Raw genomic sequence first — 60,948 nt, 5'->3', positions numbered from 1 at the left:
TGGAGTGTTTGACTGTTATTTTCTTTGAGTTGTAAATAATTGAAAAATCCAGAAAAATCCAACCGATGGAAATAATTGAGCTCAGCTGTGAGGAATGAACAACATGTTCAGCATCAACATTTGAGAAACACACTTTTTTTTCATCTTTTTTTAGGTTATGTTAACCTACGGAGGGAAAGGGGGATTCAATATTAAAACGTTTTTCAAAAAGAGATACATTACGGATATGAATATTAAATGTTGTCAACAAATTTGATTTAAAAAAAGGGTGGAGGAGCACAACAACAGAGTCCTGTAAATGGTGTGTTGTGCTTCGCTGTGACTCTTATTTTGAAAGTGCTAAGCGGAAGTGCAGAACATGACATAGTGTGGAGCTTGATGCTGGCAGAGAGGCAGGAGCGGGAGAGTGGAGGGGAGAAGGAGCAGGTACAGGTGTATGTGTTTGTCTGTTTATGAATGTGGGGGAGACAGGAAGGGCTGCCGGCGTGAAGAAGAGACGGAGAGGGGTGAAAGGAGGAAAAAGGAGCCGACAGAGGGGCGGGAGAGCCGGGAAGGAAGCCGGAGTCAGAGGAGAGGGAATGATGTCGGAGAGGATCTCTTCGTGTGGGAGCCTGTATGACAGCACCAACCTGCTGCTACAGTACTGCAACAACGGTGAGCCCCCATACAAACCATCACACACACAACACACACACATGTAGACATGAAAGAGGATATGTGTTCAGAAATTTGCAAACATCGACTACAACATTGACACTGTCATGCATTCGTTGAAAAATACTTAAGAACAAATATTTCCCCTCTGCATATTCGCCTAAGTGACCGCACACTTTAGCCTGATTGGATGCATTATACATGAATGCCATTTAATCTATGAATGAATTGTATCTTATCGTCATTCAATGTTTTTTAGGTTTTTTGAAAGAAAAAAGTATCCACCTTAAAAAAATTCTCAAGGCTTTCCCCCCTGTTCTATATTCTAACAGTAGTGTTTTTGGTTGGAGTGAATTATGAGAGAGTTGTATTCTTTATCAGGTATTATGCTGTGAGGGTTATTTACCTGTGATATGTTCAGGTTCCTCTCAGTCCACAGCTCTGTCTCTAAACCCAGTCACCTGTAACACTAACACACCTGTAGGATGTTGGTTATCATCATGGATGAGAACATGGTTACATTTGCAACATTGCATCTATCAGCTCCTGAACAGGATACATTTTTGGGATTTGAATAAATGATGGTCACAGTCTCTGTATCTGTCATATCCTGCTTTACAAATATCATGCAAATACCTGCTGAAGGAAAGATCATATCTGTGGGGACAATGGAGGATTGTGGGTGCTTATTATTACACTGTGTCTCTGTTTCTCCAGCTGTTTCACACAAAACAGTCGATCTCTCAGTGTTGTCACTTCTTCTTAGTGATGTAAATATACCCATGATGTCAATGTAATGCATGTAAACTGATTGTCTCCACAAACCATGTCTGCAGTCTGCTAAACTTCACAGACAGCCATATTGAGTGACAGGTGCAGAGACAGCTAGGGATCATGGGTAGTCTGATCCGATCTGAGCCATGTCCAAGGCCTCCTGCAGCTCCTCAGGTCAAGATTGAAATGAAACTGTAGGAGAAACACACAGGATCTGTTTGGTGAGCTGCACAGGAGCTTCGTGCAGGTCATCTTAGAATACTATCCAATACAAACTATGAAGTGGATAATGTCAGCTGCAGGTTGCCAGGAGAGCTGGTTGAGTGACAGCTGGTCCTGCTGTGAGGGTCAGATGCTCCGATGTGTCCAGTGAAGCGTGCCGTTTAGTCTGCAGAGTCTATGCTAAGAGCTGCCATCAAAGTACACATTTCATTTTGGTCATCTCTTCTTTATCTGCACTGATAACTCAACTAATACACTAAGTGATCACCTGTAAAGTCAGCAACTGATGTTCAAAGTGATGTTTCATACAAAAGAAGCAGAACATGGTGCATTCAGCCTCATATTTAACTGATTATCTTTGGATTTTCTTTTTTTTACAATTTACAAACATTTGAATAGACCAATCTATTAAAGGTGGTGTAGGTACATTTGAGAAACCGGCTCGAGATACACTTTTTGTTATATTCCATGGAATGCTCTTAACATCCCGATAACTGGATGGCCTACCTGCCTGTCAGCCTTCCATCTGTGCACAAACTTATCTTGTGCCCTCATTGGTCATGTGCGCGTTCGTGTGTGTTGGAGGAGGGGCTCTGTAAGGAAGTGGCAGATATTGCCCTAGTCCATGTTAAGATGTTGATAACATTTGAATTGTTGTGAAGCCATAATCTGCATTAGTTGCAGGCCTAATTTCCAACTGGTAAAAGTGACAAGTTCTTTATATTTTTTATTTAAAGGAAAATTGTGTTTTAACTTTAAAATATAATAACATTTTTAGATTGTGTGTGTGTGTGTGTGTGTGTGTGTGTGTGTGTGTGTGTGTGTGTGTGTGTGTGTGTGTGTGTGTGTGTGTGTGTGTGTGTGTGTGTGTGTGTGTGTGTGTGTGTGTGTGTGTGTGTGTGTGTGTGTGTGTGTGTGTGTGTGTGTGTGTGTGTGTGTGTGTGTGTGTGTGTGTGTGTGTGTGTGTGTGTGTGTGTGTGTGTGTGTGTGTGTGTGTGTGGTGTGTGTGTGTGTGTGTGTGTGTGTGTGTGTGTGTGTGTGTGTGTGTGTGTGTGTGTGTGTGTGTGTGTGTGTGTGTGTGTGTGTGTGTGTGTGTGTGTGTGTGTGTGTGTGTGTGTGTGTGTGTGTGTGTGTGTGTGTGTGTGTGTGTGTGTGTGTGTGTGTGTGTGTGTGTGTGTGTGTGTGTGTGTGTGTGTGTGTGTGTGTGTGTGTGTGTGTGTGTGTGTGTGTGTGTGTGTGTCATTTAAGACTAAGTAAAGGTTAGTGGTGAGAGAAAACATGTCTCAGGAGAAGAGGCCTGTATTTGTTCGCTGATATTTGCAGGCATTGTTTTGTTTGCCGTCTTCCACTAAATGTCAGAGGAAGCTCTCTCTGGGGCTCGGGGGGATTCAGCTTTTTATTAAGAGCACTTCTACTCACCAAGACCCCCTCCTTTCTGGTACGGTGTACATTCAAGACTCACCAGTCCGCAGGTCCCCTCAGTTTGAATTCAATGGTGTTGTGAATGTGTCTTTGGTTAGATGCCTGAAATAAGGTCTGGTTAAAACAAGCTGAAGACTAAGAGGTTTTGTTCTACGACATCAAATCTGTCAGTAATCACCCCACTGTGAATGTGTGAAGCTTCTATGTTTCTTTAACACGGCGGTTGCTAACGAGTGTCTAAATGAGACTACTAAACGTCATCATGCCAACACAAGTGTGCCTTAGCTTAGCAGTGGTGACATTACATGCAACATTGATGCAAGGAGAAAATGCTGTCCCACAATACCTTGCTGCAACATTAACCGTGACACAACATTCAGCTGTTCACGGAAACATCTGATCATGACCGAGAAATGCATATCATGTTCAACGTGCAACACTATAATAATCAAATTGGAGAAATATGAACGTTACTTTTTTTGCGTTTTACAAATAAAGTCAACATTTCGCAGTGTTTACTGAGCGGTTTCTTAAACGTTTAAAAAAACGTTTGAATAGTGCTATAGACAATGATAGATGTGAAGGCTAACAAGCCTGCATAGAACAACATCGTAAGAGCGCACGGTGCAAAGTATCTATCTAGATGCTCTTATAGGTCCTCTGTACAGAAAGCTGTAGTTTCCCCTCAGCAGACGCACATTAATAACATCCCCTGGCACATCATAAATACATCTGATAGTGTAAGTGCAGTCGGATTCTCTTGAAGCTCGTCTTTCACTAAGTCCTTTTGAAACCTCCTAACCACTATTCCTTAGCCCGTAACGTTTCACACAGAGGTCAAGGAATAGTGGTTAGGAAAAGACGATATGAGCTGATCTTTGGACGATTCGAACCCCAGAGCGACTTACAGGAAGATCTATCTGAAATGTGCTCCTACTGCTTTACGGTCTGGGGAAAATGTTTTATATTATTTGTACAGCTTAAATGGCAGCATTAAAGCAGAGAAATAAGCAGTCTATATGACCGTATATAGCATATTCAATTATGATTCAAAACACGTTTCAATGAAAGGTGCGGAAATTGCTGATGAAAATAGGCCTGTGTGAGAAGTGATGAAGTCAGGAGGTGTTTCCTGCTGTGCTGCAGCCGGTGAGACTCAGACAGACTGCAGGAGGATGAGACGGCGTCACACACTGGGTCCTGTTGGAAGTCTCAAAGTCACAATGTGTGATAGATCTCAGCATCTGCAAAGTGAGCGTCATTCAACACCTTATTTATTCCTTTCTTCTTCTTTTACTTTCTGTCTTTCTTCCTCTGCCACCTGTCGTCTGTGTAACCAGAGATCCTCTGGGATCTGCTCTCCTCTGCCACCTGCTCACATCTTCAGTCAATACATTGAAGAGTTGTCTCCCTTTTAGAGTTTTATTGTACGAAAGATGTTCTAGAGTTTAGAACCTTCATGGCTTTATCTAAATGATGCTGCTTAGATCAACTCCAACAACACTATTGAGTGTTCTGGCTTTGTTGGCTTTCTTTCAATGCCTGAACTTGAAAAGCTGGAGGGCACATCGCACAACTTCTTTCCTTTGTTTGTCTTCTTTTAAAGGTCCCCTATTATACTCCTTTCCAACAATATATTATAGGTCTCGGATAAACACAAAACATGTCTCTGAAGTGTTTGGCTCGAAATACCAAACAGATCTGACTGATTCTGTGCCTGTAGCTTTTAAATGCAAATGAACTACCTAACTCTATAACATACATTTAAAAAAAATCTCCAATTTATTTAAGAAATTAACTCTTTTCAAATAAATTATTAAACACATTATTTTTGACTTATACTTATAGCCCTTAAACCATTAAGCATTAGTTTAACTCCTCATGTTAACTCACAAAACCCAACTGTTAAATAACCTGCTTTAAACATTCTGGCATTCATTTCCACATTCTGGAAAAAAAACGTAATTATTTGATATTTTCACAAAAAAAGTACAGAGCCTCAAAAGATGACCTTGAACCATTTTATGATGTTATTGTCCCAGCACATAGACCTGTGTGTGGAACAATTAAAAAGAGGCGCAAATTCTTTCACAGTCACTTAAATCTGCACTACGCAAATGACCCAACAGCAGCCCCACATGGCAGGAAGAGGGACATGTCAGTAAACCTCTCAGACCTGTTGTGTTCAGAGCCTGCAGGATTTCTGAGCTGTTGTTGGTGCATCCAGCTTTCTCTCTGTAGCTTCACTCTCACATTTCATTCAGTTAGCAGCAGGATGTGGAGGATAGTATTTCTCAGAAGTGCTTATCCAGAATTGACTTTGGGCTAGGAGGGTGTAATCTGTTTATTCTAATCCTATTTTATGATTCAGCTTGGTATGAGGGCTGTATTTAAACATATGTTGCTACTGTAAGCTTGGTGTACTCTGAACATACACACATTTACAGAGAGTGCAATGACAGCAGGACATCATTTACAGTGTAAAGTGTAGCATAGTCGACTCTAGGTGCATGCTGGTACCGCAGAGTACAATTTGTCCATTCAGCTGTAGATGGAGATGAAATGATCGGGGCGGTGTATGCAGTGTTAGCATCAATAGCTATCAATCACAGCACATTGTACTCGGTAAGCGGTTCACGTAGATGAAGTTCTTTTGGCAAAAATCATCAAATCTGAATAAATTGTGCATTTTATGAGGGACTATTTATTTAAAGCTGCGTTTTAATGAACATTTGGTGTGTTTGTGGCAGCAGGATGTGGGATTCATTTAAATGAACTATGTGTGTTTTGCTGTCTCCCAGTACAACAGTGTGGCTGGTTGATGCTTTTATCAAGGATTTCTATGGCATAAAGGAAGAAGATATATCAGGGTTTGATACACAGACAAAAGAGTGGTGCATTTTATGTCGTAGGATATCTATACTTATTAGTTTTAGTCTCATAAAGAATGATCCCAACAGAGCCTGGTTATTTAGAACAAGAATATCATTATTCTGAACGCAAAAGTTGTGTTGCAGTCAAATGTTGTCATTGATCCTGAGGCCGGCTCTGCAGCATCTCTTCCTGGTAGTGCCTGGCTGTACAGCTGATGCAGCTGATTGTGTGGCCCTGAGCCAGGCTCCACCCCTTTTGCCTGTGTCCTCCCTGCCTATAGCCAGAGAGGAGAAGGAGGAACGATGGAAGTGAAGGAGGAGAGAGAAAGAGGGAGGGGTCCAGGGTGAGAGGAGGAAAGTGGAGTGGGACGAAGGAGAGAGTGGTGGAGCACTGATTGCAGACGGAGAGGGGAGGGGGTCCAGAAAGCCTCTAGGGGACGAAGAGTGGGAGCAAGTGGAAAAGCTGACTGTCTGTCTGAGTGTTTGCTGTGGACTGACCTGCTGGTTGATTGACAGGAGGAGGGACCAGGCACTTAGCGTGGCACCATGGCAGGTAGGCGAAGCAGCTCCACCTTCACCATTACTCCACTGCACCATGAATATTTCAAAAGCCTTCAGTCTTCCTAATGCCCTGCGCCCGACCTCCCATTGTCCATCTCACTGTCTCTCTGGCAGCATCACACACACACACACACACATTCAAAATGGTCCCCACAGCGCGAGTATAATGTCAGGTTAGAGAAACAAACACACACTGAATATCTTTCCATCTCTTTCCTTCTTCCTCCTCTCCATCCTTCTCTATCACTTATCCACGTCCCTTCTTCCTCTCTGTGGTGTGTTTCCTGTTAGCAGCCATGTGTATCAGCCTCATGGCAGCTTGGTTTTAAGTAACACTTTACAGTAACGTGTGTGTGCTGGGATGGAGGGGGAAGTTGGCTTTTAAAATGTAAAGTGTGTGTGTGTGTTTGTCGTCTGCTGAATATCAAGTAGAAATTGGCCTCTGTTTTATAAGGAGAGTAATGAAATACCGCTGAGGTGTAACTGTAATTTATTGTGTGTGTTGGTCGTGTGTGCAAGTGTGTGTGCGTGTGTGATAATTCAAGGGCAAATTGGAAAGTAGCCGGCTCTGCAGCATTTTTGAAACAGGTGTCCTGACAGGAGAGGAGATGAAGGTGAACCCTGCTGATCTCTCTTTGCTCTCTGTTTCTCTTCCTGTTTGCTATGCAACACTTTTCTCTCTGTCCTTTTCTCTTTAGTTTACAACATTTTACATGTTTAGTTACATTTAAAGAAAGATACTATTAAACTAAATGTGCTAAATGTTAACATGCAGTTTTACAGGTGCAGATAGCAAATGTTTTGCTTTTATGTTTCAGAAGGCTACAATATAACTTCCACCTTTTTATATTGCATAAGCAGTAAATAACCAAACAACTGGGTGCATGTTAAGCACAACAGCCCTGCTAGTATGTACAGTATATGATTATATAAGATTGTAAATTGCACCATTTTGTAGGGTAGCTTTTGAGTGCCTAGCAACAATTGTTGCACTTCATGCACCATGGAATGAGCTCACAATCCAACTTAAAAACTATAATAGTGAAGGCAACATCCTTGCTACTTACAGTAGTTTTTAAAAAGTGTGTATTATATCTATATTAGACTTCTCTATAAAACTGTCTTTTCCAGGTTATTTCATTTGACCTCTTTATCTATCCCCCCCCTCATTCTATTTATTTATGTTTCTCTGTTCAATTGAGTGTAACCAATGAAAGTTTGGAATAAGATTATTGCTGCATTTAGTTAAAGATGAATCATTCTTCTCTGTACGAGGCCTTTCTTCTCCCGTCAGCCTCCCACCAACAATCTGTCCTCTCCTACTTCACTTCAGCATTGTGTATTCAGTGTTTCCCACAGATCTGAAATAGACTTGGGGGGGGTGGTGGTAACGGGGAGGGGGGGTGGTTGAGGTGACGTGCAACAACATTAACATGAACCTTTCAGTTGGTCGCTTGTTAGCAGACCCTTCACGCCATGGCAGAGCGAACAGGTACAGGCAGGGCCCATAGTGATAGCCCTATAGTTTAAATCTACTACCCACAAATAAACAAATGGACATGGGTTACTATTTAAAAAAAATGGTAAATGTATTTAGGAACCTATCCATGTGATTTTAAGTGGGGGTGGACCTCAAATCCTCTAGGGGGGGTCCGGGGGCATGCTCCCCGGTAAGATGTATTTATCCCGAGCTTGAATGACACACAGAGACCAATCGAGGGCTTTGATTTATGATCTGTATGACAGTGGCCATGTCGGCAGGCCACATCATGTAGACAGCCAGTCACCCTGTGTGAGGCAGACCACTTAACAGGCCTGGCCATCGGGAAACCCCCCGGTCCTCCCGATGGCCAGTCCGGGACTGGGTACAGGAGGCGTAGAACGAGGGATCATTGTCCACAAGTAAATCAATCGCAGATGGCGTCGTGATCGCGGACGGAAAAAAAAACTAAATGGGTCGTGAAATATACTTGGGCGGCCGTTAATATACCTGGGCGGCCCGCCCAAGTATATTCTATGTGTGGGAAACCCTGGTATTATGTTTGGTTAATCTTTCTAATGTTACAGTTGCTATCATGCATTAGTAGGAAGTCAAGTTTCTATTTGTGTGTTATCAACCTTCAAAAGCTTAGAAATGACTTCATTTGTATTGTTTTACTATTCAATATATTCATAGGATTCAAAACTTTAAATGGAAATTAGCTTTTGTTATTTCATGTCAAATGTAAGTATGCATTTTCAAATGTAATTTACTTCTATTTATACTGTTTTATTGACTGTTGGAAGAAATATATTTGAGTTTAAACCGGATAAGATTAATCTCATGTTCTCTTACCTAATATTTTTAGTTCATGGTCCCAGACAAATAAATGCAATACTTTTAATGTATTTGTTATAATAAATAACTTTTCAACACAATGTTAATGTCATTAGTATTTACCAGCCTAGTCCTAATACATCAGTTAAGAATCATAACGTTGGGGAAGTGTAAGAATGGTGACGAAGGTAGAGATACTGTGATGATTAGCTGCTGGTCTGCCATGCAAAGCTCCTCTTAGCTTCCTTTCTGTATGTACATCTGAAGCTTGTTTCCTTGTGGCCCCGTCTCATTTGACTGCAAGATGTGATACAGTAACTGTAACAGTACTCTCTGTGTCCGGGTTTAGTTTACAGGGCTGAACTGATGCATGCTGGGAGCGATGTATCAACTTGTGCTAAAGCAGTGTGGCTTATACAATCACATTACACAGGGTGTCCGCGGGGTCTTAAAAAGTATTAAAAGTTGATAAATCAATTTAGCGAAAATGAAGGCTATTAAAAAGTATTAAACGGCATTTTCCAAGGTATTACATTTTGTAGCTTGTTTTCAATAAGTATATAAATTGTCCAAAGAGGTTGTATTCTACAGTCTGCCTGAATGTAATCATTGCGTAGGTGTGTAGTGTGATTCTGTGTAGTTTATTTATGGCATCCCGTTGGATTTGACGTCATCTGAACAGGACATCGCACGCTCACTGCTTGATAGCGCGCGAAGGTCCTTTTACGCCGGTTGTTAAACAACATCGTTATTGGGTTTTATTTTTCAAGCAGGCATTGAGAGAAATAAACGTTTTCTAATTTGAGATGTTATATCATAATTATATTTGAATCCTTTTTAGCTATATAGTGGTGCATGGATGATGTATGTTTGTTGGCCAACCCGGAAGTTAGTATTGCAAGTTTCCCTCTGCAATGGGATTTTTCAAACGGATTTTGGAATATTGCAGAAAATAAACATTTATGGTATACTTACACATGTGCTACTGCAGGATCATCTCCACAAACCATCCAGAATTTCAACTTCACCATTGACAGCCACACTCTATCTCCCCCCCCTCACATCCGCTTCCTCGGAGTCATCTTCGACAGTCAGCTCAAATTCAATCACCACATCAATCACATCACCAGAACTGCGTTTTTCCACCTCAAAAACATTGCCCGTCTCCGCCCATCACTCTCCTCCTCTGCTGCTGAAACCCTGATTCATGCATCCATCACATCACGACTCGACTACTGCAATAGCATCCTCTACGGCATACCATCCAACCTCCTCAATAAACTCCAACATATCCAGAACTCTGCTGCCCGCCTCCTCACCCACACCCGCTCCCGAGACCACATCACTCCCGTCCTCCAGAACCTCCACTGGCTCCCCGTCCGTCAAAGAATCCACTTCAAAGTCCTCCTGATTACTTACAAAGCCCTCAACAATCAGCCCCCCCCTAGCTCACAGACCTGCTGCACCACCACACCCCTTCCCGCTGCCTCCGCTCATCAGAAGCCAACCTCCTATCCATCCCCACCCGCACCAATCACCGGACCTGGGGGGACAGAGCCTTCTCCGTCGCTGCCCCCTCCCTCTGGAACTCACTCCCACAACCCATCAGAGACTGCACTGACCTCACCACCTTCAAAAAACTCACAAAAACGTACCTCTTCAATCTGGCTTTTAATGTGTGATTGTTTTTGTATTATTTGACTTTAACTTTAACTATATATATTTATTTGTTGTTCTTTTCTTTTCACTATATCTGTAAAGCGTCTTTGAGCACCTGTAAAAGCGCTAACAAAATACATTTATTATTATTATTATTATTATTATATTAACACCACCTTTTATAATAGTTAAAGCGTGAATGCAGTCGGCAGAAGTAAAAAGCTAGCAATAATGTCAAGGAACTACAGCACGGTCACATGACATCACCACTAACAAAACGTGTAAAACTTGTATATATACCACACTATTTTGGGTTCTAACCAAAAACCCTTCAACAAAATGTTTGACCACGAAACGAGGTAGCCCTAAAATGTTAAATAATTTCCGGGTTTTAGGACTCATCCTGCAATCAATCAATCAATGTTTATTTATATAGCCCAATATCACAAATGTTACATTTGTCTCAGTGGACTTCACAGTTTGCACCACTCTTATGTCCGGCAGTGGCTCAGTCAGTAGGGTCGCCGGTTCAAGTCCCCGACCAGACCTAAATATGGAGTGTGGACTGCTACTTGGAGAGGTCCCAGTTCACCTCATGGGCCCTGCCGTGGTGCCCTTGAGCAAGGCACCAGACATCCTCCAATGAGGGGTCAGGATTTACAATTTAGGATGGATGAAAAGTCGAGACATTCTGTGAACCCAAAAACATGCTGGCTGTAATCTGTAGATGTGGGCCACAGATTCATAATCTGCACTGGGCAGTTTGCCTCCAATAAACTGATGATGTTATCATGGTGGGTGTGAGGGTGCTGGAAGATTAGGCTGGAAAGAGTTCAGGAAGAGGAATAAAGAAGAGGATGGAGGGATGTGAGGGGGCCGGGAGTGTCTGCAGCCAAGTTGTACTTCAACAAGTGTCTGACCTAAATGCTAACATGTTGATGTTTAGAAGTTTTCATCTTCACCATGTTCACATGAACCTACCAGGAAGTGAGCTGGGCATTGAAGTAAATGTTGGTAGTGGCCAACTGGTGTTACTACAACGTCAGTGTCAGTCACGTGACGTCATTGGGCCCAAAACTACTATCATTTATAAATATCTTTTGACTTACATTGAAAAACAGACCTTTTTAAATAATTTGATTTTTTTTTCAAAATGTAAATCAACTCTAGAACAAACACTTTAATATATTTTATTTAAATTATTAGGTTCTAAAAGTGCGCTGATATCCAAATCCAGGGTTCATTTCCCTCTCCATTTATTTGACTGAGCTGAGACCAGACAGGAGGCTGCTGTGAAGTAACAGGGTGTTTCTCAATCTCGAGTAAAGCTGCTCCAGAGCCACTATTTCAAGCATACTACGTCATCGAGTGCCGCCGAAGTACTGTTCCAATGTCCAGCATACTTGGAAATCTACCGAGCCCGGCGTACTTCGTAGCGAGAAATTTCGAGGCTGCACATGTGTAGACTCCGCGGTCTTAAAATCCCACAATGCTTTGCGCACGGACCAATTTCCCCAAATCTGTGGCGGAAAATGTAAGGCGGGGCCTCTCATATGACACACACCTGCACACTTGCTCGCCTGTTCCACTCTTCGTTTTCCGAATGCCAGGAAGTATTCTTGCCTTGATTCTGAAGCAAGTGACTCGGAAGACATGTGCTACCAAGCAAGCGTACTCGACATTGAGAAACACCCACTGATTGGAGGTCTGACTAAATTAAAGGCATATGCACAAGCTCTATGGGCCCAGACCCCCTTAAGATCTGGGTATTTCTGTACTTGAGTCAGGCCATTTTGGTTTCATGTCCCACTTGGCAACTTTCATAGGAATGAAAGGGGCCCTGCCTCCAACACTGTGTCCAGTTCTCTTTATACATCCATCTCACTTTTAGTTGCAAATATTTGCTATTAAGCACTAAACAAGATGTACAGCTGAGGCTGATGGGAAAGCTATTAGATGTGCAGGCCGACTAAAGTATTGGTTAAATGGAAATGTTGGACAAAGACTTCTACTTTCAGTTCAAGTATACAAATGTAGACATTCCTTCCTAAAGCATTAGCAAAACCAAACTTAAAAAAAAATCTGCTTTACATGTTTACAACATCTTTCTTGTTCTCCTCACATTTACATGACTGTCCTATGCAGTTGACTGGACCGGTGATGCAAACATTCAAACACAATCTGAATCTACCAATCAAAACATTGATACGAAAAAATGCCAAAACTACACAATGTGCGTATGACAATAAAACCTTGAATCTTGAATCTTTGATGGTTGAGAACTTCAAAGAGCACCTATACTTCTTAATGTATGAGATTGTAATGAAGAGGACAACACTCTGTCTCTTCGGACAAACTAACCACAACCTGCTCTCTGGTGTTGTTGTCCTTGTCCTGTCTGAGTCACACATGCACATGGTGTCTGAATGATTAAAACCAGTCTAGTGTCCTGTATTCTCTCATGCTCTTGGGAAACTCTAAACCATTGATTCACAAAGCAGCAGCAGCAGGAGATATCTATAACATTGCACCTAAACAGCTGCTTGTGTTTGTATCTATAAACTATAGATAGTCCAACTGTTCAAATATCCAGTCACTCATGGTTCTTCTTATACATTATCTCCTCCTATTCTTTTTGTACACTCCCTCTGATGCACACACAGCTTCTTAATGTATTTCCTTCTCTTATACATGCACTCTAGTTGCTAATCTTCGTTTTGTAGCCACTATACTACCAGTGCTTATTTTCAGCACTGGACGTCCATAAAATCAAGTGTTTGTCCTCTCCTTTTTTTTGTTCATCTTTCTATTGTGTTGTTTAAAGGGGCATGGTATATTCATTTAGTATATCTTATATAATATCAAAATAAAACCCAGTCTGTTAAATACTTGACACAAGCACTTCATATAGTTGTTATACACTTTTATAATAAACAGGAGTACAATAATTACCACTCCTGCCAATCAGGACCCATTGAAGGCTGCCTTGTTGCTGTTAGTCTCTGCAAGTGGAATCTAAATGAAACCCTCTCTCCTCCGGTCCAGATGACACGGTGTCGGCGGGCAGCAACCTGGACATGGAGGACCGGGTGTCCCACCTGGAGCAGAAGCTGCAGCTGCAGGAGGACGAGATCCAGCTGCTGAAGGCCGCTCTGGCCGACGCCCTGCGCAGGCTGGGCTGCTGTGAGGAGCAGAGCCTGGGTCAGCCGCCGGGGGGCCACGCTGCTGGGAGGAGACCCCTGCCCACCACAGCAACAGCACATACCACCAAGGGTAAGAAAGGTAATCGGACAAAAGTATACCAGCGCCCAGAAGCATCACTACCTAGTTAATTTTCTCATCAGTATCATCAATATGGCCAAGAAACTCTCCTACATGACATGGATCTAGAAAGCAGCAAAAGCAAATGAAAGTCTTACTGCACATACTGTTGCAAGGCAAATGTATTTATACAGCACATTTCAACATTCAAAGGGCTATACGAAAAGCATTCAAAGCATTATGATATAGTGCAACAAGTAACGCAGAATGACGTGTCATTAAAAAGACAAGATAATACAAAATAAAACAGAACTTTGCATGTCATATCGGTCACATTGCAGGGTCACCATTGCCTCACATACAGCACAAAGTCCCAGATTCAGAATTATTATCGTCTCTCAATTCCCGTTTTGCTGATGAAAATAATATTTTTTCCTTTCAGTGCGTCAGCTCCTGCAGGCTCTTCCCTCCAGACCTCTGAATAACGGCTACGTTCAACAGAAGCGCCTCCTCTCCTCCCCCTCCTCTCCTAAGAAGGAGGTGCTACAGTCCATCAAGAGGTACACAAAACCAGAGTGTATCTTGGTTGAATAGAGGAGAAGAAGTGTAAATATATGTTTTTAAAACACAATATTGTCTCCTTTAGGAAGAGTATGTCCACCGAGCGTCTCACTATGGTGAGGAGAGAGATGGGGGTGGAGAGTCGGAGTCGGACCACCTCCTCCAGCAGCTCCTCCGGAGGCAAAGGGTAACGTATCAGCCTCCTCCAGTGGGATACTGTACATGTATATTATTCACTGTGTTATCTAAAATACCCTCTTGGACTCTGCAATACTAGAAAACGAAAACAGCAGTGACATTTTACACAAAGGCAGAAGCAGGATCTGGGGTTAGTAAAGTCTCTCCAGGGTTATCTGGCTTGTCACTCCTACGCTGTTAGTTCCCTTTCTACCAGAGTAGATCTCCTTGGTAACTTATGCTGAACAAGTCACCTGCTCTGAAACAGGTTATGTTCTATATAAGAAATGAAATAGAGTACAAACCCCACCTGCCGACCGATTAAAGCTTAGTGCAAGGATCCTAAAATAATAAAACTTAAATATGTAGAAATGTAAGGCTCTCAAGTGGTAATCCAGGCTAAAGTGCAGGAAAGATGGCTGGCAATAAATCTCCAACTGTGTGAATGTGTGAATTAAAAGAAATAATATTGCACATCTTCCAAACAATATGACTACATTTCAAGTAAGCAGGCTTACTTTAACACCTTCTAATCACCCACAGCATAAGTAACAGGAGCAAAGTAACTCAGAGCAGTGCAGACACTGTAAGTTCAGGTCTCTTGTTCATGTTTGTGATTGGTCAAATGCTGCAAATTCCGCCTCTTATATGCAGGGTTCGTACGGTCATTGAAAACCTGGAAAAGTCATGCAAATTCCAGGCCCTGGAAAAGTTATGGAAAACAATATTTTTCCCAAAGTTTTGGAAAAGTCATGGAAATGTAACTAAAGTTGCGTCAAATATAATTTACATTTGATCTAATTGCCGAAATAATCTGCGGTCGCGAGCTGTTATGTGCCATCATGATGCGCATGGTGTTATTTTTTTATATATGAAGCGCAAGCTGTGTGCTCGAGTCTTCCTGCCTGTCGGCTACCTACGGTGCATTCGTTAACAGTAACTGTGCGGTCCGGAGTCACTGTGGCACAGACTGGACGGCTGGTGAACAGCTGTTAGAGCGTGCCGTTCAGGTGTTCAGAGCAGAGCTCCCTGTTGGAGCAGCAGAGCGTGATGTGAACTGAAACGTTTTTCTGTCGCAATATTATTTAAGGAATCGTTGAGCTAGCTAACTAGCATACATTGTCACTATCTGCTAACGTTAGCTTTAGCCTTCGTTTTCTAATAGTTTCTTTCATAGGCTATAAACAGAGGTGGTATAAGTAAATATTGTACTAGAGTAAAAGTAGAAGTACTCAGATATTGTACTAAAGTAAAAGTAGAAGTACTCAGATATTGTACTAGAGAAAAAGTAGAAGTACTCAGATATTGTACTTGAGTAAAAGTAGAAGTACACAGATCTTGTACTTTAGTCAAAGTAGAAGTACTCAGATATTGTACTTGAGTAAAAGTAGAAGTACTCAGATCTTGTACTGGAGTAAAAGTAGAAGTACACAGATCTTGTACTTGAGTAAAAGTAGAAGTATTCAGATATTGTTCTTGAGTAAAAGTAGAAGTACTCAGATCTTGTACTGGAGTAAAAGTAGAAGTACACAGATCTTGTACTTGAGTAAAAGTAGAAGTATTCAGATATTGTTCTTGAGTAAAAGTAGAAGTACCAGAGTCTTTCCCCGCTCAGAAACCCAGGTCGTCGCACGCATCTCTGCTTGTGACATCTCTCAGTGGATGTCTGCTCACCACCTCAAGCTCAACCTTGACAAGACTGAACTGCTTTTCCTTCCGGGAAAAGATTGTCCCACTCTTGACCTAACAATCAACATCGGCACCTCTGTTGTTTCCCCAACTCAAGGGGAATCTGCAAGGAATCTGGGTGTGACCCTAGATAACAACCTGTCCTTCACTGCAAACATCGCTGCTACAACCCGCTGCTGCAGATACACTCTTTACAACATCAGGAGGATACGTCCGCACCTGACCCAGAAAGCGACGCAGGTTCTGGTCCAGACTCTCGTCATCTCACGCCTAGACTACTGCAACTCCCTCCTGGCTGGTCTACCTGCATGTGCCATTCGACCTCTCCAGCTCATCCAGAATGCAGCAGCTCATCTGGTCTTCAACCTTCCAAAATGTTCCCACACCACGCCGCTCCTCCGCTCACTTCACTGGCTTCCAGTAACTGCTAGAATCCACTTCAAAACAATGGTACTTGCATACCATGCTGCGAATGGATCTGGCCCTTCCTACATCCAGGACATGGTTAAACTGTACACCCCAGCACGTGCAATTCGCTCTGCATCAGCCAAACGGCTCGCTGCACCCTCACTGCGAGGGGGACCCAAGTTCCCATCAGCAAAAACACGTCGGTTTGCTATCCTGGCTCAAAAATGGTGGAATGAGCTCCCCATTGAAATCAGGACAGCAGAAAGCTTGCACATCTTCCGGCGCAGACTGAAAACTCATCTCTTTCGACTCCACTTCGAGCGATAGAATTACTAACAAAGAACTGCTAACAGAGCACTTATATACTAACAGAGCACTTATATACTAATAAAGGACTGGCTTATCTAAAGCTAGTTGAGTAGCACTTGAAATGTTTTGGCTCTATGAAACCTGATGTACTTATATGATTCTGTTTTCTTCAAGTTTGTATCTTCCTGGTCGAATGTACTTATTGTAAGTCGCTTTGGATAAAAGCGTCAGCTAAATGCAATGTAATGTAATGTGTAGGAATACTCTGTTACAGTAAAAGTCCTGCATTCAAAATGTTCCTCAAGTAAAAGTAGAAAATAATTATCATCAAAATATAGTGAAAGTAGCGACAGTAAAAGTAGTGATTCTGCAGATTGGTCCATTTCAGAATAATATATATGATATGTTTTATAATGATTGATCATGAAAGTGTTATCACAGCTGGTAAAGGTGCAGCTAGTTTGAATGACTTTGTATACTGCAGGGTAGCTTGTGAATTTACTCCAGGTGGAACTAAAGTCTGATTTAACACTTGATTATATTTCACATCATTCATCCACATCTGTAAAGTAACTAAAGGTATTAAATACCATTTTCCTCTGAACTGTAGAGGAGAAGAAGAACAAAGTAGCAAAACATTGAAATACTTAAGTAAAGTACAAGTATCTCAACATTGTACCTAAGTATAGTACTTGAGTTTATGAACTTAGTTACTTTACACCACTGGCTATAAAGATAGAAAGACTAAGCCTTACACAGAGGCATGAAAATACATTTTCAAAATGCTCAACAGAGCTGCCAAAATTATAAACTGACTGCTACACAATTCAAATAAATGCTTTTATATATTTCTATTAGATGTGACTCTTTAGCGTTTCTGTTATTATTAACACTGCTGCTTTAGTTGTTCTGACTGCTAAAATCCTCTGTTATTCCTCATTTGAAAGCCGATATTCCGTGGGGTCGGGGGGCTCGGATCCTTGTCACCTTTTTCATATGTGATGAGTTTGCATCCCTGACTACAGTTGCTTTAGCGTGTAGAAGCTAGTAAGCCTACTATTTTATTTGTTTTAGATAGGCACAACATGTTTCATATGCTGACCTTATTTTCCTGTTCCATGTTAAAATAAACCATTTTCAGTGGTACCGCTGAGAAAGAGTAATTATTTTCGGTCATGGGAAATTAGGTAAAGATCATGGAGAAGTCATTGAAAAGTCATTGAAAATCATTGGTGAAAAAGTGTATGAACCCTGTATATGTGAACTACAGTAGCTCGTAGCCAGACTGAAAAACCCTGGGTTGACCTACAGAGATGGTAGATGGTGGGGTTAGTTGATCCAAATAACACAAAGATATCCTGTGTATGTTCAACTGTCTTCATATTACATTCAGGGTTAATAGGCAAGGCAAGGCACGTTTATTTATATAGCACCTTTCAACACAAGGCAATTCAAAGTGCTTTACAAAAATGAAAGACATTAAGAAAATCGCATTTAAATACAGTCATTAAAAAGCAAAGATAATAAAATAAACATTCAAAGAAAAAATACATGAATAAAAGTTACAGTGCAGTTTAAGATATAAATAGTTCAATTAAAAGCAGCGACAAAAAGAAAAGTCTTCAGCCTGGATTTAAAAGTAGTCAGAGTTGCAGCGGACCTGCAGGTTTCTGGTAGTTTGTTCCAGATATTTGGGGCATAATAACTGAACTTCTCCATGTTTAGTTCTGACTCTGGGGACAGAAAGCTGACCAGTCCCTGAAGACCTGAGAGATCTGGATGGTTCATAATTTAGCAGGAGGTCAGAGATGTATTTTGGGCCTAAACCATTCAATGCTTTATAAACCAGCAGTAGTATTTTGAAATCAATTCTTTGACACACACAATTCTCTAACAAGTAAGAAGTAACACACAGGAAGCCAGTGTAAAGACTTCAGAACAGGAGTGATGTGATCCATTTTCTTAGTGTTGGTGAGGACTCGAGCAGCGGCGTTCTGAATTAGCTGCAGCTTTCTAATAGATTTTTTAGTGACACCTGTGAAGACACCATTACATTAGTCGAGTCGACTGAAGATAAAAGCATGGACAAGTTTTTCCAAATCCTGCTGTGACATTAGTCTTTTAATCCTCGATATATTCTTAAGGTGATAGTAGGCTGTTTTAGTAACTGTTTTAATGTGACTGTTGAAACTCAGGTCAGAGCCCATGACTACACCTAGAGTTCTGGCTTTATCTGTTGTTTGGAACATCGCAGACTGAAGCTCAGCGCTAACGTTTATACCTTCTGCCTTGGCTCCAAAAATCATTACCTCAGCTTTATCTTTGTTTAATTGGAGAAAGTTCTGACACATCCAGTCATTGATTTGCACTTACTCAGTGTTTGAATTGGAGCACAGTCTCCTGGTGAAATGGTTACGTAAATTTGTGTGTCATCCGCATAGCTTTTAGGGCTGTGCATCTTCACTGGTCTCACGATTCGATTCGATTCGATTACGATTATCCTGTCTTCGATTCGATATCACGATTCATACCAATGCGTTGCATCCTCAATTTTCTATATTACTGCACATGGCTTCTTTTTCATCAATGAATACATGCAGTAAATACATATGAACTCTCTTTTTATTATTTAGAAAGTGCTTCAGAAATCAATAACATAAATGTCTTGACATTAATTTATAAACCAAAATAAGTCAATTGTTTAGCAAAAACCAAAAACTAATGCTTCTGCAGTCTTGCTGCAGCTTCTAGCAACGGTCTTCTGTTAAAAAAAGGACACTGAATGTCCTGAATGTGGCATCACAAACATGACTTGAGTCTGAACACAGCAGACAACAGGAGTATTTACAACAGCATATACAAACAAAAATAGTGCATGTGGGTGCACACTTACATTCTCTGTCTTACTGTTACATAAATCCCATGATTGTATGAGATTAAGTTAGCTTCATATCTCAATCAGTGATTAAGAGAATAATAAAGTTTCTATCAGGTTACTATCAGCCTGTCACTCATTATTTTCAGGGAGGGGGCGGGGTTTGGAGGAACAGAGGAGACGGTGATCGCAGAAGCTTTTTCCTTCTGCCTTCACAAATTGTGCACACGTATATATTGTCTGAAAATAGCAAGAGGACATTCATACTCTGCAATCCAAGACTTAACTAAATCCACCAAAAACCTGACATGATTGTAACGCGAGTATTTTTAAAAAACATAAATCCTTGTGTCTCTGAGCCGCAGCGACACGGAGTGATTCAGAGCGGGTCCTTCTGCTGTTGGTTCTGGACTGGTGTTCTTGTGTTGGTGGATAAAGCAGACTGCTCCGTGTTTGGTGTTGCTGTGCCGCTGTCACGTCTGTTCCCTGATCTCTGCGTCACCGACCGATTTGATATTAAAGTGACAGAAAAAAAAACTTTATTGTAAAGCCGCGGCCGTAAAATCAGGAAGCAATGTTACTACGCTATAATCGATTATGTTCTGTCACTGCATTGATGCAGAATCGTCCACGTCCGCATCGCGATGCATCATAGAAACGATTAATTTCAACACCCCTAATAGCTATGGTAACTTATTTTGTTGTTTTTCATTATCTGAGCCAGTGGTAGCATGTAGATGTTAAAGAGAAGAGGCCCCAAGATGGAGCCTTGAGGAACCCCACATGTTATATTTGTCAACTCAGATGTGTATTTACCTATAGAAACAACGTTTTTTCTGTCCTTTAAGTAGGATTCAAACCAATTTAGAACTGTTGCCAAAAGTCCCACCCAGTTTTCCAGTCGGTCTAGTAATATGTTGTGGTCAACAGTGTCATAGAGAAAACATAATGCTCTCTGTACCTGATGTTTCCATAGAAACCATAGAAACCAAATAGTTTTGCCTTTAACAAGCTCAGAAAACATGACTGTGATCTGTGAGTTAGCAGGCAGTGGAGGAGCTCAGTGGGTCACGTTCGATTGTTGTAATGAGCCGTCTCTAGTAGGGGTTTCACAACTACCTATATTTACTAGTCGACAAGTTTTTCAAAATAGTAGTCGACTAGTTGTTACGTCATAATAAAGACACACAAAGAGAGGTGTAAAACTGTATTTTGTATTGCAATGCATACAGTTACGTTAAACACTGTAACAAAGGAGCATTTTAATTTGTGTTACATGCTGTTACATGGCTGATTAAATTAAAAACAGTAACTGGACTCACCAAATCTACTGCAAAAACTCTGTTAAGAACATAAATGCAACTTAAATCCACTGCGCATTGCGCAACACTTTACTCGCTGTCACTGTCCTCCTCGATAACGATGTCCACCCTTCCAGGTTTTTTGGTTTGCGTTAAGGAAGACAAAAGCATCAACATGTGAGGGAAAGAGGCTTGACCGCTGTCGGGTGACAGTGTTGCCTGCCAGGGAAAACATCCGTTCACTTGGGGTGCTGGTGGCTAGCCAGGTAGCTCCTGGAAAGCTTGGCTAAACGGGGGAAGCGGTTTGCGTTTTGTGCCCACCACTTCAGAGGGTTATCCATTGTGGGGATATGGGGTGTCTGCTGGCAGTAATCCCGTAGCTCATCCGCGCCACTGTTGACCCGTTTTTTCTTGTTGCTCTCGAAATGAGGTCAAAACAGCTGTTCAAAGGGGGGGTGTTAGTGGAGCACGTTCGTGAATTTTTAGTGCCGGAGCTAAAACTGAAACTGTAGAGCGCATAATTGCGGCGCATTTGCGCATAAGATGAGGACCCCTGAATGTCAGACGTGTTTTGCTGGAGCATTTTGCAGCACCTCAGTGCCAATGTCGGCATCCTCATCTCTCACGTTTGTCTCCATTTTGTTCACGACTAGTTGACTAGGGCCTACAGCGCCAACTAGTGGTAGAGGTAGTCGACTAGTCGATTAGTTGGTGAAACCCCTAGTCTCTAGTCTCTCCTCTCTCTCTGTAGACAGACTAATGCATCACTGTAAGAGGCAGAAGGAAACATTGTGTCTGTTTAAAGTAAGACTGATGGACAGTGAAGTATCCATGTGTCACAGCCAGTGAACACAACACGTGGATCTATGAGGGGCAGTACAGGCCGTAATTCATACTGGTCCTCTCACACACATACATTCTCCTTTTACATACATATATGTTCACTCTTACACACATACATTCTCCTTTTACATTCATACATTTTCACTCTCATATACATATACATATATATATATATTTACACTCACACATTCATACATTTTGCTCTCATATTATCATATTTCAATGTACACATTCATACATTCTCCTTTTACATACATATATGTTCACTCTTACACACATACATTCTCCTTTTACATTCATACATTGTCACTCACATATTTATACATGTTTCTCTCACACATTTATACATTTTGCTCTCGTGCACATTCATTCAATGTTTACATTTAATATTATAAATAATATATGCATGTCTGAAGACAATATATGTATGGAAGAGAATAATGTATGTATGTGTGAGAGAAAGTATAGTGGAAACGTAAGGAGTAGGGGGGCTCATGTTCAGATCTTCTGATTCAAATCAACATGATGGAGGGAGATGAATCCGTGTATCTTCGGACCATTTGTTTTTCTTTATTAAACAAGTAAACGGAAGAGCGTCTGAGAGGCGTTTTTGTTTTTTACCTTACTAAATGGTCTAATGGTCATTGGAGCGAGGTGCGGGGCAAAACTCACGGATGTGATTTCAAAACAAAAAGCACTCGTTTGCTTGGAACTGTGATAATATTATAATCAAGGGGAAACGAGGTGAATTTAGCGATCATAACGAAAACGGCCAAGACACACATTGAGCCCAGAAAATGAATGTTATTAAGGGCTGTAAATATAATAAGCCTATGTCTAAAATGGACAACATTGTTAGGAGATTTAAACTATACAGTGATTCTGCACTGCGGTCACCTCAGCCGTCTCTCACGTTTGTTTTTTCAAATCAGCAGCTCTTCATTTTCTTTCCTGCTATATTTGAGGAGTGATACAAATATTTTTTACCACAAGTTGTTAATAAAACTGACACTGTTGGACTCAGTACTAGTTGACTGCTACCAGAAAGGAACGAACTAGCGGCTGAGAAATAATCATATATTAAAAGACAGCAGCATCATAAGAGGCCTACCAGCAGTGGCGGACTGGCCATCGGGACGTTCGGGACGAATCCCGATGGGCCGGTACCGAAGTAGGCCGGTCGGACAATTCACAATTCAAAACCCTCCTGCTCACATTCAAAGCCCTCCACAACCTGGCCCCCACCTATCTGGCTGCCCTCCTACACCCCCTCTCGCTCCCTCCACTCCTCCTCTGCTGGCCTGCTAACTGTCCCCCCCCCACGCCAAGTCACGATGGGGGATCTGGCTTTTAGCTGCTTCCAAACTATGGAACTCTCTCCCCCTTCACATCCGCCAGTCTGACACAATAACCACGTCCCTCCTCAAAACCCACCTGTTCAGATCAGCCTACTCACTGAAGCGCTACAGCAGGGGTACTCAAACTTTTTGATTAAAGGTCCACTTGTGAATTTTATACAAGGTCACTGGTCCGGAACGATGCCAGTAAAGTGCGTGACATAAATCAACATCCATAACATATACACACACACATTCAATACATACATACAGTATGGTGGCTTGAGCTAGTGGGAGTAATGGCACTGTTTGCCTGTAGCCAATGCCTTGAACCTCGGCACAAAAGGTGTGATAGCCAGGCGGAGGCACTGACCCAAGTGTTCATATGTATGAGTTTTTTACAATGTTCATTGTGGAAAATCCAGACTCACAGCAATATGTTGAACCGAACATGGTGAGCAAATGAATGGCCACCTTCTGAAGGTGGGGGACATTTGCTGCAGTAGCCGTCTTTGTCCAGAATGTCACAGGGTCACAGTCCACTTCCTTCAGAGCAACATTCTCCTGGAGATCTATGAGCTCAGTTTGCAGAGATGAAACATTTGCCCACGGGACGATGCTCTGTGCCTCTCTTGAGAATTCTTGAACATTCTTCACCAGAAATGGAGATCCAATACAGAGCAGGACTTGCTTAGCAAGACTGAAATCATCAAAACTGTTTTGAAAATTCTCAGCCAGCCTCTCCAGGAATGCAACATGAGTGTGATGGTGATTACCATTAGTTTGCTCCAATAGAGTTGGAAAGTGGAGATGTGCCTCTGTTATGTCACTCCTGAAGATCTCCAACTTTCTTTGGAAAGAACGTACTGCTGACATAAGGTCACACACTGTGTTGCCTTGGCCTTGGAGCTTGAGGTTGAGCTCATTTAGATGAGATGTCACATCCACCAAAAAGGCCACACATTCCATCTTTTCATCATCCTGCAGAAAATCAAGGTACTGTTTGGCTTTGGCATTTTTCTGCTCAGACAAAAACATCTGCAGGTCTTTCCTGATGGCCCAAAATCGCTCCAGAACCCTTCCCTTACTCAGCCACCTCACGTTGTTATGAAGGAGATTGTCATCATAAGCTGCATTGACCTGGTGAGAGAGAGAGAGGGAGAGACAGAGAATGAGAGAGAGAGAATGACACACAGTGACAGACACACACACACTTTTCTTTACTATGAACTAAAAATAATATATGTTTTCATTTTTGATTTAGCCAAATGTCAACTACTCACACACAGCAAAATAAGAGTAATTATTTTAACAAAGTAAACCTCAGTCTGTTTAATACAGATGACTGGCCATCATACAATGCAACCAAGAGTAATACACTTACCTCTGTCAGAAATGCACGCAAAAGGCGGTGCTGAAGGGCTTCGGAGGCTCTCAGGTAGTTCACACGCTTCATAATGTAATTGTCTCCATGACATCTGAGTATTCTTTTCCAAGATTGGAACACAGCACTGACTGGTGAATGATGCAGTGGTATGACAGCAGGTCTGGATGGTGCTCTTTCAGGCGCTGAACAGCTCCCTTCTCTCTCCCAATCATGGCTGGAGCTCCATCAGTTGCAATGGACACCACAGTCTTGAGGTCAATTCCCATTTCATTCAGCATCTGCATGATGGCTTCATAAATGTCCTCTCCCCTGGTGTGGCCATGGAGGGTTTTGAGGCCTAATATGTCCTCACAAAATGTTCCCTTTGCCTCACTGTAATACCTAACGAAGACGCTTAGCTGGGCGTTGTCAGTGCTGTCAGTTGATTCATCAACAGCCAATGAAATGCACTCTGCATTTTTGATGTCATCCGTCAGCTGTGTCACCAGATCTTTAGCAAGTAATTCAGTTCTCCTGGTTGTAGTGGAGTTTGATAAGGGTACCTGCTTAATTTTCTCAGACATCTCCTGTTTCTCCTTACCCTCCAACAAAGCCTCAGTTACTTCAGTCATGCACTCCTTCACTACTTCTGAATCAGAAAAGGGCTTTTTGTGCTTGCCCAAAACCCAGGCCACTCTGAGTGAGGCTTCATTTACTCTCTCTTGCATTGTCATAGATCTGACAAACAGACTGTGTGTGGCTTGATACGAAGATTTTAACTTAGTAAGTTTTGCTGTCCTCACCTCTGTGTTCTGGGGATACTGCCGCTCAAAATAGCTGTGCTTCGATTCACATTGGTTTGGTGCTGGACTGTGGGAGAATACATATTTCTCTGTCCATTCTTCTTTGAATTCTCGGTTCTCTTGATCAACTTTCCTTTGCTTTGCGAACTTTGAGAACAACATGCTACCAGCATTCGCAATAACGTGTGCAGGAAAATATCATAACAATGACGCTGCGCTTCTGATTAGGGAAAAAAAACCTCGCCCCTCCCCCTCCCGAATGCTACCAATGTTTTATGGGAGCATTAGAAAGTCAAGTTAAACTTGCGGTTAACTTGCGGTCTGCAATGCGTGTCACGCTCGCGCACACAAGTAAATGTATATGCACGTTCATTCTCACAACGCGTCAGACACAAGAAAATATACATTAATTTTAGGGATGCTCCGATCGATCGGCCGCCGATCGTTATCGGCCGATATTAACTCTCGGCCGATCAATCGGTGCTCTCTATAAAGGCCGATCAGGAGAGCCGATCACATGACATAAAATACATGACACTTTTCTCTGTGCCTGGCAAAACAACATCGCCAAAAGGGCTTCACCGGTCTGGCAGTATTTTAAGGTGTCCGAAAAAGACAATAAAATAGCGGTATGCAACGTGTGTGAAGCAGAAATCCTGCCGCTGTGACGGACCGGTGAGCGGAGCATAACACACACATCTAGTTAGACCTAACACATTTAGCTATTTTATCTACCTCTGGAACTCATTACTGGATCAGTGAGCTGCATGAGATACTGACAGGCTGTCAGGGGAGGGAAAGAGGAAAAGAGAGAGAGGGAGAGAGGAAAAGAGAGCGCTTCTGCTCATTTCTCAGACATCTCCTGTTTCTCCGTACCCTCCAACAAAGCAATCTAATTTACATCAGAATCAGAAAGTTTTATTTTCATTTTTTTTTTTTTTTATAATGGGACACAGGGTTCAGTCCGGATTGATTTGTAGTTCGGTCCGGAGTTTGAGAAGCCCTGTGCTACAGTATGTCTCCTGTTTCCCAACTTGTTCCCTGTTACAGTCCTTTTGTACTGTCTTAAACCTTTCCTTAGAATATTTGAATTCTCAGGTGTCCTTGGGTGCTTTGAAAGGCGCCTCTAAATAGAATGAATTATCATTATTATTATTATTATTACTATCTGAAACGGTGTAATAACTTTAAACAGTTTTTCCAGTCACTTGCCCCATGCATTCAGCAGCAGCAGGCCCGTTATGAAATGTCCTCATTTCAACAATAAAGAAATGCTACATAAACGTTATCTTGCACATTTTATCGAACCATTAATACCAGAGAGAGAGAGAGAGAGAGAGATTTTTTTATTATTAACAACACAGTAACATATTTATACAGTCAGGTCAATGTGCATGTATGTCTTTCAGTATGCGTTTACAAGTGAACACGTCTGCATTTCCTGTATGCAAAGTCATCAACAAGGTCATCGTATGACAGCTGCTGTGCCAACTGTGCGTTGATGCTTATGATAGCCAGGCCACCTAAGCGTTCTTGTGCCATTGACGACCGGAGGTATGTCTTCATAAGCTTGAGTTTTGAAAAGCTTCTCTCAGCAGACGCAACTGTAACAGGAAGAGTTACTGCAATGCGGAGGGCAATCCAAAGATTTGGGTACAGTTCCTGCAACTCTTTTTCATGGAGAAATGACAACATCTCCAGAGCAATCTTTGGTAGTGGCAGCTTTGGGAGGTTGATGATCTCCTGGACCATCTCTGCACCATCAATATCAGACTCTCCTGCTGCAGTCAGTGTCTTCTCTACCTTGCTGCAGTGTTTCTGCAAGTCACCCATGGGCATTCCTTGAAGCTGGCTGAAATTAAGCAGCACTCTAAATTTCTCTTTGACCTGACTAAGTGTCTCAAATCTCTCTTGCAGTGATTTGAGAGCAGAGTCAACAACAGTGTTAAAAAATGTCACCTCAAGCTTCTTCAGAGCATCACTGAAGGGCTCATCTGCAGTTTCATACCCAAACTGCCTTTTTGTACTCCTCAGCCTCTTCGCCTTAAGTTCTGGCTCTATGTTGAGGATCTCACAGATTTCCTTGGCAGTTTACTGAGCATCAGTAAACCCGGACTGTCTGTACGCTGCAAGAGAGGATTTTGCAGTTTCAATGAGTCTGACAGCAATGTCAAGTTGCATTGAACTGGACTGCAGCAGCTTATTCACCTGGTTTATGGTGGTGAGAATGTCAAACCATACCACTGTGCATATCAAAAACCTGTATGAAGCCACTTCTTCTGCCAGAGCCTGAGCTTCTACTTTGGCAATTGGGTCATTCACAGTTCGCCTTGCCTCAAGGAGAGCTTCTCTGATTTCTTTTGTCTGATGTCTGACAGCAGCAATACTCTGAAGTCTGCTCTCCCATCTCACATCACTCCAGGACTTCAGTGTCACATTGACATGTTTGGTCAAGATGCTCCATCGCTGTGTTGCTCTTGAAAAGAAATTGAACAGCTTCTGCACATATCCAAAATAGCCTACAGCATCCTTAGATGACTTGGCTGAATCTGCTATTACAAGATTCATGGTATGGGCTCCACAAGGTACAGACAGGGCTCTTGGGTTTTTGTTGAGCAGTCTGGCTTGAACACCTTGGTTCTTCCCTTTCATGTTTGCCCCATTGTCAAATGGAATCTGCAGCTCTACAAGTGTGTCCAGTATCACATTTGACAGGTTCAGACCAGTAGTTTCCTCCACAACCACAAATCCAAGGAAGTACTCCTTAACCTCCGGCTTGGGTTCGAGTGCCACAAAGCGCAGTACAATGGACATCTGTTCCTTATGACTCACATCTGGGGTGCAGCGGAGGATAATGGAATAATACTTGGCCTCTTGCACACAGGAGACAATAGTTTCCTGGACTCCGTCACCAATTATCTGAATCAGTTCGTTTTGTATTCTCTGTCCAAGATAGTGAGTGCGGGTGTTCTCATCTTTTATTTTTGCAAGGTTTGTAGCCTTTATTTAACCAGGTTAAAAAATCCCATTGAGATCAACGATCTCTTTTTCAAGGGAGACCTGCGGATGATGATTTCCGTGACAGGATCAAACCTAGCCAGCGGCTCAACTTCCTTCAAAAAGTTACCATTATCTAGCTCATAAAGCTGTAGTGAAGAGCCCCTGAAAGCCAGATTTCTGGAGGCAAGTGACAGTGTGATGCCAATGAGACGTGTGAGGACGTTTCGCCATCTTCTCCTCTCTCTCTCTAGCAGAGTCAGCTCCTGCTGGTCAATTGTCTTGCTCTTTCTGAGACGTGTCTCAAGTTCCCTCCATTTTAGCATTGACTTTGTGTGATGTGGGTTGTTGTCATGACTCTTGAGAGCAGAGCTAATATTTGACCAATCACCAAAGCCCTCTGTAGTCAGCTTTACGTCTTTGCCACTAAAAAGCTTGCAAGCAAAACAAAACACAGAGTTGTTCTGCTTTAAATAATCAAGCCAACTTCTTGTCACCTTCTCTCCATTGGCAAGTGAACGATAGGACAGACCATGGTGAAAGCCTCTTCCATCGTTTTTAGGGTAAATTAAATTTGACCCAACTTTTAAAAGGCCCATGGCGCACAAATTCTACCCGTTCAGTGTCTGAGAAGTGTGCTGGCCAAAGAGCAGGATCAACTGGTTGTGCACTAGTGACGGTGCTTGATACCTCACTGATTGATGGATCTTGTAATGTGCTGGGTGCTGCTGCGTCTGCAACTGTTGAGCCGCTGGTTGACGGGCCTGGCGGAGTGTTGGGTGCTGCTGGGTCTGTACCAGAGCCGCTGGTTGACGGGCCTGGCGGAGTGTTGGGTGCTGCTGGGTCTGTACCAGAGGCGCTGGTTGACGGGCCTGGCGGAGTGCTGGTTGCTGCTGGGTCTGTACCAGAGCCGCTGGTTGACGGGCCTGACGGAGTGTTGGTTGCTGCTGGGTCTGTACCAGAGCCGCTGGTTGACGGGCCTGGCGGAGTGTTGGTTGCTGCTGGGTCTGTACCAGAGCCGCTGGTTGACGGGCCTGGCGGTGTGTTGGTTGCTGCTGGGTCTGTACCAGACGTAACGCCGTTACATGTGTTCCATTACAACCTTTATATATACAGTCTATGGTTACAACCCAACCATGATTATACGTAACGTAGGCCTACTATGGAGGGGACTTTGACAGAGGATTACTCAAAAAGTACACAGTAAAAGTACTTCATATTATTTCTGGTAGCAGTCAACTAGTACTAAAAAATATTTGTAACACTCCTCAAATATAGCAGCAACAAAAATGAAGAGCTGCTGATTTGAAAAAACAAACGTGAGAGACGGCTGAGGTGACCGCAGTGCAGAATCGCTGTATAGTTTACATCTCCTAACAATGTTGTCCATTTTAGACATAGGCTTATTATATTTACAGCCCTTAATAACATTCCTTTTCTGGGCTCAATGTGTGTCTTGGCCGTTTTCGTTGTGATCGCTAAATTCACCTCGTTTCTCCTTGATTATAATATTATCACAGTTCCAAGCAAACGAGTGCTTTTTGTTTTGAAATCACATCCGTGAGTTTTGCCCCGCACCTCGCTCCAATGACCATTAGACCATTTAGTAAGGTAAAAAACAAAAACGCCTCTCAGACGCTCTTCCGTTTACTTGTTTAATAAAGAAAACAAATGGTCCGAAGATACACGGATTCATCTCCCTCCATCATGTTGATTTGAATCAGAAGATCTGAACATGAGCCCGCCCCGCTCGACCTTCTGAGCCAATCACAGCGCGATGATGACCTGCCTTCCGTTTCAACTATACTCCTTCCGTTTCCACTATACTTTCTCTCACACATACATGCATTCTTCTCTTGCATACATATATTGTCTTCAGACATGCATATATTATTTATAATATTAAATGTAAACATTGAATGAATGTGCACGAGAGCAAAATGTATAAATGTGTGAGTGAAAAATGTATAAATATGTGAGTGACAATGTATGAATGTAAAAGGAGAATGTATGAATGTGTACATTGAAATATGATAATATGAGAGCGAAATGTATGAATGTGTGAGTGTAAATATATATGTATATGAGAGTGAAAATGTATGAATGTAAAAGGAGAATGTATGTGTGTAAGAGTGAACATATATGTATGTAAAAGGAGAATGTATGAATGTGTACATTGAAATATGATAATATGAGAGCGAAATGTATGAATGTGTGAGTGTAAATATATATGTATATGAGAGTGAAAATGTATGAATGTAAAAGGAGAATGTATGTGTGTGAGAGGACCAGTATGAATTACGGCCTGTACACGGCCCCTCATATGGATCACTTCTTAAAGGGGCTCTATTCTGCTCATTTTTAGGTTGTATGTAGTGTCTCTACTTGTCTCCATGCTTTAATGTTCAAAAAGCTCTTTATTTTTCTCATACTGCCTGTGCTGCAGCACCTCTTTTCACCCTCTGTCTGAAACCAGAGCCCAGTCTGCTCTGATTGGTTAGCTGGCCGGCTCTGTTGTGATTGGTCAACTGCTTAGAGATGTCCCGCCCCTTAGCCTATCACGTGCAATGTGTTGGAGCGCTAAACAATAGCACGAGTGTAACATAGTGATGTCAATTTGTAACAAAAGTAAACAAAGGGGTCCAATGGAGGTGTTTCAGGCAGGGGGGGGGGATGTGTGGGAGAGAAACTCCCTCTGGAGGGAACACAGGGCTTTTAGCCTTTGCAGACCATTTACATGCACACAAACCTATAGAACAAACTCCAGGAGAGGGAAAACCCCAAAGAGCATAATAAGGACTCTTTAATAGTTTTCTTTTTCTTTTTTTGACCACTTCGTTTTTCCTGTATATTTTGTTGTGTTTCTCCTCCCTCTACTTTTCTTTCTCTAATCAACATCCACACTTTCCTTTTCATCTGCGTCATATCTCCTTTCCTCATTTGCTTTCCTCTTTCCTCTTTTTTTTCTATTTCTTCTTTTCATCTTCTCCCTCTCTGTGTTTCTGCTGATGGATCAGATTTCCAGCAGCTCTGGGTTAAAGGGGGATGGTCACCAGGCAGAGGGGGTGTGTCTGCACAGTCAGGAAATGCGTTCTGATTGGATGACAGGCTGAGCTAAAAGTTTGCTCAGAGAAGGAGGAAGTGTGTGTTGCTGTAGCTGTTGAGCAGGACAGGAACCACTCTCTGACTCTCCTCTGTTGACTGTTACTGTAACGGGAAGCTGCAGACATGAAGAGATCTACAAGGTAAATTATGACTTTACAACAGAGGATCAATGATTTAGAGCAGAAGCAGAGAGGATATACTGAGGAGAAGAAAATATGTATGTTCTTACTTATTCATAGAACTAAAATAAGTACAAGTATGTGTTTTCTGGAAGTAAGTGTTCAGTTTTAGTCTTGAAAAATGCATAGCCACTTTTAAAGTCTACTGGGTGGATTTTAACTAACTGTTTAACTTTTACTTAAATAGATTACAGATTGCACAATGAAACACAGTGTGGTTTGGTTTCTAAAATGCTCTCACGCTTTAACAGTTTAAGTTGTTGGTTGTTTGTCAGTCTAAAAACATCTGTAGTCAATTGGCTGTTGCTGCACGAAAGCCTGAAGGAAGTTGTGTTGCTTTATGAAACTCTGTTGTCACGCTAACCGTTTGATCCAGTATGTGTGCAGAGATGTGTGTGGCTGTGGGGAGGGGCTGCAGCTTAGTAACATGAATACCACAGAAACAAGAGCTGGTTGTGTTAGTGGACCATGGATCAAACGGCAAAAAGGATAAATAGACACAATCCTGTTAAGGGGTGGTCATAGTTTAATTGTGAAGCTGAAGCTAATGGGTTGTGTCCATTAACCTAACCACTGCAGTACTTCAGTCACAATGGAGCAGGAAATGGAAGACCATGTACTGTGGAACTTGCTTTTCTTTTAGAAAGCTCTCAGGTCCATATATCTTCAACTTAAAAACTGAAAATTGAGTTTAATAGATGTCATAAATAAATGTTAATGTGGTGCCTGTTTCTAAAGTAAATGTCACAGATTAATTCAGCATAGTGTTAAGTGTCATAATGGCTCTTTTGTCTTGTCTAATGAGGGTGGACTCAATGAAATATGTCACATTTGCGTCAGGTTATGAAACACACGCAGAATGTGGGATGAGTAAATGTGAAGTGACAGAAGACTGGTCACACTGTGCTCAGCAGTTCTGTCAGTGATGGTTCTGTTGAATCTAATTTGATTCTGGCAGCAGACAGGAAAGAGCTGATCAAAGTTTATAAGAACATAAGAAATATTACATGTAGAATATTTGCATGTGTTGCATTGAGTGGTGCTCTTTTGCACAACCTTCATTTTAAGGTTCTTCAAAGAGATTGCAATATATTTCCTAAACCTGTAGAGCAGCTTGAAACTGTTTTTATACAACCCCCTGCAGCACTGTTGCTACAAACAGCAGCTGATGTGGCTCTGATGTTACTGATTCCGCTCAGCTTGCAGAAACTCTTGATAGCATCGATTGGACCTGCTGCAACAAACATATTGACCACATGCTGCAGAGAAACATTTTTGCAAGACTAGCACCAGGGATAGCCACATAAACCAGATTAGCTTTTCTTTAAATGCCTTTAAATTTAAGTTTTTTTATGTTGTACAAAGATACAAGCAATAGATTTTCCCCCTTGCAGTCTTATTCTAATGACTTTGTTTAATCGGACAGAAAAAATAGATCCATAATGAGGTTACTTTAAATGTACACTGGAAACATATTTTTATAATTATGGACTTAAAACAACATTTGTCAGTAAACACAACAACTAGAACAAATAAAGGTTTGCCCTCTTTCTGAAAAAAACATCTGCATCATGTTGAAAAGGATTCATCCTTTTCCTGTTGTCAAATGAAATCTGTCACTTTCCTTCTCTTGTTATCTCATACATCTGAAGCCACAGTAACTTGAGAGTGGAGAAGTCTAGTGTAATATGGGATTATGTATCTTGGCGTATTTCTTGTTGAGGGAAGATGCTTGGATATGTTTGTGTCCATTAACCTAACCACTGCAGTACTTCAGTCATAATGGAGCAGGAAATGGAAGACCATGTGACTGTTTCACTGCTCGCACACTTCAGGGGCTAAGACCCGTCTGTCAGACCACAACATCCATCTTCTCTGCGCCTGCACTACTTTAATGACCAATATCCATCTGCAGTACTCTGATGAAGCACTTTACTAATAAGATACAATGATAAGGAATATCTTGTAATCATATCATGTAACTGAAGACAAAATATAAGTTCATTTGTGGAAAGAATGGTCAGGATTAAAAACATCTGGCCTTGCACACACACTACTGAAATACTCTCACATTCACTAGTGAACACCTCACACACACACAACTGAAAATTAAACCTCACACACTTTCTTAATTTTCAGTAGTAAGTGTGTGAGGTTTCATTTTCAATTACAATTTTGAAATTAGGCCAATTAGAATTTTGGCCTACACGGCCCCTCATACCTTTTTCTCCTAATCCACGTTATCATCTGGTCACGAAAGCACCCTCTTGCACCCTGCGCATGAACCTGAAGTGAAATTCTAACTTTAATGGCCTACATGTTTATTTATTTTACAACAGCAAATGTTTGTTGTTGATCTTGAAGCTAAGTTAAGGGACGTGAGGGTCCACTAAAATCTCATTCTGAAAAATACTATTGTAGGAAGCTGAACAAATCGCATCTGAGAAATAAATTGGAACTGAGCGTTAAAGCCAAAAAAAAATCCAAACATTCTAGCTTTCCAGATGCCATCAAATCTTGCAATCTCAGGACTGTACAGTAAGTAGATGCAGACAAGAAGCAGTTCTACATTTATACTTTGAATAAACCACCAATTCAACATCTCAAATTGGGATCAAGTTATAGATACATAAATCATTATTTACAAGTTGCTGGTCTGCTTCTATACCTGTAGAGTTGTATAGGAATGAGACCTAAAACCTAGAAATTAGTTAGCATTTTGGGTTCCCTTATCATCAAGACGAACATTAGCCACCTTTAGCTTAGAACTGGTGTTGTGAAGTCATGTGACCGTGATGTAGTTGGTTTATAGCCTACTGTTAGGTTTTTACTCCTGGCAAAAAAATGTATGCTTCAAAACCATAAAAGTCATGTTAATATATCGAGATTATCCTGCTGAACAAACGTGGAATTATCAAAAACGTGTGTTTGATACAGATCTTATTTTCTACAATATTCCAAAATCAAATCAAAAAATCCCAGTGCTTTTTGTCGATGGAGCCCTTGGGATGCTAACTTCGGTCTTGGCCTACAAAAATAGCTTTTCATCACTACAGCACTCCATAACTGCTCATTGGTTCTAACACAAACCAGTTGTTTGTGTGCAGCCAGGCGGAACATGCCGACAACACACTGAGCGCTGCGTGGTAATGAGAGGTCTGTTTGTGCATTCCCTCTCCCTGGAAATCTTGTCTCTGGGACTACAGCCGTAAGGGTTTAAGATCCACAGTTATTTGCCCTGTCCGGCTGCCAGTTACCCAGCATGCCCTGCATTCATTACAGACTCCTACAGGCTAGGACTGTGCCATGCCTCATCTTCCAAGCAGACCACACACACACACACACACACACACACACACACACACACACACACACACACACACACACACACACACACACACACACACACACACAGTGAAAAACACACACACACACACACACACACACACACACACAGAGAGAGTGAAAAACACACACACACAGAGAGCGAAAAACACACACACACACACAGAGAGCAAAAAACACACACACACACACGCACACACACACACAGAGAGCGAAAAACACACACACACACACGCACACATAGAGCGAAAAACACACACACACACACACACACAGAGAGCGAAAAACACACACACACACACACACACAGAGAGAGAAAAACACACACACACACACACACAGAGAGAGAAAAACACACACACACACACACAGAGAGAGAAAAACACACACACACGCACACACACACACAGAGAGCGAAAAACACACACACACGCACACACACACACAGAGAGCGAAAAACACACACACACACACACACACAGAGAGCGAAAAACACACACACACACACACACACACACAGAGAGAGAAAACACACACACACACACACAGAGAGAAAAACACAGAGACGACCTTTATATGGGGACTTTAAAGAGCCGACACCCAGGCTGGTCACCTCCGGCTGCCCAGAGACTGTCTTCTGATCTCCAAATGCTTTGTGTTCAAACACACACTTAGTGCAAGCCCTCATCTTCTCTGACTAGTAATTATTCTCTTCTCTTGTGTGCCTTTTTATGGAAACACATTGTTGCAGACGTACTTTACGGTAAAAGAGCAACAATTCTAGGAAAACACTTCACTTTTTTTTTTTTTTTTTTTTTTAACCTTTATTTAACCAGATAAAAAACATTGAGATAAAATCTCATTTTCAATGCTGACCTGGCCAAGAAGGCAGCAACGTTACACATAACACATAACACAAACATATAAAATACAGAGAACATAAAGAAAACAAAAGACGAAAAAGCAGTCACTACATTGTGCACATTAGGACAATAAAAAAAGTACACTACTTGTTACTGCAAGAGCAGCTGGTGGTGAGGACTTCAGACAACTTCAATTTAAAACATGAAATAGAGACAAATGCCCTCAGTTTAAGGCGTGATTGAAGGTCATTCCAAGACCAAGGACCATAATAAGAAAGACTCCTTTTTCCAGCCTCAGTCCGCAGAGCAGGTACCTGGAACCGTATCCAGGCACTGGATCTGAGGTTGTAAGAGTCACAAACTGGGGCAAATCTGACACATATGTAGAGTGGAAGCTTACCTAAAATGGCTTTATACATTAATAAAAACCAATGCTGCATCCTACGCATAGTAAGTGAGGACCATCCAGTTAGGCTATACAGTGTGCAATGATGAGTCCTATAGGGTGCATTTGATATATAACGCAGTGCAGCATGGTAAAGTGGGTCAAGTTTGGCCAAAACAGTGGGACAGGCAAATCTATAAATGGTATCACCGTAGTCCAGCTAGGACAGGAATAAGCCAGAGACCAACCTTTTACGGGATGAAGTTGAAAAACAACATTTAAATCTGAAAAGGAAGCCAAGAGTGAATTTCAATTTCTTTGTTAAAACTTCAATATGGTGTTTAAAGTTCAGATTACTGTCCAACCAAAAGCCCAGATATTTGTAGGTATCAACAAATTCAACAGAAACGCCATCAAGGGTGTCAATGGAGAGGCAAGAGGAGGACGCTGACTTGGGAGCAAAAAGCATTGCTTTGGTTTTCTTACTGTTCAATAGCAGTTTAGAATCAAGAAGCGCATGCTGCAGCGTGATACAATCTGATTTTAAATTGGAAACGGCCATATCCAAACATATGCCCACATATGACCTGACGGGCTCAGAGACAGTGCGCTGAGGCTTTTCTCAGGAACAAATGCAACAAACACAGTTCATTGTGTTGTTTTAAGGTGTCATGTTCAGTGTTTTTTTAACAAGCAAAGGTTAAGTTTACATTCCGTGTTACTCCCCAAATTGCATTGTTTGAGTTTGATAAACATTTGCTAAGTTTACTTATTATAATATTTTAAGTCAGCTTCTTCACTTCTTTTCTTTGCATTTCCACCACACACTCAGGATAGTCAAATCCATCGCCCCGTACTCTCCTGTTGCTGAGCAGCAAGAGACAAGCCTTCAATTTCCCTTATCTTATCAAGCCTTACTTTTACTGCTGTTGCCATGGAGATATCCACCTGTCAGCTGAGGCAGCGCTTCAACAACTGATCTTATTGGTTGACAGCATCCTGACAGGTTGAGGCTGAGCGTGCTCTGAAATGCTCAGCGGGCAGTCCTGATTGGCTGACAGACGGCTGATTCAGGAACAGCTGAGGATGCAGCTACAGGTTTTGATTGACAGCTGTAAATATGGATTTTGGCAATGTGGCTGACTCACTTTTGTAATGTTTTTATACAAGTACATTCAGCCTTTTTATATGACCTTTGGGGACAGCAGGATTCTCTCTCTGTCCTCTTTGATCTTCCTCTGTCTCACAGTTTGGCAGAGCGCAGCATTCACTGTGTGTTTAGCTGATAACACTGTCACCATCCATGTGTGGTACATGAATAATAAGGCTTCTCTGTTTGCTTTGTGTCTGCTGACTTGATCAAACACTCTTTATCAAACTGTCTTCACAGTCACATTAGTTTTCCATTTCCTCTTTTCATGAAAGGAAAACAGAGCTGTGTTTTCAGCTCTCTATCTTTTACAATAACAAAGACTGTGCCCAACTGTTGAGACTACATTAAATCTATGTGCAGGTCCTGGCACATCAACGAGCCTGGGGAGTACTGGCCTGGTGCCAATTTACTCTGCAATGCATTAACGTAACTGTTTGAGCCTGAACTCACTAGTGGACATTATGTCTCGCCTGGACTGTGATGTGCTGCACTATGACACAATGTTGATCTGTCTCAAGGTTGGGATTTTTATCAAGCACAATACATTTGGAGCAGTTTGGAAACCAAACGTTCAAGTTATAACCACTCCCTGTTTTATCACGCCGCGGCAGGAGCGTTCCAAGTAACAGAAATCATTTAAAGAGGCACTATTATACTTTTTGGGGTTTTCCCTGTCCTGTAGCGTGTTCTAAAGGTTTTAGTGCATGTAAATGGTTTGCAAAGGCTAACATCCCTGTGTTCCCTACAGATATACTGTAGTTTCTCTCCCACACACTCCCCCCTTATAAAATACAAACATGAACCTTACAATGATTACAATAGGGCCCCTTTAATAACTTTTGATCATCAAAGTAAGAAGGTAAAAAGGTTATGGCCATATCTGACTCAGATTAAATCTGTAGGAGGAGTTTGTTGAAAGTACAGAGCCTGAAAATTGCCAAATTGCCCCCAAAAAAACACACAAAATGTAATACTGTATGGTCGACCTCCTTTTGATTTTGAACAACAACCCCTAGAAACTTTTTAATGACACCATTTCACATTGAAATGATACATGTTGATTTTAAAAAGTAAATCAGAAATATGGTACTGTTGCTTTTACAAGTGTGATGCATGTAGAACATTCCATTTAATCTGTACCCTTAATAGAAACATTATTTCCAAGCTCGAGGGAACTTAATCCTGCCTCCAGAGTCCATCCTCTCAGACAATAAGTGCAGGGGTATAAGAGCTGACCTCCAGGTCTCCATTCTGTGATGCATGGTCTGTGTTTCTGCTGACTCAGTGCTCTGAAGCTCACAGACATCCTTATTGTCTGGTAATGTGACATGTGGTGAGGGGTTGCAGCTAACCATAAATAATGTAGTATCCTGATGTTGTGGAACAAAGTGTCAGGAAAAGAACGATGATATATTCTGTGTGTATTGTTAAATGTACTTACTGGTACTTCCATTATGTTCCCATTATGGATGAAAGCCAAACCCAGAACCCTGTTATGCTCTAATCCTTATTAGAAACATTTCATTGATGTTTCTGTTTTCTGTTTCAGCAAAACCAAAGAATGCTCCTTTAATGCAGGTACGTTGAGTTTGTACTCCACTTGTGTGTGTGTGTGTGTGTGTGTGTGTGTGTGTGTGTGTGTGTGTGTGTGTGTGTGTGTGTGTGTGTGTGTGTGTGTGTGTGTGTGTGTGTGTGTGTGTGTGTGTGTGTGTGTGTGTGTGTGTGTGTGTGTGTGTGTGTGTGTGTGTGTGTGTGTGTGTGTGTGTGTGTGTGTGTGTGTGTGTGTGTGTGTGTGTGTGTGTGTGTGTGTGTGTGTGTGTGTGTGTGTGTGTGTGTGTGTGTGTGTGTGTGTGTGTGTGTGTGTGTGTGTGTGTGTGTGTGTGTGTGTGTGTGTGTGTGTGTGTGTGTGGTGTGTGTGTGTGTGTGTGTGTGTGTGTGTGTGTGTGTGTGTGTGTGTGTGTGTGTGTGTGTGTGTGTGTGTGTGTGTGTGTGTGTGTGTGTGTGTGGTCATTATGTCCTACAGTCCCATCACTTTAATTGGCTGTTAGGAGGATGAGCAGCCTTCATGTGTGAAATTAATTGGTGTTCAGGAGTCCATGAAGTACTCTTAAAGGGTTTCATATTTCTCATAAGTAATATTGAACATTCATTAGAATGACTAAGGAGGCTCTACATTGGCAATAAAAGAGTGTTCAGAAAGAGGAGCTGAGAACCACAAAACATCCGAGGCACTTTTTGTGTCTGTTGCCCCTTTCACACCAACGCGGTTCCCGTTCTAGCTCCGTGCTTTTCTGGTTCGGAACCGTTTTTTCTTTTCAGCCCCCGTTTTGTTAAAATACAAGACAAAATGAAGATATGTCAAATGGGACACCCCGAAAAACGACCCAAAGCTTCAGAATAGAGGCCCAGACTCTAAACAAAAAATATGTGCAATAAATGTATTATACAGGAACACTTAAGAGCTACAAATGAACACAAAGACCCTTAAACTAATCTAACCCTACAGTAACTACTAAATGTTCCCAAAACATTCATCATTAAGTTTAAACATTGGATTAAAATAGGTCAAATATAAGAAACCCTGCAAGGTAAAATAATGGTACAAATGAAATGCATTTCAGAATAACTTGTGAAGAACTCCACAGACATTTACTGTATTCTAACTTTCAAATTCATTTTAATAACTGCTGCAGCTGTAAGCTCTTTTTAAAGACAGACACAGATCAAATACTTTGTTATAGTCTTATTTATCTCATTCCATACGTGTGTTCTGCTACTTCTCTCTGCACTTTTGTTTCTCTGTTTACTTCTCTCCACTGAACCTCCCGTCTCTCTCCCCCCCACCCCCCTCTCCTGGCCTCCAGAGGACGGCTATGTGAGGATGTTCCTCCGAGGCCGCCCCGTCACCATGCACCTCCCTGACCAGCAGAGGGAGAGCTACAGCCTGGACTACAAGGGGGCGCTGCCTGACCGCAAGCTCAAACTGCAGTGGGTGTATCCTTCAGACCGCAGAGGGACACTGATGAAGCTTTGGATGAATGAATAAGAAATGAATGGATTATTATTGTGATCAGAGGATGTGACACTGTGTCTTCAGATTTGAAAACCTGAAACATAGATGAACAGAGGAATATAATTGAATGAATGCTAGACTTTATTAATAAACAGGGTTACGTATAAACTTTAGCTCGTACAACCTTTAGATTCTCCATCAGTCAGTGGCAAGGAAAAGTGAGTGAACTGTTCGGAATAACCGGCTTTTAGGTATAAAATGATCCTGAAATATGGTTTGTTACAGAAAGCAACAAACCCAATCAGTTTAATAACAAGCAAACAAATCATTGCATAAGTATTGTCCATATTGAATAAGTCATTCAAACATTCACAGTGTAGGTTGGAAGGATGTGAATCCCTGGAGTTCAACACAAGCTAATGAAGTTAGGAGTGAGCAGACTTTGTTTCAATCAGTGGAGTTGTGGTTTGATTTTCACTTATGAAAAACATTCAAACATTTTTAGTTTAATATTCATAAGAAGCATCTGCTGATGTGAACCTGCCTTGCAGAAAAGAGATTTCAGAAGATGTACGATAAAGAATTGATTTGCATAAAGCTGGGGGGGTTACACAGTATCTCCAAGACATTTATTGTCAGACACATTGTCACCAAATGAAACAATTTAGCACTTTTTGAGTTTATAATTGTGACTTATATTAAGGATTTATCAAATTGAATTGCCAATTAATGCATAAAACCATAACATTCCAAACAGCTCTTGCCACTGTACATGGATGATTACCTAAAGCCAGTATGCTTGTAAAAGCAGCATTAGCTTCATTCTCTGTGGGTCGACCTTTCCTTGGAAATACTGAAGAACTGAATATCAGTGTTTTCTCTGCTGGTCCAGCTGCACCCCTCTTGTTCCCTAACTAAATCGTGGACCAGGTACGGCTACAGAGGTCGTGACTGCCGCTCCAACCTCTACCTGCTGCCCACCGGAGAGATCGTGTACTTCAACGCCTCCGTGGTGGTGCTGTACAACACGGAGGAGCAGCAGCAGAGGCACTACCTGGGCCACAACGACGACGTCAAGTGGTGAGGAAGAGCACAGCTTTAAAACAAGGGTTCAGTGCAGGGCAACTATTCTTAACTATTGGTGGGCTTCAGAGCGCCATCTAGTGGGCTGAGGAGGCTCTTGCTAATATTTCATAGTTTTTTTAGACTAAATGTATATTTAAATATTTGTTTATATGTGATGACTTTGCAGTTTTCATATCTAAATATACTGAAGAATTCACAAAAATAAAATGAGCTGATGCTTTTATCCAAAGCGACTTATATATTATTATTATAAGTGCCCTTTACCATGTGGATGAATTTATGTCATCTAGAGACATTGATGTTTTGCTATTGTTAGCTTGCTAAAATTCCATCAGATGCAGTGACACAAAACGGACCGTTTTTAAAACAAAATGAATACCCTACGCCAGTAAAGAATTCAAAGTGCGTGGTTAGGAAATAATATTCTCATTACATTAAATCTGGTGTCAGAATGGTCATTAGGGTTTACTGCTGAGATAAATAACACGTATATACTGATCATTTATTCTCCTTTTTATGTTGCATTATGTTCTTTGTTCTCATTTAAGATGGGTGGTCCTCAGAATGTTTTAAATATCAGAAGTACCCTCAAGTCGAGTAACATGCTGTTTGATTTTGACAGAGGAACAAAGGGAAATGAAGGAAGAGAGCTTATGCAGGATAAGCTCTCTTCCTTCATTTCCCTTTGTTCCTCTGTGCATGTAAACATATAACCTTTGTGCTGAATGAAATACTCCAGTATTGATGTACTGTGTGTAGTCCATATGTACAATTATCTACAGAGAGCAGCTGGAGTGTATTTCACAACAGGATGTAGAATCATTAGTTTCATTGGAGGAGTGACTCTTTATAAGATATTAGCTTATATGGAACACATCATCACAGCTCCATGCCGGACGGTGTTTATCATGAATGGGATTTACTTAGTGAGTGGTAGCTGACATACGGACTGGAGCCACATGGATGTAAATACACTGAATCCCCCTGGGGCATGCTGGGAAAGCAGCTCCTCTCTGCAGGGAAACAACCATCTTATCAAATACTCCTCTTCTAGTGTTGATTCCTGTAGTTTTAATGTCCTAAATAGAAAGCAGGTGCCAAATTAAAACAGTGTCAGTCATGAAAAAATATCAAGTGATGGTAAATCCTAAAAACATCTCCTGTCGTGACAAAATGTAGTGATTACATTCTCCCAGTGATATGTTTGATCCGAATCAGCTGTTTGAATCTGCATAAAAGCCAGAGGCGGGAAAGAAATGTACTAATTTGCATTTTTCTCTTCGTAGCCTGAGTGTGCATCCTGACATGGTTACCATAGCAACGGGGCAAGTGGCTGGAACCTCTAAAGATGGAAAGGTACTGTGAAAGCACCGCTCACATCCTCCTACTGACTCTCTGTTTCACTCACTTAATACATTTTGACACAGATGACTTTAAAGTAGGTATTTAAAAGGCAAACAGACCAAAATAGCTGATTACAGAGACAAGACAAGCAAAACAATATCACAAGTAAAAATACTAAGACATTTTAGAAATATATATACACTGTATATAAATGAGCAGATGTGCAGTTTGTCTGACACTGGCTAATTTGTTTTTTCTATAATTTTATTTTTTTATTGAGAGAGTAAGGGTTTGATTACCGTATGATTACTTATAACGGGTTAGATCATTTTCATATTTACCCAAATATTTTTAAAATTAATTAAAGAAGATAGAAACAAATAACTGTTGATGAAAAACAGTTGTCATAACAGACATTAACACACAAGCAAACCCTCCCTTCGTACACACACACACACACACACACACACACACACACACACACACACACACACACACTCCATGCTATTTGAACTTTTTTCTTCTTCTTGTTACTGTCTTCTGACATTGTTCCTTCAACCTCCAATTGGCTGAATGGAATGAATTACTAAAGTTTACAATTTTGTATTTGTAGTTGCGTCCTTGTTTTTTTTAATTTTGTCAACTTCTTATGAACTAATAACAAAGAAATTGCAATGTCCTCCCAAATGTTTGTGTAGATGTTAACGCTCTGCTCTCCTGTGTCCAGCTGCTGGCTCCTCACGTGCGTGTGTGGGACTCTGTGAGCCTCAACACGCTGCATGTGATCGGGATGGGTGTGTTCGACAGAGCCGTCTCCTGCGTGGCTTTCTCCAAGTCGGTGAGCAGCTTCACATCCTGTAGAGCTGAGGCTTTGATAATAAGCACAGTTCATATACTGTACATTCATTTTAATAAAAAATGCTTTTTCTAAACTCCTTGTTTTCCCTCAGAACGGCGGCTCCTTCCTCTGCGCTGCGGACGACGCCAACGACCACATCCTGAGTGTGTGGAACTGGCAGAAGGAGAAGCAACTGGCTGATGTTAAGGTACCCTGACCTTTGACCTTTGACAATTGAACCTCTTTATACAGGTGCATTATTATAGTTGACCTGTTTATCATTAACAAACAGTATATATTATCAGCATGGGTTGCGATATTGTAAATGCTTGCTGTGAGGCAGAGAAACATGTTTCCTCCTGTCTCTGCAGTGCTCCAACGACTCTGTCCTGGCCACTGTGTTTCATCCAATGGATGCCAACCTGATTGTCACCTGTGGAAAATCTCACATCAACTTCTGGACCATGGAGGGCAACACTCTGACCAAGAGACAGGGCCTGTTCGAGGTGCGGCAACTGATCATACCACTCTCCTAAACATCATCACACTTAAAAAAGAAAAATTCTAAAAATATATATTATGCTAATGAGGAACAACACAAATACTTGTATATCGTTTTTTGCCGCTAACTGAAATTATCAACTGCAGTTGTTGTGAAGAAGTATTAAGGTTGCCTTTGCGCCAAAAACAAACGAGGAAAACTAAATATGAAAGAGAAAGAGAAAATGACATTTTCAGATCTCAAGCTACAGGTCCTGCCTGATGAGGTGCGGGCAAAGAGTTTCATCCTGACGGAGAGAAACCCTTTTTGAAAACAGTATCCCAGTCTGACTGTAAATAATAAGCCTGATGATTATAATAATAATATTTAGTATTTAAATGGCACTTCTCATGGAAATAATAGGGACAAATGCAAGAGCTAAATGACTTCAGGTGGCATGATTTGAAGTGGATTCTGGGTCCAGTTTAGTATACATAAAGTATATCTAATCTGATTTCCCCATGTGGCTGTTAGCACTGATCTGAATTAGATTGTTTTTGCAATTAAACTCATTTGCATAGAAAGAGGTACATTTAACTCCAGATTTAAGCACATCACCTTATTTACATATTCGCAAACAGCACAGAAGCAAAAAGATGTCAAGGATGTATTCCTTCCTTTTCTTTTTACATTAGATGCAGCTAACCAAATGCAGTCATTTGTGCAATAACCCCCCCCCCCCTCTCTCTATGTCTCTCTATAGAAACATGAGAAGCCAAAGTACGTGTTGTGTGTGGCGTTCGCTGAGAACGGAGACGCCATCACAGGAGACTCCAGTGGGAACATCTACGTCTGGGCCAAAGGTGGAGCCTGAATGCATCGCAATGATACAGATATTGTTTACAGATATTTAGAGATGCTCTCTCCAACACTAAAAGAAGTCATGATGACATGTTAACTGTTTTCTTTTTTTTCATGTATTGTGTCTTGATATTTGTGCATGTTGATGTTAAAAATGTTAACAGAGGTGGGAGAAGTGCTCAGAAGTACCAGAGTTTACTTTACGATACGATATTATACGATACGATAATACTTTAATGGTCAGATCAAGTCGGAAATTTGACTTGCATCCCAGCAGCTCCATTTTTAACATCAACATGGACAAATATCACAATACAATACATGAAAAAAAAGAAAACGGTTAACATAACATCACTATCACTGAGAGAAAACATGCTCAAAGAACCTTTGGCGTGCATTTGATCTGGGATTTAGCTCTTATATTAAACACATGTAGTGGAGTAAAAGTACATTATTTACCTCTGAATGGGTGGAGTAGAAGTACAAAGTAGCATAACATGGAAATACTCAAGTATAGCACAAGTACCTCCAAATTGCACTCAAGTTCAGTACTTGAGTAAATGTACTTAGTCACTTCCCACCTCTGAATGTTAATGCAGCAGTGCTACTCATGTTCCCTGGGCTCTGTGTCAGGGGATGTTTTCTCACTTGTAAAAGATCTGGTTTTTGACTGACCTGTTTGTTTTGATTGACAGGTGGGTACCGCATCAGCCAGGTGGTGTCGGGGGCCCACGAGGGCGGGATCTTCTCTGTCTGTGTCCTGAAGGACGGCACCATGGTGTCCGGGGGGGGGAAGGACCGCAAAGTGGTGCTGTGGGACCACGACTACAAGAAGCAGGCCGACATGGAGGTGAGGGAAGAGAGACTGAGACATAATCATGTTGAGGAGGAAATCAGTGTGTCTTTAACATTTGTTGGGAAGCATCTATTGTATAGGTCCTTCTTTCTTGGCATTATTTTAAAGTTGTTATCTTTCTTGCTATATACAGGGTTTAAGATCCTTTAACAGGACTATATGAGCTGTCTGTAAGGGAGTGTGTGTGCTTTGTGTTTGTGTGTGTGTGTTCAGGTGGGCGAGTCTCTGGGTCCTGTGCGGGCTCTGGCTGAGGGTAAACCTGGAGAACTCTTCGTAGGAACCACAAAGAACGCTATCATCAGAGCCGCCTTCCCTGATACACTGACTCCTATTGTACAGGTACACACACACACACACACACACATTCAAACACACACACAAACACACACTCACACACACACACTGTAAGCTTTAAGAAGAGCACATTTCAGTATCAGAAATACTTTATTTACCCCTGAGAAAATTACGTTTTGTGACAGTTCCATATAAGCATAAAATATAAGATGAAAAGATAAAGATATGAATATAAACATCAGGAGTAGGAATGTGCAAATAAAAGATACAACAATATAAAACGAGATGTGAAAATAAAGTAAGAATCGTGATCATTTTGTTATCAGTTAAAGGTGCTTATAGACATATCTGTGCACGCTGCAGTCTGGTGTATTAACTGAGACATGTGATGTGTTCAGGGTCACACGGACGAGCTGTGGGGTCTGGACGTCCACCCCTCCATGGAGCAGTTTGTCACCTGCTCTCAGGACAAACAGGTTCACCTCTGGGACACCAACTCCCATCAGCCCCTCTGGAGCAAGACCATCGAGGTGACTGTCTGCTGGGGGGTGGAGATGTATTCTGGTCCTGAAACATCAGGATGTGAATACATATATAATATATATATAATATCTGCATGTATATTTTCTATTTCGACATGTATATTTTATATTTTATTTTATTTTATTTCTATTCTTGTATATTTTGTTTTATTGTAAAATGCCTTTTATGCTGCTGTAACAAAAACAATTTCCCAATTTGGGATCAATAAAGTACGATCTATCTATCTATCTATCTATCAGGATGTGAAGGACTGAAATGTAAAGTCTTTGTTACCAAGGGTTGCATGTACTCATTCATGCTGTCTCTGCTCCAGGATCCAGGGAGGTCTGCAGGGTTCCATCCCAGCGGGGGGGGTTCTGGCTGTGGGAACCATGACTGGAAGGTCGGCCTCACAGTTACACTGCAGAAACACAACATTCAGAGCAGGCAGCACAACTATTATTCACCACAGCTAGGCTATAGTTCTGCAGGGGGGCTGCTTTAAGAGGGATATCTGCATCTTTTTAAATATCTATTTAGATATACATATTTAAATTAGAAAAATATTATAGGCCAAGCAAAAAGGGGAATTATTTTTCATTTACATGTGGTATTCAAACACACGTATGTATTGCATTTTAGTATCAAAAAATAAATAAATCATATTAAATAAAACTACCCTAACCTACATGTATGTAGCTGTTGCATCTATAGTTTTCATTATTTGTATTTAATCCTAATGCTTTTGATCTGAAATGGTTAACTCACAGAGGAATGAATCAATACATTGACTCTCAAGGTCTTTACACTCTGGAAACAAGTTAGCTAATATAATGCTGAAACAAGCAATACATTTGTTGGTTATTTATCAGAAATTAAATAACAATAATTGACCAATGGAGACATTTTTACAGTATATACTGTTAATATATGTATTTGTTGTACATAACAAGACATCATCTTGGTTGTGTGAACTTCTAAGGGGGGCATTTGTGTGTGTGTGTGTGTGGGTGTGTGGGGTGTTGTGTGGTGTGTGTGTGGTGTGGTGGGTGTGGTGTGTGTTGTGTGTTGTGTGTGTGTGTGATGTGTGTGGTGTGTGTGTTGTGGTGTTGGTCGTGTGTGTTGTGTGGTGTGTGTGTTGTGTTGGTGGTGTGTTGTGTGGGTGTGTGTGTGGTGGTGTGAGGTGTGTGTGTTGTGATGTGTGTGATGTGTGTGTTGTGTGTGTGATGTGTGTGATGTGTGTGTGTGTGTGTGTGTGTGTGTGTGTGTGTGTGTGTGTGTGTGTGTGTGTGTGTGTGTGTGGTGTGTGTGTGTGTGTGTGTGGTGTGTGTGTGTGATGTGTGTGTGTGTGTGTGTGTGTGTGTGTGTGTGTGTGTGTGTGTGTGTGTGTTGCAGGTGGTTGGTGCTAGACACTGACACCCGGGATCTTGTTTCTATGCACACAGACGGCAATGAGATCATTTCCAACATCAAGTACTCTCCAGGTAAAGCATCACCTGTTCACACTCAGTCTACATTGTGTCCTGTATAAACTCTTTAGACTAACTGTTTCCTGATCTCCTGCAGACGGTAACTTCCTGGCTGTCGCATCACATGACAACTTTGTTTACATCTACGCTGTGACAGAGAATGGCCGCAAGTACAGCCGTGTTGGGAAATGCACTGTGAGTATATGTTTCTAAAATAACCATCTTCACAGGAGTTAGCATTACAAGCGCTCCCTTGACCAAAAAACAATGAGATTTTTGTATTGGTTTTCAAAATATTGCAGAAAATAAGCTCTGTGGCAAACACATGTTTATGATACTTGCATGTTTTGTACAGCAGGATAATCTCCACTTATCAACAACACTTTATAATTTTTCAGCAGAAGTGAAAAGCTAATGTTATGCTATAAAGGAACTACAGCAAGGTGACATTACTTCAAGTCACCCGCGCTAAGCTAAAGGCGGCTAATGTGCGGCGTGATGGCGTTTAGTCGTCTCATTTGGATACTTGTTAGTAACCACTGTTTTTAAATTAAACCAGTTGGGTCTTTACTCACGTATCTTATGTCAGAGAACAAAACCTTAAAAGTATATATTTCAGACTTCTAACCACAAACGCGTTCAAAAACTGTTTTGAAAAGACTTTGAGGCGAGGAAACTGGAAGTGGTCAAATGCTAGCTCATATCTGGGTTTTAGGACTCATTCCTGCAGCTCTCTGTTTATATCTCAGTCCCCAAAATACATTTAAATAGTTCAAATGCAGAAACATTAAGTAAACATAATTGAATGGTGAATATTGGTTGTGTGTTGTTAAACTTAAAGGACACATGTCATGCTTTTCCGGTTATTACCCGTCCCCTTGTGTGTTATGAAGGTTTTTATGCATGTAAACGGTGTGCAGAGTCACAACCCTCAAAGTACACCCTGTAGAGAGTAAAACTCTAACACAGAAAATACCTCCCCAAAACGCCTCGTTGGAGATACGTCATTGTCCATTGTTTACTTCCTGTGTACTGTGACATGTGAATGGCCAGGAACGAAATTGACCAATCCACGGACTTCCTCACACACAGGCAGCTCAGCTGATTTCTCCTCCCTGGCTGCAAGCTGATAACAGACAGTTGGGATCGCGGCGAAATTCTCTCTGCAGACCCATTCTCACAGCGTTTATCAACCTTTTTCTTACTCAATATCAAGCCACACTTATTGTTTTTACTTCGGATGTGACTTTGTGTGTGCTCAGGATGAGTGTTTCGCTATGTATCCTAAACAAGGAAGCAACACCTCCACGGAGCTCAGCGCGATTCACAACGTCCCGACCAATCAGAGCACACTGTGCTCACAGGGAGGGTGGGGGCTGGAGCTTTTGGAGCTACAACGAGCCGTTAAAGGCAGAGAGTGAAATTCAGTGAATACACGTAGTTTACAGAGATGCTGTATGAGAAACCAATGTGAGTTTGGAACATTGAACAATGTAAATGTATTCTAGTAGACCTCAACAATGGAATTATGATCAGTGGAAATGGCCATGATACCTCTCCTTTAAAGGTCCCATGTCATGGCCATTTCTACTGATCATAATTCCATTGTTGAGGTCTACTAGAATACATTTACATTGTTCAATGTTCCAAACTCACATTGGTTTCTCATACAGCATCTCTGTATAGTATGTGTATTCACTCTCTGTCCTAAACGCCTTGGAGCTCCTGCCCCCCCCCTCCCTATGAGCCCAGTGGCCGTCTGCGAGACAGCAAGACACAGCGAAACCCAGCCCGAACACACACCGACTCACAGCCTCACCGCGTCCCGCCGTCTCGGAGGAGAAATCAGCGGAGCTGCAGCTGAGAAAAGATTGAGTGTGTGTGTGTGAGGAAGTCCTTAACGTAACGGCTCCGCGGACGTAACAGCTCCGCGGACGTAACGGCTCCGCGGACGTAACGGCTCCAGGGATTGGTCTATTTGGACCAATGGGTCCATTTGGGTATGGGCACGTCACTGTACCCAGGAAGAAAACAATGGAAAAAGAGAAATCTCCAACGAGGCGTTTTGGGGCAGCATAGACGGGTCTTTTCTGTGTTAGAGTTTTACTCGCTACAGGGTGTACTTTGAGGGTTTGTGACTCTGCAGACCGTTTACATGCAGAAAAACCTTGATAACACACAAGGGGACGGGTAATAACCGGAAAAGCATGACATGGGACCTTTAATAACTTACTACAGAAATAAAGATGTTCCCTTCATAATTAGATGGATAACAAGACAATGTAACCACTTCTTCCATTCAGCTTTAACCAAACTAAACCCACTGACTGATGTGATGTCATCAATGAAACCCTTGATTCTCTGTGTGACCTTTAATAAAGCAATATAACCTCCTCCTGCCCCCCCCCCCCAGGGTCACTCCAGCTTCGTCACCCACCTGGACTGGTCCTCAGACAGCCAGTTCATCGTCACCAACTCAGGAGACTACGAGACCCTCTTCTGTACGTTCCCCCTCCTCCCTCTGTTTACATGAACCTGTACAGTAGCTTACTCTTTACATGCATTGCAAATAAAGGAAATGATAATAAAATATGTAAATGTAAGACTTAAACAAACAGACAAAATGTAAATGTATGTTTTGTCTCTCAGGGGAGGCATCCAGTGGTAAACATGTGACCAGCATGGACACGATGCGTAACCAGGAGTGGGCGTCCTCCACCTGCACCCTGAGCTTCAACACCTTCGGTAGGTCACACTCTTCAGCATCTGGGTGGGATTTCATCCTCTAAACTTTAGCCTACGAGCCCACCTGAGATGAACAACATGTTTTTCTTCTCGCAGTGTCATTGGGTGAATACAATGTTCTATACACAGTGCGTTTTAGGATTGCATGGCTCTGAGCAAAAAGCAGAAAGGATACGTGAAGATAAAACGATAAGATCATATGATACAATAATATGATACGATACAATAATAACATATTACCATACAATAATATGATACAATCATACGACACAAGATTCAAAGGCTTTATTGTCATATGAACACTAGCCACAGTGTAGAAAGGGCAATGCAAACCTTAACGGCCCGTCCACACAGCAGCGTTAAAACAATCTTGGAGGTGGGCGTATCTGAAGCTTGGGGATTTTTTGCGAGCAAGGCACCAACAACCAATCACATGAATCTCCCGCCCCCGACATACGAAGCAAAAAAGCCCGAAGTAAACTGGATATAAACTCCCCAAACAGGCGAAAACCTACCACTGTCTCTGCCACCTCCCTCCATGCCTGGCTCCTCCGGTTTATATCCCGGTAGGTAAATAGGGACTGGTCATAAAGCACCGGGTGATTCCCTACCGCTAATTTCTCCTCCATTTTTTGGAATATGAGGAAATGACCTGCGGTATGTCTCTCCCAGCATACACGCCGTTTGATTGGCTAGCGCTTGAACTGTCAGATTTGCATACACAGGATTTGATTGGCTGACGCTTCCACCTCAGCTTCAAAAGTTGAACATTGCTCAACTTTGAATCCTGAAAATCTCCGCTCTGCTTCCCACAATGCAGTTCGGCGAAAAGTGAGGCAAAGTGACGTCACCCCATTCAAAGTGAATGGGCAGAAGCGTTCCAAGATTTTTTTTAACGCTGCTGTGTGGATGGGCCGTGAGTCCAGAGCTCCTCCCAACATTGCAACATAGGTATTTAGGACATAAAACAAATACAAAATAAAAATAGTACAAGAGTAGAATAAAATAGTGCAGATTATGTTGCAAGACCAAAATGCAAGTAATGCAGATGAAGTCAACTATACATGTCAGAAAAATCCATAACTACAATAAGCTTATTGATGCAGAGAATGTTGAAAGTGACCAATGCAGGAGTCTTTATACATGTAAATATAATAATAATACGATATGATAATATGAGTCGAGGATATGATAATACAATATGATAAGATAAGATAATATGATACAATCATACGATATGATAATACTTTATTGTCAGATCAAGTCTGATTTCTTCTTTTGTTTGTTTTTATCACAGCAGCTCAAATGGCAACATCTACAAGGACAACAATGTAAGAGTAGCAACAAGAAAACGGACTAAATCTGACCCAAATCAAATATGCACGATGGCTGCTAAATTGAACTAAAGCAGTCCAAAACACCTTTTGAAATCAGGTTATCAGGGTGTTAAACCCCAGCGGTTTGGAAAACAATGTTTGTGTCCTCACTTCAATTTTGACATGTCAGTTTTGTTGGAGGAGTGTTGTCCAGATTGACCTTTGACTCGGGACATGTAGTGAATCTCAATGTTTGACGGTTTGTCTTTCTCACCCTATCGCTCACCCTTTTTCTCTCTCCCCCCTCTCAGGGATCTGGCCGGATGGAGCAGACGGCACTGACATTAACGCCGTGTGCAGGTCACATGACGGATCCCTGCTGGCCTCTGCCGACGACTTTGGCAAAGTGCACTTGTTCTCCTTCCCATGCTCCCAACCAAGGGTCAGTCATGTTCATTCACACACACACACACACACACACACACACTCACACTCACACTCACAGACACACACACTGTTAGCACAACAGTGTGTGTGTCTGTGTGCACACTTTTTCAGTGACGTATTAATGATCTAAAGCTATAAAACAGTTTACCCCTGCTGTTTTTGAAATGTCTTCTGCTCTGCTCAGAGCCATACAGCCACAGTGTTCGGCCCAGTTCCAAACCAACCCCTATACCCCCCACTCTGTGACAGAGTGAACTCCGTCTGTAGTCCCTATCAGCTGAATGAGGCTTATTCTTTTAAGGTGGAGGGTGAGGAGACCACCTCCCCTCTGTCCGGCATGAAACAGGACATGAGAAACCTTTGGAAGCCATAGTTTTGTATCAGCATCTCTCAGACAACAAGAAAAATCCTACTGGCCTTTTTAATTAGGCATTTTAAATCTGATGCTTATGAGCTCCTTGGGAGAGTCCCTTTAAACATGCAGAACTTTATAATGAAATACAAAAATTCCAGACCAGACACAGGTTTATATGATCCTAATTAAAACACAAAATTGTACTTCGAACATTTTAATATCTGTATAACAAATATAAATGGTTATTTTGTCTGGTTTACTAGTACATGTTTTCTGGTAGGGCAGCAGGTTCATCTGGACCAATCCAGACTTCATGCTAGAGGGGTTATTACGTTCCTGTTGGAGGGGTTAATAACTTTCACTGGTTTGAACAGCTGTGGACCCTCCACACAAATACACAAACATAGTGGAAGTGCGGAGGGGAGGGGGTATGGGTCGGTTTGGAATTGGGCCTTCTCCCCTGTGTTAATGAGCGCTGTAAGACAGTGAAGCTCAGCAGGATTAAGACAATCCTCACCCACTGGCTCCCAGTGTGGGACCACCACCAATCTCTACCAGGTGTTTATTTCGTGCTCACTAACGCGTTACGACTCTTAAGGTATTTTTTATCAACTTCAAATGTACACCCAAGGCCTTTTTAACTGGAGCTGTAAAGTTAATTGTCCGCTCAGACGAGCTGGCAGCCATTAGCTCAGAAAGCCTGCTGTAAAGACCACAGCACGTTGTTATTGTTTAAGACGCTGGTGGGATGCAGCTCGTTTGCACAGTGGGTGAGTAAAGCTGAGTGAGGTGCAGCTGTGCTCCGGGGAAAAGGGATCCTGAGGCAGAAATTGAGTTTGCGAACTGTCACTGTAAAATATTTGTATTCTCACGGTCAGTGTTGCTTAGCCTCGGGGTGGGACCACCCAAAGTTCCTCGTAAGATACATCTGAAGGGTTAAGAGATATTTTTTAAAGGTATAAGAATATTTCTGCTAGAGCAGCACGATTTGGAAAAATTAGGTAATGTGATCATTTCAACTTTACTGCAATTGTAATATGATTGACAATATTGCTGGGATTTATCATTTCTGCATTATTATTCTCGAAATCATTGAGAAATATAAAAAATAATATCATGGGGTGATTTTAAAAAAAAACAAAAAACGTAGAGGATCTCTACCAAACACGATATTTTATTAAGTCCGTAGAATACGATTTGTAGGCCTGGCATCACAACACTTAATTCACAATAATATTTAGACTGATGTTGAATGCAAGATCGGCTCTGCTGCAATTTTAATATTGCACAAGCCAATATTGCAATTAAACTTTGCTTTAAACATGGTTTAACATGGTTACTGTTGTTACTCTGTAGTTGTTTTCAATTATTTGGAAATTAGAGTAACGTTAACAAAAGTGAATATATTTTCCTAAAAGACATGTCACTCAGTCCCTCCTCTGCCTCTCGTCTCCAGGCTCCGAGCCACGAGTACGGGGGCCACAGCAGTCACGTGACCAACATTGCCTTCCTGCACGACGACAGTCACCTGATCTCCACTGGAGGGAAAGACACCAGCATCCTGCAGTGGGGGGTGTAGGCGGGGCTTCATGCCCACATCTCTCCCCCCCCCAACAGGCTTGGTCCAGCATCCTCTCTGTCCTGTCACCTCTTCACTGTTTTACCCTCCTTCCACCAGGGGGCAGTATCTCCACTGTGCCTACTGGACATTACATTTAAAAAAAAAAGGTAAAAACAGAATGTGTCCCACAGCTGTCCCCCAGGATGAGATCATGAGTATCATTGTAATAAATGGAATATTATTTAGTGTTTGTGATAGAATGTAGAGACTTGTTGCCATGCAGGAACTGTTCCCAACAACAACAAAAACAACAACCCCGCTCCCCCCCCCCCCCCCCCCCCCCCCCCCCCCCAGCCTGAAGCTGCTGCTGGTGTCCACCCCCCTCACCTGGGCTTTAGCATTAGCACTACTGTGCCTAACTGTATTTATCTTACATCCCTTTAATGGGAAATCCACCTGTTTTAAAGGAAAAGTGACTTTTAGCTCTTTAATAACAAATCATGTACACTTTACAGTTTTACAAACTCTCGTAAATGCTACACTGTTATATTTTGGGCTACATATATATATAACCGGGTTTAATATTAAGGTACTTGTTTCTAAAATTCCAAGAAGCTATTGGTTTCCATTAAGTATGAAAAGTACAGACTGTTAAAACATTTCAGATCAGTCCGCACTACATCCCCAACCAGCGACAATGTACGATTGACAGAAATAATACAGATCCATGTTGACTGTAATTTATTTCTCACCTAAAATATTTTCAAATAGGTTTTTACATGCACTCAAGAAAATAGAAACTCACAGATATATATAAAACAGCAGCTTGGTTTGCACATTTCTGTCAAAAGTGTACAAAATTTGATATATTAGGGTTAAAACATGTGGTATCACATTACCCTTTAAGAATTCATGTATTTCTGCCCCCAGGCGAGCGTAATAGATTCTCGTGATAATGCAACCCTCTTCTTTGTGCTCCAAATCATGGAGATACATTTTCAGACCTGTGATCAACTTGCAGAGATGTAGTCAAATGATTGTCATATTTTGAAGTCGGTGTATAATTGGCTTCAAGAAAGAGTGATGCATGTTTGTAAAGAATAACTGACCTGTCCTGGGGCAAAGGAAGATTGTATTACAATTCCTAAAATAGGTGGCATTTCCCTTTAAATACTAATATAACCTCATTGCCTTGTTATCTAACACTTTCCATCCTTCAGTCTGATTCAAAACTCTTGTTCGCAGATTGTAAGTATTACAGATTGCTGATGCAGAATGTAAATGTTACAAAGTGGCTGCCCCCCCCCCACCCCCCCCTTTCTGATTGTACTACTGCTGTAACTTTCACTAGATGGCGCTACAACACAAGAGAAGAGCATGACTGATGTCCTCCTACTGTAGAAGCTGTTGATGTAAAGGTCTATAGAGTGCATTTATATATTAAGCATTATATCCGAGTGGCTGTGTTATTTTAATATTTAACCGTTACGGTGATGGATGTTATTAATATTATTCTAGTGGCACTTTTAGCGGTGGACAGAAGGGTAATGTAGGCTGCTGTGCTGTTGAAGTGAGCTTACGCTGTGCTTTGCCTTCTGTTTTGTTAATAAAGTTTTTACCCGAGCAATACAGAGTGGAGGCTGTTTGTAATTTATTTTATCACTATGTTACATAAACCATGTCATACTCAAAACAGCTGAAAAATAATACATATTAAGTCAAAGATTTTAGTGGTAAATACAAAGTAATAACTGAACTGATTGTGGGCATGTTGTGGGGACATTTGTTTGATTTATTGAAACGATACCCATGCGAAAGTTTTATCATTTCATTTTTACAAAATGTGTAAAGCTCTGTGCTCCTACACTTAAAACATTTGTATTGGGCACTATTACTTTCTAATGTAACGGTATAAATGTGAGTTTTATTTCAAATTACAATGTCCTACCACAAGGGCTCCCTCGATAATGAGCATTGGGATTTCTTCCATTGGACATTGGAATATTGCAGGAAATAGGCTCTGTGATGAACACAAGTTTTGTTCAGCATAATAATCTCCACATATTCACACCACTTTAATGATTTGTGTAGAGTAAATGCATTCAGCAGAAGAAAAAAGCTAACTAATAATAAGAATACAACATCACAGTCACATGGTTGATACTCTGGTTAATACCGCTAAGCTAAAGGTGGCTAATGTACATTGTGATGTCGTTTAGTATATTATTTAGAAACTGCAGGTTTTATTACAAATTCAAGCTTTGGACATTTACTCATCGGTTATTTAGACGAGGGAACCTGAAGTGGTCAAATGCTGACTCATTTCCAGGTTTTAGGACTCATTCCTGCATCTCTCTATAGATGAGCCAGTGATATCAATGTCTCAGCAGTCTATTGACCAACGGCTTTACAACAGGCATTTAGACAGAGGAGGGAGAAGTACTCAGATCTTGTACTTGGGTAAAAGTAAAGTAAAACCATGTAGGAGTACTCTGTTACAGTAAAGTCCTGCAATGAAAATGTTATTCAAGTAAAAGTAGAAAAGTATTGGCAACAGAATATACTTAAAGTAAAAGTATTCATTGTGCAGATTGGTCCATTTCAGAATAATATATATGATATGTTTTATAATGATTGAATGACTTTGTATACTGCAGGGTAGCTTGTGAATTGACTCCAGGTGGAACTAAAGTCTGATTTAAGACTTGATTATATTTCACATCATTCATCCACATCTGTAAAGTAACTAAAGGTATTAAATAAATGTAGTGGAGTCAAAGTACACCATTTAGCTATGAATTGTGGTTGGGTAGAAGTACAAAGTAGCATAAAATGGAAATACTCTAGTGAAGTACAAGTACTAGTTCCTTCCCACCTCTGCATTTAGAGCTGAAACTACACTCTCTTTAGCAGTCCCTGCATACACACACATGGGGTGCGTTTCACTTCGGTTAAATGGAATCCTTGCGTCCCTCACTTGCGTCGTTTCCCTGCGACTAGTCCCTCCCACCAGGGAAGCATGGAGAGACGCAAGGAAACCACGAGAAGCAGGGAAATGAGTTTTAAGAGCAATGGGACGTCCTTTCCTCCGGAGCGTCACGTGAAGCGACGTTCGTTTGTGATGACGCTGCACAGCTGTTCGTCTGACAGCAGCCAGCTCTGTCCCCGTTGTTTTCACAAACGCCACCGCCTCTGTTAGTACACATTTACTGACATAAACATTTGTATCATCTGTTGTAGACCCAAATACATAAAATCAAATAAGAACTCATTCTCAAAAAAGATAAACGCCATTCTTAAAATGTATAAACGAACAATAGTTTGATTAATATTGATTAGAGTGCACAATAGAAATAAAATAATTCAGAGAAGAAAAAGAGATATGTTATCTATCAAAACCCAGTTAGATTAACATTCATTGGATTGCACACTTTGTTTGTGTGGATATGTAGCAAATTAACATTTTAAATAGCACTTAATGACTGACTGAATGGAAATGAATGACAATAAATGAAAATGTAAAACGAAAAAAGTGATCATGAAAATGTTTCCAATAAATAAATAAAATGATTTTTGACCACTTTGTTGTTCAGATATATCACATATTTGTAACTGAATGATGCATTCATTGAAACAAAACACAGTATAAATTGCGAGTGACTCTCATGAGTTTCATGTGTTTTCTTCACCCCGCTGGGAAACTGCTCTCATGTCAAGAAGCAACAGATCAGTGCATGCGCTGCATCGTCCAATCAGTGAGCGATACACAGTAAGGGGGCGGGGCGAGTGTCTGAGGATTTCATCGAAGGATGGTCTGGTGGTTCCTCGATTATAGCTCCTCCATTATCGCTCCTCGATCCTCGGTCCTCCGGCAAAAATAAGGCCATTGGGACGCTACTCAAGATGGCGCAAACAAATCAACTTCCGGTGAGACCGAGACCGAGGAGCGAGGAAATTAAAAATAAGAGAAGTGAAACACAGCCACACACACACACACACACATTCATGTCTGATTGGTGAGGTCATAGGTGAAGGAGGAGGACTCCTGTGTTTCTGTAATGAAAATAGGCGGTGATCATGGCCTGTTGTCTGTCAACACCTCTACAGCCAGGATGAGCTGCTCAACAATACACCTACACAAGAATGTAGTCAGAAAGGCAGGAAAACAGAGCCTTTAAAGATAGTACAGACTGGATTTGTAAAAGTCAACTTTAGCTGAGTTTCTGTGTCGAGTAATGCTGCACTTTACTGGAAAGAAATTGCAACCCAACATCAGTGTTTACGCTCCACCAGTTATAAACTGTAAAAAATTAAATCGTAAAAAATGGTCAGAGTACTGGCAGCAGCGGCTGCCAAACAAAAACCATTAAATTAGTAATATACTTTAACTGAAATAAAATGCAAAAGCAATTAATTTGCGGGAATTGTCCTTAAAGATTTTACAGGAAAACACTGTAATTTTACAGATTTATCTGCTCTTTTTACTGTCAATAACCTTTAATAAAAGTACAGCACTAATATTTCTACGGGCAAAAGAAACGTGAAAAAACGGTCAAATGACTGGCAGCAGCGGCTGCCAAACAAAAACCATAAAATTAAAGTAAAAGCAATTGATATACAGGAATTGTCCTTAAAGATTTTACAGGAAAACACTGTAATGTTACAGATGTTTCCTGTCTTAAAATGTTACATTTAGGGATGGGTATCGTTTGAAATGTATCGATTCCGATTCCGATTCCGATTCCGATTCTGCTTATCGATTCCGGTTCTTATCGATTCCCCGTTTCGATTCCAAAATTGTAAAAGAAAGAGGTCAAACGTTTAGATAACAAAAATATCTTTATTCATTTAAGCTTTAACTGACATTTTTACAAATAAAAAATACACATGCAATACAAATTGCACAATAGCTGTGCTTTATTTTAACTGAGCTATGCCTGTGGCAAGCTATTAACAGGCATTACACTGTGCCTTGTCTTTTTCTTTTTTAGTGTAGTGGAGCCTCACTTTAGAGCGTTTACCGCGATCCATCTTTGGTGTTATGAAGTGACTGAGCTCGTGAACTGTCTACGGGAGGGCGGGGGGAGCCCCGCTGCGGGGCAACTGTGGACCTCTGTCGCCTGTCAGCGCAACTTACATGATGCCGTTTAAAGAATTAAGGGTGGTGCCGGCCGTCAGCGAACCGAGCCGGCCGTCAACGGCCCGCTGACAACCGGCCGTTCTGTGATTCTCCAGAACACACAGATGGCCAGTCCGCCGCTGAATTCCACCGGGTCGCCGCGGCGCAGACGGACCCGGTGGAATACAGGGTCTACCGCGTTTAGGAACCGTTAAGCATAACCGAAATTGTGTATTTTGTATGGGTACCCGGTACCCGGCATTTTCTTATCGGTTCTCATCTGGAGTTTCGGTTCCCAACACTAGTTACATTCAATACCTTAAAGGACACCTATCATGCTATATTTAAATGATATATTGTAGGGCCATACCTATATAAGGTATATTTATACGTTTCTGTTTTCAAAATACCAAACAGATCATGCATTTTAGCCATGCCTCATTTCGCTCTATTTGCTGTTCTCCGGCCCTGTTTTAGCAGGGAGCTGATTCTGTGAGCTGCAGCTGACCACGCCCCCCTGCAGGAGAGGGGAGCGTGCTCTGATCAAGTCAGAAGAGGGGGAGAAAAATAGATCTCCATCCTCCGTGTTTTATTATATTATTATATAGAGTCGTTATTCATTTGTTTTAAAGCTCAATAAATAACAAAGAAGACCTTTGACCGGCACTTTTCTAATTTTGTTCGGAAGATTTAAACTTTAACGGACATCTTGACCGGCGAAAAAAAACCTGAAACTCTGCTGCACGGTCCCCTCGTTCCTTGGAAGAGGCGGAGAGGTGGGTGTTTGTCATCTGCTGGTGGACTAACCCGAGAGAATTACAGTGCTTGCCTCGACGGGGAGGGATTGCATTGAATTACAGCAGCAGGAGCAAACGCTTGCCTCGGGGAGGGAGAAAAAAAGCCACAGCGGAGAATAAACAGAAGGGAAACCATGGCAACCATGCGCGGGAAGTCTTCTTCGCTGCTTTTGTGGCAGACTACAGCGCCACTTACAGGCCTGGCATATGTACTACAGCGTCTCCAGCGCTTTCGAGCGGCAATGGCCGGCCGTGGCCCAACCCCACATTCCCCTGATAGGTGGAGAGTTGGCCCAATAGCCGTAGCGCCACCGTCCTGACGTCAGGACAGTGTTCAAATCTGGATCAGTTTTTATCAGATCCGTTGCAGCCCCGTTTTTAGAGATTTGGGTATGGAGGAAAATA

The 60,948-nt window shown here is 41.6% G+C and overlaps 1 protein-coding gene across 1 annotated transcript; it reads left to right on the top strand.

The window, feature by feature from the left end:
- Positions 1–376: 376 nt before the first annotated feature.
- On the top strand, positions 377–54,817 carry eml2 (EMAP like 2). The gene is given in 23 exon segments (XM_034115815.1): positions 377–654; positions 13,528–13,755; positions 14,186–14,303; positions 14,390–14,491; positions 38,989–39,017; positions 40,304–40,433; positions 41,383–41,532; positions 42,825–42,894; positions 43,610–43,720; positions 43,833–43,928; positions 44,092–44,226; positions 44,965–45,064; positions 45,758–45,912; positions 46,132–46,257; positions 46,611–46,742; positions 47,069–47,101; positions 47,103–47,137; positions 48,130–48,218; positions 48,301–48,398; positions 50,617–50,704; positions 50,853–50,948; positions 52,576–52,706; positions 54,523–54,817. Coding segments are annotated over 23 exon segments (2,577 nt in total). The 5' UTR covers positions 377–452; the 3' UTR covers positions 54,646–54,817.
- Positions 54,818–60,948: the final 6,131 nt, after the last annotated feature.

The sequence above is a fragment of the Trematomus bernacchii genome, unplaced genomic scaffold (genome assembly GCF_902827165.1).
Source record: "Trematomus bernacchii unplaced genomic scaffold, fTreBer1.1, whole genome shotgun sequence".
Classification (NCBI taxonomy): Eukaryota; Metazoa; Chordata; class Actinopteri; order Perciformes; family Nototheniidae; genus Trematomus; species Trematomus bernacchii.
The sequence above is the reverse complement of the archived record's forward strand: the minus strand, read 5'-3'. Positions and strand labels throughout refer to the sequence as shown.